Raw genomic sequence first — 72,089 nt, 5'->3', positions numbered from 1 at the left:
TTTTAATGTGCAATATGGTGGCTTGCTTATCACTCTTTTCTTTTTCATGTTCATCTCAAGTGCATTTTTCCAAAACACAAACCCCCAAAACCAACAACAAACAAACAAACAAACAAAATTCAAAAACATAAAACAGTCACTGGCAACTCCAAAGCCACTGAGCTGATCTCTTACCCTGCGAGTGTCTCAGGTATGCCGTCCTTAGTATTCGATGTCATCTTTCTTATGCTTTCATTTACTTTCTTGGCTGCCAAAAGTCTCCCATTTATCTGTCTCTTTCCTCTTCTGTCAGACCATTCTGAGAGGTAATTTTTCATCTTGTCTTTTTCCTTATCCCAATGGTCCATTCATTTCCTTCGACCTCCTTTTCCTTCTTCTTCTATACCCCCTTATGACAGCACTTTCTCTTGTAAAGTTTTAAAGCATTCAAAAGTTGACAGCTGAAGGTGGTAATTAGACTAGAAAGCAAAAGTGAGTTGACTTAATAACTATTCCAGGGTTTCAAACCTGTCAGTGCTCTTGGTTGCCAATGGTCGGGACTCAAGTGAGCTTAAGGAAAGGAGAATACATTGGTTGCTCACCAGAAAAGGACGTTGGGATAAAGCAGAACTGAAGGTAGAAAATAGGACCTCAGAAACTGAACCAAGATTCAGTGCTACCAGGTCACTGCCTCACTTTTCTCCAATTTTCTTCCTGATTCTTTTCAAGCTTATGGTCATGGACTTGCAGCTCCAGATTCAGAGCCTCTAGAAGGCAAAGGCCTTCCCACACCCCATTCTATAGATTCCTCCGAGGAAGGGCATCTGATTGGTTTTGCCAGTCATGGTCATATGTGCTCTTCTGTGTCTTAGCCAGACCTGAATCATGAATTGGAATGGAAAGGATTAAGACATGGCACCATGTCTGACAATCCCACTGGAGCCATTGATCGATCAGAGTGGCTTTCCCAAGGAAAGGATGCTAGAGAGAAAAAAACAATGTGTAAGTACTGCAGAATTTTTTAAAAAATATATTTCTTTCCCCAAAAGTACACAGGAAGAAGTCTCTTTCTCAGGTGTTACACTGAATTATAGTGAAAAATTACTTTGAGGAAAATTATAATATAGGGGGCTCCCAAATATCTTTTTTAAACCATAACATTGTATCAGATTCTTTTTAAAATGTCCACTATTATCCCCTTCCATGAATCCATTATAACTACTGCTTAAGTAGATGCTTTTCATATTTTTTCTGGGATTGGAAATTGAATTTGCTTTGGCCATTGGGACAAATATGATGCAAAACAGTTGTGAAACATGCTTGTGCATTGGCTCTTGTTCTCTCCTGCTGCTCTTGACAACCTGGACACACCTGTGTTAGCCTGCTAGATTTTAAGTGGCTCGTTGTCTGGTTATATCTATTGTCCTTGACAATAGCCACCCCAAGCCAGGCATGTTAGTGAGGCCAGCAGCTGACAGCTGACCACAAACACAAGTGAGGGCTTAACTGTTTTCATATAAACATGGGTGGCACATTGTTGCTAAGTTCAAGGAGCCTTGGAGTGTGGTGTGATTGGAGGATCTGGGGAAAGTATTTAACATTAGGCATAGAAAGTACAAGGACTAGTCAAGGGATTGACCAATAGTGGTTTGGACTAGTGCTGAAGGTAGAAACCAATTCTCTGTGTGTGGCAATGACGGGGTGCGTTTCTCATCGTCACTGATCATACATGTTTATCTCCTCTCTCAAGAAAGTGAAGAGGAAGACGAGAGAATGAAACTGTAGGACACCCTGTTGGTTAATATTTGTACAAATAGCTATTTGATCTGAAGATATGAAGATGGTACAAAAGAGTGCTTGCCAGAGGTGATAAGGAAGAGGTTAGTCCAACTGCATGGAACCTAGGTGAAAGCCTTGAGCATGACCTTGGCACAGAGTGCCAGCCCTCTCAAGAACTTGATAGAGGGGATTTCAAATGGAGTTGTTCTTTGACAGTCAAATTATACAATTACAAATGGATAACTCTACAGAGGGGGTGGAATGGTTTCCTAAACCAAAGCAAGCTTTAGCTATCATCAGTTGATGATGATAATGTATTTGAAGGAAAAAGCAGATCAAGTTGTCAGGAGAATTACTTCATTAGCCACAGAAGTGGGGAAAACTAACATTGGCAGAGGAGAATCAGTAGCCACAGTCTAGACTCTATGACAGGTACATCCTCATTACAAATGACGTCATTACAACATTTAATCAAATATTCATTTTCCCTTGCTCAAATCCATGAACACTCAACACCTTTCTGAACACAGTTTGTATACGTAAGTATATATTGTATGTATATGTGTGTGTGTGTGTGTGTGTGTGTATATACCATATATAATATATAAACAGTTTATATATATAAACACCATATATACACATATATACCTCATATATATACACCTATACCATGTATATATATATGTATATACACACAGTATATAGTAGTTGTAGAACATTCATTCATTCATATCCATTCAGGATAAAATACCAATTATTTACTTTGGTTTAGGTATTTTTGTTGTTGTTGTTTAGGTCTTAGAGATACAGACATGAATTAATGAAACAATTCCCAGTCCTCTATGGTTACTTTAGTTATGGCTATGGAGAAAAATAAAGTGGAAGAGGGAGGGAGGAAATGCTGAGACTGTTTCGATTTTTTCTTATGGTGGTCAGGCAAAGCATCTTTGAGAAAGTTGGCTTACGTGAAGATTTGAAGCAGGTAAAGGAGTGAAATTTATGATTTTCTGAGAGAAGACTATTGCAGGCAAAGGAAGTAGCTCATAGAATATTCTGGAAGTAGAATGGCCTTGGCTCGTTCCAAGCATGACAAAGAGACCAGAGTGAGTGGAGTGAGCAAGAGGGAGGGAAGGAGGAAATGTGTTCAGAGTGGTAATGGTGGGTAAGGGTGGAATGGGTAGCCTGGGCCTTTACAGGCCTTGGTCATGACTGTGGTTTACTGTGAGTGAGGTGGGAAGCAACTGGAAGGTTTTGAACAGAGCAGTGATGTGATCTGATGACGGTTTTAACACAATCACTCTGGCTTCCATATTGGGACAAGTTAAATGGGGAGGATTTGGCTGGTGGAAAGGGAGACCAGTTGGGAGTTATATCAGTGATCTAAAGAAAGAGTTGGAGAGATGGGGACTTGAATTTGGACAGTAGCAAATAAAGGTGGTAAAAGTGGCTGAATTCTGGCTATCATTTGGTGGCAAGCACCAGGATATGTACAAAAGTATAAAGTGCTCTATGTGAGAGAAATTAATGAGTCAAGAATGATTCAGTGTTTGTGAGTCTGAGCAACTAGTAGGATGGATTCTTACTCTGACAGTGAAGCTGAAGGACCCGTTTGTGGGTGAGCTCTAGTCAAAGCTATTAGACATCCCAGTCTAACAGACAAACTGGCAGCCAGGGGTTCAAGAGAAAACCACAGCTGGAGGGAGACATAATGTTGAGAGTTGTCATCATGTAGATGGTATTCAAAGTCATGAGACTAGAAGACCTTATCATGGAATGTAGAAATAGAAAAGGGAAAGTTCATGGACAAGCCTCAGAGGCATACTAATATTAAAAAGTGGGAGAGGAAGAGGATTCACAGGGGGTATCTTGGGAATGAGTTTCTAGTAAGGTAGGAAAAATAAACATCAGAGAGTAAGACCAAGATCTGCTGCCAGATGCCACATTAAGAATTGGTTTCAAAGATGAATAAGAGGTCAGTTGTATTAACCAAAAATATGCTCATTAGGACAATAAAATCATTATGGGCCACGTGACAATCATAGTTATTATTATAAATTAATAAATAAGATTTGTAATTTAAGTCTTCTGTGGGCTAGACCCAGAGAAATGAATCTGCTTTGGGCTTGCTGACCAAATTGGCCAAGCCTGAGCACCTGGACCAAAGTTAATTCATGTCACCTTGTGAAGCTGTTTGGCAACTACTCTGTACTCTGGTTTTAGTGACATTTAGGTTTTGCCACTTGCAGAGTCTGAGTGGGAATACAGTCTGTACATCTGCCTGTAACCAGCCTGCCTTGTCAGAGCTAATCCATCAGCTATCTTAAGAGTCATCCCCTCTTGGATTGGTCTCTCATGGACACACCATAGTGGATGGTGCAGTAGAAACTATGGTCTTTGTCCCAGAACTGAATTTGTGTAGCATAAAGAAGCCTTGCTTAGGAACTGGAGAATTTTGTTCTTGGTCCAGGTCACTTAACTAAATTATTAGGGTAAATTATTAAACTTCTCAAGGATTCTAAATGTTATCAGGGTAGGGTAGGTAACACAGAAGTCATAAAAATTGACACTGAAATCTTAGGGGCTTAACACAGTGCACAGTACACAATCTCTTGGTGCTGGTGTAGCTACCCCAGGCCTGTGAGAAGGCTCTGCTCCTGGCAGTCACTCAGGAACCCAGCCTGATGGAGGTTGAGCTGTCTGGTAGTTTCTATGGCACCCCTATTATCCTTTGTCACTGGAGTTGAAGGAGAGAGAGAGAGAGAGAGAGAGAGAGAGAGAGAGAGAGAGAGAGATAGGGAGACTTACACCTGGGCTTTTCACCACCTGGGCTTTTCACCACAGAAGAACTGTGCTTCACTTCTCAAAGTTCATTGGCCAGAACCAGTCACATGGCCTCATCTAATTATAGTCCAGTAATGAGATGTAGAGGAACAAATTGTCATCTTCAATGACAATTATACTTATATAAATATATTTATATTTATATAAATTATATAAAATTTATGAAATTTCCACATTAATAAAGTTACTGCAGATGATGATGATGATGATGATGATGATGATAATAATAATAATAATAATAATAATAAAAGTTACCTCATAGAGATGTTGGGAGGATTAACTGAGATAATGTATATGATATGTATATAATTATACATATGATAATGTATATAATTTTAGATCCTGGTCTATAGAAAGTGTTTCACAGATTTTAGCCATGACAAATATATTAAGTGGGCAACAAATTACAGTGTTATCATCATTATGTGATTCTCCTAGGAGTACAAAAACTGGGCCTATGCTTTTTAAAATTCATTTTTAGTGACACATAATAATTGTACATATAAATGAGGTACATTGTGATGATTGAATATGTATACATGATGTAATGAACAAATCAGGGTAATTGGCATATTCATCATCTCATCCATTTATCTTTTTTTTTTTTTTTGCAATGAGACCATTCAAAAACTTCTAGCTATTCTGGAATATGCAATGTATTATTGTTGATGATAGTTACCCTCCTATGTGATTAGAACACTAGGACTTATTCCTATGGACTTGTAACTTTATACCCATTGACCAATCTTTCTCCATCCTCTTCTTCTCCCTCCCCACCTTCCCAGTTCCCTAGTAATAACCTCTCTGCTCTCTACTTCTGTGTGGACAACTTTCCACATATAAGTGATATCATATAGTATGTGTCTTTATCTGATTTATTTCACTTCCACTATAATGTCCTCCAGGTCCAACCATGTTGTCACAAATGAAAGAACTTTGGCCTTTTTTTATGGTTGAATATTATTCCGTTGTGTATATACATCACATTTTCTTTATTCATTCATCTGTTCTTGGACATTTAGGTTATTGGGAATATGAATCCCTTAAGCATTTGGGTCATTCCAAAGGCATTCTGCTAAAAGCTTCAGCTCCAGGGCCATTGACAAAGAATTCCAGGAAAACTAATTGTTAAGCCAGCTGCTCTTCCCTTACCTTCTTGGTTTACCCATTTTACCGATACTCCTGGCCAAAGGTGCCGCTGAAGCAACTCAGCAAAGAGTCTGAGGACATTAGAAGCCTCCAGCTCATTCTTCTGAATGGTTTTTCAGGGCCCACTGTTCTTCCCATGCTCCCAGGCTATTAGAGCATGAGACCCTGCTGTGGTCTTGAGAGCCATGTTGGGGCAGCTCAGTTTTCCTGGCAGTAAGTAACCAGAGCGTTTATAAAAATGGTCCTGCTCAAACAGCAGACTTTTCTGGAAGTTGTTTTTTTTTTTTTTTTTAGCTTTCTATTCTCTGTTTGGTTTGTTGAGATAATAAAGACCCCATGTAACCTGATGAAGAGCAGAAAGCAGAAAATAATGATGGAGGAGAGGCCATATTTGTTGGTGGACATGAAAATATACAACAGATTATGCTAAAGAAGGAGCTAGGTGGCCTTTGAGTCTAAGATTGGTAGAGAATCCAAAGAGAGTGCTGAAGCCCGAGAGCTGGTTCTGTCCTCTCTCTGCCCCCTTGGCTTTTCTCCCTCAGAAGCAGGATTACAAATCCTCCTGTTCCTCACTCACCACGTCCATTCCTTTGCCTATGTTCTTTCTCCAGGATCGCTCCACCCTCCCTCTCCTCTAGTCCACCTGTTGAGTGAGATCTTGCTCATTCTTCAGGCTCTAGCTTAAATGTCACTCCCTGCTTCCTCATGGTCTTCCAAGGTCTGATTGCAAAATTAAGTCTTCGTAGGCTGTTGTCACCCAGCATCGTGTCAGTGCTCAGTAAATGTTGAGTGGAAATCCCTGTCTCCTTTATTAATTTTATTCTTTTGGGTACTTTTAGAGATTGTCAACCGTGACAAAATTTTGTGGAAAGTTGCTTCTGCCCCCTGAATCCCTTCAAGAAGTCTTAAGTGCTGAAATTTTCTGAAACTTTTAACCTCATATTTCTTGAAATAGTTCCCAAAACTCAACCTTAACTAAATTGCATCCTCTTACCTTGCTGAACTTGACTTTCAAGTCAGGCCTGCCATCCTTACCATCTAAGTGACTTCTTCCAGGGAAAATCTAAGCTACTGCTGTTGGAACTACATGGGGAGCTTCCCAGGTTGCAAAGCCCATGAACACACATGGCCTTGTTCAGAAGGAAGCATGATAACAAGGTTGGTAAAGTAGGGGATAATCTGAAGTGCTGCTGAGGCTGAAGTGTTGGCGAGAATGTGGGAAAAAAGCAGTTTTTTTTTTTTTAGATGCCCTTCAATAGATGAATGGATAAAGAAACAGTGGTATATATACAGAATGGAAATATTACTCAGCAATAAAAGAGAATAAAATCATGGCATTTGCAGGTAAATGGATGGGATTGGAGAATATAATGCTAATTGAAGTAAGCCAATCTCCAAAAACCAAAGGCTGAGTGTTTTCTCTGATTTGTGGATGCTGATTCATAATGGGGGTGGAGGAAGCATGGAGGAATGGAGGAAATTTGCATAGGGCAAAGGGGAGGAAGGGGTAGAGAGGGAGCATGGAAGTAGGAAAGATGGTGGAATGAGATGGACATCATCACCCTAGGTACATGTATTAAGACATGAATTGTGTGACTCTATTTTGTGTACAACCAGAGAAATGAAAAATTGTGCTCTATTTGTGTACTATGAACTGAAATGAATTCTGCTGTCATGTATAACAAATCAGAACAAATTAAAAAAAAAAGAGTGTGGAATGTAAAAAAACAAAACAACGATTTAAGGCCTGAAGAACAGCTAAAGGGCAAAAAGTCTCTACCCTGGCCACACACTGTGCTTGAGTGCTTCCTTTGCGCCTGGGCCTTCCACAGAGGAACCTTGGAAGCTTCCTCCAGGGAGAACAAGACTGGTTTCTAGTTAGAGGCAGAGCTGACAGTGAACTCACCTCCCTCTTATTCCAGCCCCATGTTCTCAAACACAAGGCCAAGCCCACTGGATGAAGAGAGGCTAGGCACAGGCTGTTCTGACGTCCACTGTGGTTGTACGGCTGTTGTCCATTTGTTGGTGCCCTTACTCATTTTCATAGCATAAAGAAACTGTCAGCCTCTGGGATCATTAGAACAGGACATGAGAACCCCTTTGGCATGATGCCTTCTAGAAATAACGCTGTACCAGTTTGCCTAACCTGGAAAGCTTCATGCCATCCTTGAATAGTATGAGAATTTGTCGGCCAATTGAGAACTAATTAGTCCTAGAGCATAAGTAATAGCTGATCACAGAGGGCACTTCCTCCCACCAGCTGGGGCTCCAGATGCTGGCCCCGTATTTCAAACAACCACTTGGAGGATACGGCTCAATTCCGGCGTGTGAACATGCCCTGTCGGAATTGGCTGCCTCAGAAGTATAAAAGTGCTTGTGGGCAGCGCAGATTCCTGGGCCAACCTCAGTCTCCCACTTGCCTCTTGTGGTCACTGACATCTGAGAATCCCTGCATTATTTGGCTCTGGAGGTTTGAGGAGACTTTGGTCTCTAGGTTAATCTTTCTCGAGTCCTGTTTCTCAGTAGGTCCAGAATGCTTATGCAACAGTTATCACACAAAAGTTTTAGCAGGGCATAAATGAAATCAGGTAAGCATTCTTTCAAGGGTCTGGAGAATCAAATAAAAGCCTTGGAAGAAATTTGGATGGTGTTCTTAAAGAGGAAGCAGTCAGCCTGTGGCTTTTGACGCAGTGACTGAGGAAAGGGCCTAGGTAGCCTTGCTTCGGTGTCATTAATTGCTTTCCTTATAGTCCTCATAGTCGACTCAACAGAAGCCACAAACATGAGGAATGTTGGACCTGTCTGCAGATGGGTGTGGCCTGTGTGGTGTTGAAAACAATTTTTGAATTACACATCACACTTAAAAATCAGGAAATCATGAGTGTTTACATAAAAATCAGAATCCCCGAAGTCTCTGTTTTTCTCTCTTCTCTATTTTATATTCTTTATTTGTCAAAAAGAAACTCTGCTGAATATGTCCACTAAACTCATCTAAACAGTTCAACAGCAAAACCAATTAGTTTTAAATTGTCTTATTTTATCTTTAAACAATTTTAAATTTTTAATTGACATAGTAATCATCCATATTTACAGGGCACATTGTTTTAATACATTATTTCAATATATGTACACAATGTCCAGTGATCAGTTCAGGGTAATTGGCATATCTGTCACCTCCAATATTTATCATTTCTTTTATTGGAACTATTCAAGATCCTCTCCTCTAGCTATTGTGAAATATTCAATTAATTATTGTCATTGCTAGTTATCCTTTTTCATATGACATTAAAGTTACTCCTGAATCCCTGCACCCATTAACTATTCTTTTTTTTTTTTATTGGTAGTTCATAACATTACATAGTTCTTAATACATCATATTACACGGTTTGATTCAAGTGGGTTATGAACTCCCGCTTTTACCCCGTATACAGATTGCTGTATCACATCAGTTTCCCTTCCATTGATTGACATATTGCCTTTCTAGTGTCTGATGTATTCTGCTGTCTGTCCTATTGTCTACTATCCCCCCTCCCCTCCCCTCCCCTCCCCTCCCCTTCTCTCTCTCTACCCCTTCCACTGTAAATAATTTCTTCCATTTGTATTATCTTGTCTTACCCCTCCTTTCCTCTTATATGCCATTTTGTATAACCCTGAGGATCGCCTTCCATTTCCATGCAATTTCCCTTCTCACTCCCTTTCCCTCCCACCTCTCATCCCTGTTTAATGTAAATCTTCTTCTCAAGCTCTTCGTCCCTACCCTGTCCTTGTTTACTCCCCTTATATCAAAGGAGTCATTTGGTATTTGTTTTTTAAAGATTGACTAGCTTCACTTAGCATAATCTGCTCTAATGCCATCCATTTCCCTCCAAATTCTATGATTTTGTCATTTTTTCCATTAACTATTCTTTTTCCATTCATCCCTCTTCTACACCCTTCTCAGGATCTGGTAATGATTATTCTGTTCTGTACTTAACTTTGAGATCAACCTTTTAGCTTCCACATGAGAATGAGAACATGAAATATGTGACTTTCTGTGCTTTATTTCACTTAATATCCTCCAAGTTCTAAGTTGCTACAAATAACAGGATTTCATCCTTGTATGGCTAATATTCCATTGTGTATTTATAATACTTTTTCTCTATCCATTTGTTCAAGGGACATCTAGGCTGATTCCACATACTGTGAATAGTGTGCTACAATAAAACATGGCAGTGCAGATGTCTCTTTAACCCTGATTTCATTTCCTTTGGACATATGCCCATTGGTGAGATAGTTGGGTCATATGGTAGATCTATTTTTAGATTTTTGAGGGTCTTCTTCCTTACTATTTTCCACAATGGTTGTACTAATTTCTGTTCTCACCCATAGAGAATTCTTTTTTTTTTCTCTGTATCCTCACCTGGCATCTCTTGATAAACTCTAAAATGTGGCAGTGTGTGATCTCCTTTTCTGAATCAGCAGTTGAAATTTTAGCAGATGCTGGTGCTTGCTCTTCACCCTTCTATCCAGTTCACTCTTTCCTCTTGTACACCTGGCCACTTATTTCCATTACCTTCTCAGTCTGCCTACACATTTGACTTATAAACTGAAGCACAACTGAAAAGGCAGGAGGAGGAATACAAGATGGGAGCATCTTCTTGAAATAACCTTCCTATTCCCAATAGCCAAGACTTTGAATTGACCTAAATGTCCATCAACACTTAGATGGATGAAGAAAATATGGTGTGTGTATACACAATGGACTAATATTTAGACATAAAGAAGGATGAAATTGTCATTTGTGGCAGCATAAATGAAGCTATAAGACATTAAGTGAAAATAAGCCAGGTGCAGAAAGACAAATTACCCATGATTCCACTTGTATATGGAATCTAAAGAAGCTGATCTTACAGGAGACAGTAGAATAATAGTTACCAGAGACTAAGAGTGGGGGTTGGAAAGTAATTAATTAAATTATAGGTAAATGGGAAGAATACACTGGATTTCTATTGCACAGCAGAATGACTATACAATATTGTTATATTGTATTGAATATTTCAAAATGGCTAGGAAGACAAGGATTTTCAATGTTTTCACCACAAAGTGTTAAATGTATGTGAAGGATATATTAAAAACTCTGACTTGATAATTATTCAGTGTGTATATATGTATATTTATATCCACATATATGTATGCATATAAAAACTCAAAATAGCACTGTATCCATAAATAGGAAGCACTATGTGTTAACTAATAACAAAAAACCCTTCCTGACTTCCCACCGATTTAGAATTCCCTTTGCCAACTTGTCATTTGACTAAGAATGCTTGGAGTGTGAAGGCAGGACTGAGACAGGAAAACGAAGTCAAAAGTGGCTCCTTTTTTTTTTTTTTTTTTTCAAAGAAGTGCCACAAATGCAGTGGCACCCAGCTCTATTTGGGAGACTGCTCAGGATTGCTTCTTGTCCTTAGAGAACATGGAAGCTTCCCCATATGACACCTAGATTCCAGATTTTAGAAAAGATGAATTGTAACAAATATCCTTATAGGATTTAGACACTACTTGTTTAGATATTGTGACTATAATGAAAAAAGAAGCCAATTCCCCAGCACCTTCTTAGAGCCCACTCACTCCATCCTGTTGTTTTCATACAGATTTAATACAATTCTCCCACAATGTTGATCTTGCTATTCAATTTTATGGATAGGAAACAGGGGTGAAGAGAAGAGGTCTGATTAGGACACACCAGAGATGTAATAAAAGTGAGTTTTAACTCAAAATGTGCCTGCTATAACATCAGTGACCTTTTTTAACAGAAGATCTAATTTGATATCCTATTTAAAAAAACATGATTTCAAGAAGCACATTATGAGGATGATATATATGTATATATATAATAAAATACATACATAAAATGCCACCATTGTATTTAATTAATATATCATTGAACAGGGCGTTTTCCAGTGGTACAGATGTTCTATTTGCCTTTGGGCTAGGATCTTCTCACAGGTAGCTACTGAGGGACCCCTTCTAAGAATTTGTGACAATTTTCCATTTACTTTGCACTACTAATTTTTAAAAGATGTTTTCCAATCAGAAATTCTTTCCTAAGATGGTGTGAAATTATTGACAATTACCTCTTAAGCCATTTATTATTTATTCGAGAGAGCTCTAAGAACATTTAATCAGAAAACCTGACTCCAGTGTGGAATGAAGTGTTGACCAGCAGAATTTTCCTTGAGGAATTTACACTTCATCTGTAACCTAAAAGGTAAGTAGGACTTGGCTGGCTGAGTAGGAGGTGAGCAAAGGGCTCTCCGAACAGGGAACATACTTGTCCTGAAAGGGAGATACTCTCTAGAAGGAGATGATTCCTTAGGCTTCTTCTGGCATTTCATTGAGATTCCCCAGTATTCATAAATTTAATCTCTTCTCTATTTATCATCCCACTCTAAGTTCCTATTTTGAAAACCCCACTTTTCCATTATGAATCTCTCGCTTTAAACATCCATACCATAGCCACCATTAAGTGCCCGCTTTTTTAGGCATTTAACATGCACCCTTCATTTCGTGCAGTCTTCACAGGGCTCAGCAAAATGGGGAAAACTGAGACCCAAGGCCACATTAATGGTAGGAGTGAAGCTTCAAATGCTGGTCCATTTAACTACAAATACTAGACCTCTTTCCAGTTGACCTGTCCTTGTCAAATTCAGGTAATGGTGGCATTATGCCAGGGATTTTTCTTCATCACATAGTATACATAATTTATTGGTATCAATGTTACTCAAAGGTTGTGGCAGGAGAACTTCGATCTTTGTAATTCCTTCCCTCCATTTAACCATTGTGGTTATAAGGCACACAATAAGCCATAGGGACATTTCACAGGGTGTGGGGCCCAGACATAAGTATCTTTTGAAGCTCCCTGGGTTGGCTGCATAGGCAGCAATTCGAGAATCCATTGGGACCTGATCTGGCTTGTAATATCTCTCACTGCATCTCCTATTACCATTGCCTTGACCAGTCACACTGGTTTTGCTTTATCAACAAGCCGAGCATACCTTTCCTCTAGCAGGCCAGGCCCCTCTGAAACATCTGGGCCCTATATACATCCATTTGTCTAACCATTCTTTTTTTTAATTTTTAAAAATTTATGACAGCAGAATGCATTACAATTCATATTACATATTACACATATAGAGCACAATTTTTTTGTATCTCTGGTTGTATACAAAGTATATTCACACCAATTGGTGTCTTCATATACGTACTTTGGATAATGATGTCCATCACATTCCATAATCATTTCTAACCCCATGCCTCTTCCCTTCCCCTCTGCCCTATCTATTCCTCCCATGCTCCCTGCTCCTACCCCACTATGAATCAGCCTTTCTGTATCAGAGAAAACATTCTGCATTTGTTTTATTGGGATTGGCTAACAGTATTATCTTCTCTAACTCCATCCATTTACCTGCAAATGCCATGTTTTTATTCTTTTATTGCTGAGTAATATTCTATTGTGTATATATGTCACTTTTTAATCCATTCATCTACTGAAGGGCATCTACATTGGTTCTACAGCTATTGTGAATTGTGCTGCTATAAACATAGATGTGGCTGTGTCCCTATAGTATGCTGTTTTAAGTCCTCTGGGTGTAGACCAAGGAGAGGGATAACTGGGTCAAATGGTGGTTCCATTGCCACTTCTCAGAAGGTGATATACAATCAATCAACAAATATATGAAAAAATGCTCATCATCACTAGCAATTAGAGAAACACAAATCAAAAAAACTTTAAGATTTCATCTCACTCCAGTCAGAACGGCAGCTATTATGAAGACAAACAATAAGTGTTGGCAAGGATGTGGGGAAAAAGGTACACTCATACATTGCTAGTGGGACTGCAAATTGGTGCAGCCAATATGGAAAGCGATATGGAGATTCCTTGTCTAACCATTCTTCAAGTCTTTGCTTAGAACCTCACCTTTGCTAAGTAGCCTTCCCTGATCATCCTAGTAATACTGAACACTATTCTAATATTCTAGATTTCTGACTTAAGTTATTTATCTCCATGCCAGGATGTAAACTCTTTGAAGGCAGAGAACCTTGTGTATTTATGGACTCTAAATACCCCTAAATACCTCGCCAAGATTTAGAATTGCCATAAGATTGTATACACTTTTAATGCCACAGGAGAGCTGTGTGGTCTGATACAGTAGCCAGTAGTCAATCATGTGTAGCTACTGACCTTTCAAAACCCACTTAATTTGCATGAGAAATTATTCTAGATGAGATGAACTATATGGAATTTGGTTATGTTAACTTTTTTAGACAATGTTTTCCTGGGAAACAAAATGAACTAAATAACTGAATACTCCAATTTACAGCTTATGACACAACTTTTATTAGAAAAGTTATACATAACATAGCATCAACTATTTTCAAGAACAATATTAAACCCGATAAGCAACAAAAACCAGACTAACAAAATGTGTAACAAGAAACTAATGACCTTTCTATAATCAAACATTCAATTATCTACAATGTCTTTTTACAGAAGGGGAAAAATCCATGGTTTACAGGCACATTATATTGAAAATAAAACGGCAATAGCAATTTTATACAATTACCATTCTCAAGAAACTGAATCATTAAAACAGTAATTACGAGTTTACAAATTTAAAACATTTCACATAATTTTAAATTACTGGGTATACACTGAAGTCTGAGTTTCGAAAGTGAGTCTTTTTTTTTTCCCACAAAAGTGCCAACACTTAAACTAGAACTTTCAGTGTAATTTTTTCCTAAAAAGTTAAGACAAGTTTTGATAATCATAATAGTCACATAATTTCTGGTACTATCTGGTCTGTTAATATTAAAGCCTTTACTTGAATGCTTTTCTTCATTTAAATTATAGGAAACCGGATATAGGATTTCAGTTGCAAAGCTATTAAAAGTTCCAACACAGGAGTGTGCAGCATTGGAAAAAGAGATCAGTACTAACATTTATAATAAATATCAGAGAAGCCATTAGTTTTTACAGCATTGTCTGCTTAAAGGTTAAGTCAATCTGGTGTATAATTTCCCATCAGTCTGCCCTTTTAGTAGGGAGGGGAATTTCTATTTTCATGATCTGAACACTCAAATATATCCAACCACATTTTAAAACTCTGATTTATAGCTCCTGGAAGTCACAAATGTTTTTAATAGTCATTCCATTTTAATAAGTTTATTTCTGTTCATTTTGGAGCTGCACTAAAACAATAGAACTCAGGACAGCACAGTTCTTCATAAAGACTCAGATGGAATGATTTACAAAGTAGACTGCTTTAAACCAAGCCAGTCCTCTTGTTGCAGCTGACGGGGATCAGTCACAACACAAATTCACATACATTTGCTCATTATGGAATTATGCTTTAAAGAAGATGATTTCTGTTGCAGGTACCACTGCTAAGTACAGTGTTTAACCAGATTGCCAGTTTTACTGATGAGAAGACATTTTCTTTCCTGTCAGGAACACTTACCATAGTTCTTAATTAAACTGTCAGGCATTTTCCTAGACAGGTTTTCCTTTTCAACACAGTGATGGAGAACTAAGATAAAAATTATGACTTGTCGACAGTTATTCAACATTATTACATGCACCAATATTGCACACATCTGTTCTGAACTGTTAAAATAATCTTCTGGGTCCTTGGGGGTGCTCTTTTCTCCATCAGAACACAAATACAACCCATATAAGCAGTTTCCCTTAAAGATGAAATGGACATATTTAAAATACTGGGGAAAAAAATGAAAAAAAAAAAAAAAAAAAAGAGATTTTGGATAGACAAGAACCTAAAATTTTTCTTAAAGGGTTTTTTTGTGTGCCCTACACATGGGGGCAATTTGTATGTACTAGTGAATGAACACTAGCTATAATGCTTCTAGCTCTTCAAATAATATGGAACCTTGGTCCAGGTGTTGCAATGATGTCACTGTATGGTTCTTCCTGTGTCAGCTCAATAGCTTGCTGCTTTTTGAGAACCAAGAAGCTGTAGAACTTTGCTGCAGCCTGTTTTCTGTTTGTGTTTCGACATAATTCAAGCAAACTGATGGATTCAGCTCCAGTTTTGGCAAGAGCTCGCTGAAATAAAACAAGAAAAGTGAATTAAAGTAACACACACTATATAGTAGTCATTTAAAAAGGATGCCAATTTTGGTACTGGAAAAAGTGTTGTTCTTTTGGGGGCTAGGGTTGGAAAGGTATGTGAGTGATTCTCATGTTAAACTGGAAAGTAAAGGGCGAAAACATATAGTATTGTTAAACTCAAAAGCCCAAGGAATAAAGTTGGCCCAGTATATATTATTAAAATAATGTTTTTATTTGGACATCTAATATGGTAATAACAGTAAAATCTAGTACTTAAAAAGTGAGAAAATAATTTTAAATGTCAGCCTTTAAAAAAAAAATCTATTCTAGGAAATTATAAGCAACACACATGGTATTTCATAGATGCTCAAAACGTCTTATCTGTACCTGGTACATTTAAGTCCCAATGGCAATTGACATTGTGACATCTGATGCCACAAAATGGGAAAATATTCTTCTGAACACTTTCCAGGCTTACTCTTGGCCCAACAGTTTGTTTTTAACTAAAATATTTTAAATAATGAGGTTCTCAAAAAAGGTTCACAAAGCTAAGTTTTCTGGTTACAACATGAAACTTTATTTTTGAAGGAACAATGCTAAAAGTATTTGATACAGAATTTTCTTCTAAAATGACATTGGCATACCTGAAGACCATGAAGCATCTGCTGAGTCCTTTTGTTCCATCTCCTTTCTTCTTGATCCTGATCACCCCCTGAAGCATCTTCATCCTGAATGAAAATAACCACCCAAAAAGCTAACAACACTGCTCTGCTGAAAAAGGAATTATTTCCATAGCTCCTGGATGATCTTAAGTTAACTTGGACCATGTAATCTAACAGAAAACTCTCCTAGATGCTAAAATAAATAAATAAAAATAAATCACTTGGCACTAGTATCAACTCTGAAGTTTGTCTACTTAAGTTACAAAAGAAAGCCCTCTGTATGTGCAGGCAAACATTTAGCTGAATATAAGGTTTTATATTGCTCATGAGGATGTGGTGTACCACAGTGTGGTCCATAGACGGCTGCAGGTCATCGGTTTTTGGTTATTGGTACTCCTGTCAAGGAACTTTGGTAATGATATAAATCAACTATGCCATTAACTAGGACATTTATGTCAACTAAATGTATGAAATGTGTGTGTGTATTTGGTAGCATAATTCTAGGTGATTTATATTCTGGCATTTTACCATCATACTATCATGGACCAACACCAAAGGACCTGCAAACTGCTGAGTAATTAGTATTGATCTATATGGTGTATTAAAAAAATGATCTACAATCCTTATTATGTTTTACTTTAGGACTGATGTCTAGCCAGGCGTGGTGGTATACAACTGTAATCTTAGCAACTTGGAGGCTGAGGTAGAAGGATTGCAAGTTCAAGCCCAGCCTCAGCAACTCAGCAAGACCCTGTCTCAAAAAAAAAAAAAAAAAATTACAAAGGGATGGGGATGTAGCTTTAGTGGTGGAACACCCTTGGGTTCAGTCTTCAGTTAAAAAAAAGTCTGCTGCCTAAACAACTTCTTGAATTCTTTGAAATCTAAAGTTGGTGTGAATGTGGGGAAGTAGTTGTGATATTCTCAGGGTACTTGGCTGGAGTAGCTATGAAACTAAATTTTGGCTTTAAAATAATGTATTTATATTAAAGATAAGCATAACTGCTATGACTGACATAATGATAAATTATAAATATAAATAAATACCAGTAAAGCCATATTCAATCCATAAACCATTTGTCTTAGAAGAAATTTTTTGAACAGTTTCAATGCTACCTGAAAAACGTCTTAAACTTAACATTTAAGGAAATTAAATTCTAAAGTGCCTGTCTTTTAAAACATAAAAGTTCCCTAAAATCTTTATTCAGACTACTTTAGCTGAGTCATTTCCTGCCCTGATCTATTTAAAACAAAATAAAAACACAGCCAAATGGAAGATGTTTGGTTATTTAATTTCTAGGCCACAGACAGAAGAGGTTATACCAGAGGCAGATGATAACAGAAGAAAGAATTGACCACTGATCACAAGAAAATGAAAAGCAACTGACAAGCAATTTAGAAGTCAAGTAAGAAGTCAGTGTAGGGACAGTCCATGTCCTTCAAACTCACGAGGGAGCCCATGAATTATAGCACATCAGAACATTTGATATACCTAATGATAAATCTATGCCACTAATAATGTTAGTTGAATTCCGACTCTATTTTTCATCACTTTGATGCCCACTATATGAATTGAAGACAAAATATACAAGAAGGTGAAGACTTTTGCTAAATCTGTAATGAATGGGAATTTATTCATCAGATACCTCTTTTATTATTTTCTTACCTCTTCCTCTTCATCATCCTCTTTCTCCTTCTCTTTCTCCTTTTCTTTTTCTGGCAGAAGTTCTAACTCTGGTATTAGCTGACAGATATTTGGAGGTTCTTCTGGGGGTAGCTCTACAGGTGGTATTTCCATCTGTTCTACCTGCTGTGGCTTAAAGCAATAAAAATTAAGGCATTTTAAGATACACATTTTAAGAATAGCATTTTAAAACATGCAAATATAGTTAAGGTTTTCCAGATGGAAAGATTATATCTCCCCACTTTCCGATTATCAAAAATTGATCTGCTTTTTAAAAATTACAAGTGACAACATTAAATTAGCTTTAAAAAGAAATTAGCCATTACCTTAAAATGCAAGTGTCTGTTTTTTGTACTTTTTAGGAGTCATGGTTAAAAAGTCTATATGAGAAATTTAAAGCTAAGAAAAAATCATAGGCATTAAAAATAAAATAAAGCAAAACCCATTTTCCAATAAACCACATATGGACTCCATGGCAAAATAAAAATGTTAATTATCCCAGTACTATCAAAGGTTACTGCATGAAATCCTTAATAGTAGCAGACAGCAATAAGGAGACCTTTTCTGGGTCTGTTTTCTGTATTTCCTTCCTTTTAGACTTACTGTAAAAGCTGAGAAACATTAAAAACAAAGTCTTTAAGAAACCAAAGAACTATCAGAAGGACAGAGATACTAGAATCACATACCCACTACCTCTCTTCCCATTCTGAGCTCATAAAACTGGCAGTTTCTACTACCAATACCTCTTAATGGAGGCTGAACTAGGAATCCAAGGTTACCAAAAAAGGACCCCTTTACTCAATCTATCCTATAACTTGAGAACCCTAAATCAGACCCTACTATTCCCTCTATACTTTGTTTTCCTGTCCTAACTGAACTTAATGGTAGCTAAGTATGAATGAAGTTGCCAGCTGCTTTACTTTTTTTGGAAAACTATATGCTGATAACTTAATAAGACACCTTAAAACTGCCCAGTATTGGAGACTGCCAGGAAATGTTTGCTGAAGAATAAACCAGAATCAAAGTTCAGAGTCAAGGATTCCACACTGGCCAAGGTTTTGCTCACTTTGGACCTCTTTGAAGCAAGACTATTCAAAAGGAGTCAGGCAGATTCTGTAGACTCCCAGAACATCTTCTCCCACTTAAGGCAGACTACATTCATATCTTCAGCTCCCATCCCTTTCCATTTTCTGCCTAACCCAAGATAATTCAAAAGGACTCCTTAAATACCACTTGCTATGGACTATGAACATCTTCTAATGATGTGCTTACTTACAGGTATCACAGGCTCTGGATCAACTTGTCCAGCTTTTCGTTTAACCCCCTGAGGTGGTGGTGGGGGCATGGCCGACTCATCCAGGTTTGTTCTGCTGGCCTCCATCACTGACTCTTGGAGGCGGCTGGGCTCCTCCAAAATAGGCTCATCTGCAATTAATCATATGAAAAGACTTAAGCCATATAGTTCTGAATAGCATTTTGAGTAATTTACTTTCAAAATTGGTACACTTAGGCACAGGCATAGTTACTCTCAAATTAAGACAGCAGAGGTAAACTTTTCTCTGCTTAAGACTACTTAGTTTATAACATATATGTAAGGGGGGAAAAGGTCTTAAAAATCCAAATCTCAGTCCTGAGGACAATCCTTTAGCAGACAATCAAGCCAATTCAGACAAGTCATAACCCTTACACCATTCTGAACCCAAAGCTTCATATCTAATAAGATAAATGAGATCCAATGCACTTCCTGTTCAAAAAATAAAGGTAAATTCTGGCATTTAAACTTTTGAGAACTATCCCAAAAGAACAGACCAATAACATCTCGCTGTTGATGCTGCTGTTGCTGGTCCTCTCTAGGAACCTCTGGATTTTCAAATTCTTTGAGGAACTCATCCAAATTATCTGCCTCTCCTCCTTTCCTCCTTTTTCTAAGATCTTCTGGTACAAGTGGTGTAAGACAGCGTGTAAAGAGCTATAAAAGAAAGAAAAAGTAAATATAAAATAAATCACTCCAACTGAAAACAGACTGACATTTCTAATATTCATTAATGCTTTACTTTAATAGTTGTAATCAGTATGCCATACTATTTTTTTTTACCTAACATTATATTCACACTCTAGTCTACCTTAAAATGACTCCAACTTCAGTTCTCAAATTGTCAAATAAAGCAATCTTCAGAAAAACTAAAAGTAATTTATCCGCTCCCAACCCTTGAGGTTTTAAATTTAAATATTTGTCTATAGTTTATTTTTACATTCATAAACTGAAAATTCAATCCAACTTTTACCATAATAGTTTTCCATTATGCTTTTCACTTAATATAGAATAATCTTAACTATCATTTAACTATTTTTAATGGTTATAATATTCCTGTGTTTGTGTGAGAGAGGACGTTTCTACCTGAAGAATACTATTTCGTATTTACTGTATTAATATTTTAGGTGACGAACACCTGTAATCCCAGCGGATTGGGAGGCTGAGGCAGGAGAATTCCAAGTTCAAAGCCAGCCTCAGCAACTTAGCAAGGCCCTAAGTAACTCAGTGAGAACCTGTCTCTAAATAAAATTATAAATAAGGGCCGGGGATGTGGTTCAGTGATTAAGCACCCACCCCTGGGGCTCAGTTCCTGGTATCAAAAAAGGTTTTACCATAAATTTCCTACACTGGAGTATTTTATAGACTCAATCCCAGTGACTTGGAAGATTGAGGCAGTAGGATCACAAGTTCGAGGTCAGTCTCAGAAACTTGGTAAGAACAGCAACCTAGCAAGACCATGTTTCAAAAAGGACTATGGATATAGCTCAGTGGTAAAGCACCTCTGGGTTCAAGGCCCAGAATCATTAAAAAACAAAAACTTTATTTTGGAAAGAGCTTGAAATCAGCAGAGGCAGAGAATATTCTATTGGTTAGGAAAAAAAAATTCTCTTAAAGTAGCAAAAATTAGAACATCTCATGGTTTACTCAGAAAATAAAGAATGCAGACTTAAGCACAATACAAATTAAGGCATTATAACTAACAGTTTCTTTTAGGAAGCTGAAAAGAGAACTATTATTAAAAATGTCAGTGGCTTTTTCATATCAGAAACATTCTATATCTTTTAGAAATGCTGGTGTCACTCATCATTATTTCAGATGAGGTCATGGTCAGTATATTGTGATTTACGGATAAAATCAAGAAAGATGCCATGTTGTTGAAAAATATTTGATCAAAAATGATTCAGAGGTTTAAAACATTTTTTAAAAAAATATTTATTTTTTAGTTTTAGGTGGACACAATATCTTTATTTTTATGTGGTGCTGAGAATCAAATTCAAACCCAGTGCCTCACGCATGCTAGGCAAGCACGCTACCACTTGAGCCACATCCCCAGCTCTAAAATATTTTTTCCCTCAAAAAAAAAAACAAACAAACAAAAAAAAAACAAACCAGCAGAAAATATATATAAATAAAAAAATCCATATTACCTTCAGTAGTCTGTTATTCCATAAAGGCTGAGCAGGTAAAGAGAAAAGCTTTTCCACTCCTCCTGTTTCTTTCCACATCATCAATTTCTTGGTAGGTGGTGCCAGATCCAAAGTAGTAACAATATCAGAATAATCACTAAGTTGGGCTCTAATTGTCTTGCTATCCAACTCTTTGACACTGTCAACAATTAGCTTCCTCTTCCTCTTGGCTTTTGTTTCTTTGACTAGAATAAAATAAAATATAGTCATTTTCTTCAGAGGCAAGGATAGAATACACCGCAACTAGACTTGGCATGACTATATCCTTCTTTTCTATGCACAGGGCCCTCATAGGAAAGTTAAGCCTCATGAAGGCAAATGTTTTAACTAAGATTCGCTAAGCACTATTTAGAACAAAGGATGTCATATACTAGGTGTTCAATAAAATCCTGCTGAATGAAAATAATATGTACTGAGTTTTAGCATAAATAGTAAAATAATGCAAGGGATAATACACTTTAACCCATATAGCTTTATGCTATAAACACTGAATGTATTACACTGGATTCAAAGTTGGGCTCAAGTCTTAGTTCTGAAATTTCTTAGTTTCTGAACCTTGAAAAATAATTAACTTCAGCTTGCTTAAGTTGTCTTCTTTTTTCAAAATCTGAAATAAGGCCAACCATTTACAGAAGTTATAAAATAGCATTGCACAAATGGTTATGTTATTTTTATTGGAAAAGTTCTAATTTATATATATGGCAATTGTATAAGCTGCTTGATAAAGTGAACCAAGTCCAAGCCAAGTGATATGGACCTGAAACTCCATCTTAAATAAATACTTTTTCTGTGTGTCTATTTCTTACAACTATACAAAACAGGCAAAATTATCTACACTTAAGAAGCTCGTGGGATTAAATTTCTCAAGATTTTACCCTGCCAGATGTTATACTGTATAACTTTTTATATATAAAACATTTATGAAGATCAAATAAAAAAAATGTAAATATAAGTGATAGTCTATTACCTGTCCTTCAGGTACTGAATTCCTCTTCTTAAAAGTAAAAGTTCAAGATCTTATAATTATCCATGTTTCCCTAATTAGCATTAGAGTCTCATGAAAATAAAGACTTTTCACCTTTATAGCCTTAGTTCTTAAATAGAACTAAGTGAAATGTCCTAAAAGATCTGGAAATGATTTCAAGTATACTTGCCCTACCATCTCCATAAGTCATCAATAAGTTTCACATCCGAACTATGCATCTCAAGTTGCCTCTGTTACTCAGGAGCGGTTCTCCAAGAAAATATTGTTGCCCAATGTTTCTCAGTGAGCACTAAATTCAGAAAACTCTGATTTTACAGAGTAGCTGTTATTTTCACTATTTTTTAAAAGAGTACTTTCAGGTTGTTCTAGATCGTAGCCCAAATGTACAGAATCTAGAACTCTGGAAGATAAATCGTCAATCTTGTACTTTATTGCAAAATGTCCTGCAATGTTTTCTAATTGTTACACACAATTAGAAAGCTAATATCTTGAGAATTCTATGACACCAAAATATACACAATAGCAGAAAGCTTGATCTATATTTTCATACTTCCAGTAACCTGTATAGATAATTCTACAAAATACTCAAACTATAATTGGATAGAATAAAGACTGTGACACTGACTATGCCAAAGAAGAAAGAAGCTTAGTTATCTTCAACACAGGCAGCAGATGATCAGCAGGCAGACCAAGAGCAGAAATAAGATCTTACACATTCTACATGACTGTAAATATCTGAAGGTTTGCTCACCAGTTATATCAATGGGTTCCAAAGCAAATGCTTCTTCCTCGTTTGGAACAAGTGTTGTCTGATCAGTCATAGTTGGCATTGGTTCAACAGGATCCACTGAATCAGGACTGTCAGGCCCACCCACTACAAAAACAAATATGGTTACAATAGGCTTAGGTATAATAATATATATCCCTACAAACAGAAAAAGAAATATCTCTTTGAAACTAAAAGAAACCCCACTAGTACTAACGTACTTTTTCATTTATGAGGCAGTTCCTCCAGAGCTGAACTCCAGTGGACAAGAAAGGGGAGGGACACAGGGTTAAACACATGAGAATTAGAACTAGTCATCAACCATAAGTACTATATTCAAAGATATTTATGGTTCACTGAAAACTAAACCTTTTGGTGTGGTCTTCTATGTTAAATTATCTTTTGGATGTCATATAATCACCCCAAGAATCACCGCTGAACATGAAATGCTTACTTGATACATTATCGTCTTCATCCATATCATCGTGTGCAGGCTGCTCTGGCAACATCACCCCTGCCTCAGAGAGGGCGGGGGGATCATCAAAGATACCGCCATCATTATTACTAATAAGTTTGTCATCTGAAATAGGGAATGTAATTTAGCTAAAATTTGAAAAGGAAATGCTACAAGAATAGTCAATCACTGGAAAAATAAAAATTATGTTAAAGTAGATGAAATTTGGGGTAATAAACCTGAAATAAATTTATATGTGTTTCTCAAGGTACTTTGTAAGCATATAAAATGTTCAGTATACCAAGAATTTGTCATTTATTTTTTAAATTAAGTATCTATTTATTTAAAAATGTTCACTTAACATATACATCAATATAAATAGAGCAGTTTAAAGAAATAGTAAAATTTAGAATTTTTAGATAAACATCTTTTAAAGTTGAGTTATTTTTAACATTTTAGGCTCATTGTACAGAACTTTTACTGAATCCATTGATAAAATTAACATATGTACCTAGTTGCTCAAGCAGAATTTTCAACTGCTTCAAAACATCAGTGAATACAGAAATTAGAATAGCCAACTTTCAGTGACCTACCTAATATTCCACCATCATTTCCTTCTCCAAAATTATCATCTTTATATTGGTCTTCATATTCTAAATGGTTAATTTTCTCATTCAGATTGCTGGTGCTCTGTTCAGGTTCTAGGAGTAGGTTAGAAGCACTTGTGCTTACTAACATGTCATCATCCTCAAATGCACTGCCTTCTCTCATTATCTCACGATCATCCATTCCAAAGTCACCTAAACAAATTTGGTAAAGCATTAAATGAGAAAGGTTGGAAACACCACTGTTAAAAAGACAACAACTGATTTATTAGAATTATGTTACACTTGCTTACTGAAATCTTTGAATATTAAAATATAATTTTTCTTTTTTTAAAAACTAACCCTAGGGGACATGACTATAACAAAATCAGACTTACATCCAAATTTAGGTTACCCTAAATATGTCAGGTAAACCTAAATATATATTATATGTTAGGGTTCATTAACATTCAGACTTAAACTTTACAATGTTTTTTCATCAAGAAAATGTGGCTTGTTATCAGTTTTGAATACCTAAGTTTTGGACAGTGGTTACAAATACAATTAATTGTTCTAAAATGAATAGTTTAAAGGTGAGCATTAGTTCAACACTGGGTCTTTTCACACAAATCAAAACATAGCTTCTTTTGTGTATGAGGAGCAGGAGCAGGCAAAGAGTGAACTCTATAATAAACTGATGTGTTAATGGAATGAAGCTTAATATGCCAACAGGAAGGCAAATTCTTTTCTTGATGAAAATGAATTAGATGAAACTTCAAGTCTTTGTCAGCACAAATGTAATATTAAGTACATTTTTAAAATTGCTAGCAGTGTCACAATATAATTATAATATTATAACTAATAGCAATTTTTTTCTTTTACCAAAATCATTTTCTTGTAGTATACTGATGTTCCCAACTTCCTCTCTCATGGTTATCTCTTCCACTCTACTCTGGTTCAGGCTGAACTGCTGGGCTACATCAATGTCACTTTAAAAGAAGTTCAAATACATGTTAGATTCAAGTCTCATAATAATGTGTTTATAAGGGAAATATATAACCCAATTCTCCCTATAAATACAAACTATCTAGTTTTAGAAATCTGATATTTAAAACTCAGTATTATTTCAAAATAATTCATGCATAACGAGATTCTAAGTTGTATTTAAAGATTTTAAATCACTGATGACCAGCAAGCAAAATACGCTGAAATCACTATCTAAGGCAATCTAAGGCAATATGCATATACTCTTAGATGAAAAAATCAGAAATGATGGGCTACATAGGATGGGTTTTCATCAGGGCCCCACAACTTATTACTATCTGTGAGAACTCTGAAGTTCTTTGGCTTTTCTGAGACTCAATTTCTCTATCAAAAAATAACCACCTCATGTAGTTTAAAAATATAAAAAGTATGTAATGTTCACCAATCTGAGATACTTCTGGCCAAATCTAGATCATAAACACTTTACACAAATGACTGTTTGCTTAGTAAATAAATAAACAGGATGCAAACATAAAAGGGATGTAAGATTCCTTAGAATCTTAAGACTTATGGGACATATTAACCAAATGCAGTCTGTAGACTTTGTGTAGTCTCAAACTGAAAAGAAAATAAACAAACACACCCAAAGAGGAGAAGGATAAGAAAAAGTCTATGTGTCAACTGAGGACATTAAATTCTGACTGGATAGTTCATTTCGGAATCACTAGTGTTTATGAGGTGTGAAGTCACAGGTATATTTTAAACATCCCTTATCTTTAAATCGAGAAATATTGAAATATTAGCAATGAAGTTAGATTATCTTATTTAATTTAAAATAATCTAGTGGGAGTGGGAGGTGAACTTGAAAAATATAGATTGAAAAAAAATAAAACTGGCAAAATATTGATAAAGAAGCTATACATGAGGTATGTAATAGTAATTTCTTAGTTGTTCAAAAAATTGCACAAGATAATTTTTTTAAAAATAAAGGTATAAGGAGTGGGGGGAGGCAGAATAAGTGTTCAGCATAACAAACACACATACAAAATGAAAACAGATCAAAAAATGTACTCAAATTAGGAGTCACAGATCATTTCAAACACCAGATAAATCTGTTATAAAAGAAGTGGTATGGAGGGGTTTCTTGATTAGAAAACCAGTCACATACTCCACACCAAGGTAAAATAACTGCATTTTAAGAACTTGAGAAAAGGGAAACATTATACCACAGGCCTCTGCTATAACTGTAACTTTCCCTGTTAAGTGTGTAAGAGCAATTTTCTTGCTCTTCATAGAAAATTATGTTTATTTAAAAAAATGTGGATCTGAGAATAGTTTGGCCAAGAAGATGATCAGTAGGTGATTTTTATACCTCTGAAAAAATTGATATCATTATATAAAAGTACACCCCTGGACAACTGTTTAGTTTAAACAAGTTTTGGCCTTGTACAAGTACATCAGTATTTTCATGTCTTGGTTGTGTAAAAGTTCATGTCCATGAAATTCTTATAGAAGAAGCACTTTCTAGTTTACATATTTCATATGTATACACAATCCTAAATGAAGCATATTCATTTTACCTAGATGTTAACTCAATGCTGAAACATTCCAAGGAAAACTATGCATGTGGAAGCCAATAACATGCTTCTTATAGGCCAAGCTAAAAAAAAAGAAAAGAAAGAAAAAGAGGGGGTAGTACATACTCTAAGTCTGGCAGCGGTTGATCAAAGTCATGAAATTCTTCAGGTAAAGTAATGGCATTATAGGCTGCCTCCCGATTTTCTTCAGGCAGGTCAACAACACCTAGAAAAGAAATACTAAGTTTCAAGGCCTAGCTATATCAGAGTATGGATCAAAGAGAAGTGGAAATAATTTCCTGAGGTTATATTCTGAAAAGGCTGACAACATGCAAAGCAATTTGAAGAACAAGTAAGTTTTTATATTATCATAAACATAGTACTATTACAAAAAAAGGTTAAAGCACCAATTACACATTAAGCTGATAGGCCTACAGAAATGATTACAAAAGAATACAATAAACGTTTTAAAGGAGTTTTCGTTCTTTTGGGGACAATAAGAATATTCAATTTTAGCTATGGTTAAAAATTTTCATGATAAAAAAATTCAAATAAAATGACAGGCATAAGCAGAGAAAAAAAACCCAAAAGTTACCTACAATAAACACACACTACTTTAAAAGAAAAACAAAACTGCTGGGCATAGTGGCACACACTTGTGATCCCAGTGGCTTGGGAGGCTGAGGCAGGAGGATTGCAAGTTCAAAGCCAGCCTCAGCAATTTAGTGAGACCCTGTCTCAAAATTAAAAACAAAACAAAAAACCAAAACAACAACATGTGGGTGTTGGGGGTGCTGCTGGGATGTGTGGCTCAGTGGTTAGACATCCCTGGGTTCAAGCCCAGCACCAAAAACAAACAAACGAAAGACAAAACTAAAAAACATGTTGTTTCAACAAAATGCACACAGAGGCCACATGTTAGAAACTCAAACATCACAGTATCTGCTTAAATACTTTAAATAAAATCTGAAATCTCAAACATTTATTGTTAATGTAGTAAAATGATATACTAGAATATAACCTCAGTAGAAACTATTGTATAAATCACCTATTTTTTACATTTGGATTATTTCAAATAGAATAAAAATTTCATCAATGCTCAAAAAGTTACAGAATTATTTATTCACAGAAATACCATGGTAATTATGTATTAAGATTATTTGGGAAAAATTTAAAATCTTAAAATTATCTTTTCTCAGTTATCTTTAAGAAGCAAATCATCATATAATAATTAATTTTCAAAATTTCAACCTCTGATGACAATTTTATGTATACTGTTGAAAAAAAGGATAAAAGAATTACTCTACAGACAAGACAGATGAAGTAAAATAAGTTTCCTTTGAAGCAGTGCCTCCGCAAAGCTTGTGCTATCTTTGAAAGGTTCCTGTATTGCAATAAAAATAAAACATGCTGACCTAGAATGTTTAGCAGTTTTCTGCACAAAACATGGTAAATTCCAAAGTTTAAAAAAAAGCAATAATACCTGGCCGAAAAGCCATCTTTATCTTAATGAATGCTTCATTACAGTCTGCAAGCAGATATTTGGCTTTCCTGTGATAGATTCGAACTACTCCCAGCAAGAGATGTCCTGATGTTCGCAGTGCCATCTTCACCTTCAAATGAAACATTAATATTAATCTAATTTATAGTTAATTCTATAGTTTTAGAGATAAGTATGCTTTGAAGTTTGTACTTTGTTATGTACAGGGAATTTTTACTTTCTCTTTATACCTTTTATCATTTAAAGTTGCCTCAAAATCACCTGATTTTATTTTTTACTGTCTTGACCTATAAATTTCTTCAATGTACTCCAAAGTTAGATTAGACAGATGAATAGTAGTAATTTATAATTTAACATAGACATGAAGATAGTCATGAAACAGGAACCATATCATTCCACAGACTATGTCATTAGCACAGTTTTGGCAATTACAAATAGAGCTGTTAGAAACCTATTCATAGGTTTTTGTACAAATGCAAGTTTTGGACTGCTTAAATACCAAGAAGCCTGACTGTTTTACAGTTTCATATGAAACTATCAAACTGTCTTATTTTATCTTACTGGTACTGGGGACTGAAACCAGGGGCACTTAATCACTGAACCACATCCCCAGTCCCATTTTTTATATTTTATTTAGAGACAGCATCTTGCTTAGAGCCTTGCTAAGTTACTGAGGCTGCCTCAACCGCTAGAGCTGCTGGGATTACAAATGTGCCCTAGCTATCAAACTGTCTTTCTAAGCATCTGTACAACATCAAATCCCAAGGAAAATGAAAGATTTTTTTGTTGCTCCACATCCTGACCACCATTTGGTGTTATCAGGGTTTTGAATTTTGGCTATTCTAATAGTGGTATTTTGTTTTAATGTGCATTTTCTTGATAACATGATATGGCAAATATACTGGTTTTCTGTGCATTTTCTTTGGTAAGCTGTTAAAAGTTTTCAACCCTTTCTGAAATAAATTTTTTCCCTATTGTTGAGTTTTAGGAGTTCTTTGTACATTTTGAATAACAGTCCTTTAACATATATTTTTAAAAGATTTCTTCTTCTTCTTTTTGGTTCAAGGAACTTAACCACTGAGCCATAGCCCCAACCCTTTTTATTTTGAGACAGGGTCTGACTAAGTCCTTAGGGCCTCACTAAATTGCTGTGGCTGGTCTTGATCCTCCTGCCTCAGTCTCCTGGGTCACTGGGATTATAGGTGTGAGCCACCCTGCGGGCTTTACAAAGATTCTCTATCAGGATTTCATTCTCTTGACAGTGTCTTTGAAAACAGCATGGTTTTTTTTTTTTGGGTTAGGAATTGGACCCAGCAACTCACATAGATAAGCACAATGCTTTATCTGAGCTTCACGCCCAGATTCCAGAAATTTGAATGTTAATGAAGTGTAGAGAATAAATTCTTTCTTTGATGGATCATGCCTTCAGTGCTGTATCTTAAAAGCTATCATTAAATTCAAGATAATTTAGATTTTCTACTATGTTCATTTCTAGGAGTATTATATTTAGTATTTTACATTTAACTCTATGCCCCACTTTGAGCTTTTTTTGGGGGGAAAGGAGTAAGGCCCTATGTCTAGGTTCATTTCTTTTGCATGTTGATGCTCAGTTGTTCCTATTCTTTGAAAAAACTTTTTTCTCCACCATTTCATTCTTTAATGATTGCACTATATAGGACCAGAAATAAATTTCAAAAATTAAAAATAATATAAACTACCCAAAACAAAAAGAAAAAGGTTAAATAAATCATGTACAAACAAAATAATAATTTATGGGTCCATAATTCCTTATCTAAAGTCCTAGGGGCCAAGTGTGTTTTAGGATTCAGAATATTAAAGGTAATACAGTATATATGCCATATATTACAAAATTCCCAGGAGGGTCTAGAACAGCCCCCATGATCACAAATAGTAGTTCTTTCTACAGTGAACTTATAAATACTTAAGTTACTTCACCTTAGCTGAGGTCAAGTCTGTTTCAAATTCTGCATTTAAGTTCTTTGGATATAAGACTAAGACACTATAAATCACAAGCATTAAATGAGGTATAACTATGAACATATCTGTTCCTGAATACAGTCTAATTACAGAACAATACAGAACAACATAATTTAGTTTGTTTTGTAAGGTTTTCATTTCACTAAAATTTTCAAATTAATACTGTCTTGAAACAGGAATGTCTTTAACACTAATAAATCCCACAGCTACAATTCTAAAGCCAGATAAAATTCCATATACAGAAAATAAAATATGTATTTTTCACAACTTTTCAGAGTAAGTCCATATACAGACACTTTAATTCTAAGCACAAACTTTCACTTCTCCCACCTAAAAATATGTATTTTTTTCTTTGCAACCTACACCTCAGATACAGCCTTTATCTCTAAGATGTATAAAGAAATAAAAAAACACCAAAAATCAAAACAAAAACAAAAAAACCCAATCAATAAATGAGCAAAGGAACTGAAGAGACACTTCACAGAAGAAATACGATCAGTCAACAAATATATAGAAAAAATGTTCAACATGTCTAGCACTCTAGCAATTAGAGAAATGGAAAATTAAAACTACACCGAGATTCCACCTCACTTCAGTTAGAATGGCAATTGCCAAAAATATATAAGTAACTATAAATGTTGGGAAGGATGTGGGGAAAAGGTATACTCATATATTGTTGGTGGGACTGCAAAATGGTATAACCACTCTGGAGAGTAATAGATTTCTAAGAAAACTTGATTTGGATCTACCATTTGATCCAGTTGTCCCACTCCTTCGTCTATACCCAAAGGAGTATCAGCATACAATAGTGACATAGCCATATCAATGTTTGTAGCAGCTCAATGCACAATAGTTAAGTTATGGAACCAACCTACGTACCCTTCAACAGACGAACGGATAAAGAAAATGTGGTACATATACTCAGCCATAAAGAATGAAATTATGGCATTTGCTAGTATATGGATGTTACTATCATGTTAAGTGAAATAAGCCAATCCCCAAAACCCAAAGGTCGACTGTTTTCTCGGATATATGGATTCTAACTCACACTGGGTTAGCAGAGGAAGGTTCATGGAATTGAAGGGTGGGTAGTGGGGGGAAAGGAGGGAGGGATGGGAATAGAAATATAAATATGTGACCAGCATAAGTCTACATATCATGTATAACCACAAAAATGGAAAGTTATACTCCATGTGTGTATGACATGACATTTACATATTCATTCAAGTATATATGACAATCTACTGTCATATATAACTATAAAGGACAACAATAAAGATTAGTTTCCCTCACCAGACCATGAACAACTTGAGAATGGAGCTGTGTCCTCTTTTTTTCTGAGGAGTTTGCAGTTTCTGGCATTCTGTATTCTCATACCAGAAATAAGTAGTTAATGTATGAAGGTTAAAAAAATAAAAATATGTATTTTTCACAACTTTTCAGAGTAAGTCTCTGCTACACCCTTGGCTTTTTTCCTAAGATTTGCTCTTCTGGCAATAAGGAACTACTCTTTACTTAATACATTATGCCAACACTGTCTCAACTGTCATTCCTAAAAGCAATATTTCAGGATGCTTGTCTATACTGCTATGATACAGAAGGTTTTTACTACATAGGAAAGTTGGTGCATACATTTTGTCCATATGTACATATAAATATGAGGTACAAAACAGACCTCTAACACACACATATAAATAGATATACAAAAATTACTTAGAACTCTTCATGTCCACATATCTGTTCTTCATTGAAATACTTATGATAGGTGATGGTAAGTGCATCTCTTGTGCTTTAAAGTTCCTTTCTTGACATAGTACCAATTCCATATTACTTTAAGTTGTACTGTTTGTGAAATAGAAATGTGGGTACTACTGCTTCAGACACTTTTAGAGGGTGTTAATAAGAGCTCCTCAAGGAACAGATCAATAAACAAGACAAAGAATGTAAAGGACATTCACAAGGCTTCCATCCTAGTGAGAGACAGAAAGTAATTAAGGAAGGGAGCAAACAGTCCATGGAATTGTGTCACTTGAAAAGGGCACAGCAGGTATAAATATCCTATGATGAAGAAAAAGCTTAGTTAGTATCTTTAAGAAACACCAAGTAGATCTGTGAGGTTGAGGTAAAGTAAGTTGTGTATACAGTATTTACTGGGTAGATAAGATAAATCTGGCCCTGAAAACCTTTTAAATTAGTGAGTCCTTCATTTTGAATATTTTACAAATTCCTAAATCAGGAACATTTACATACTTATTTGGAGAATGCCCCCATCTTATGCTTATATACCACTAGAATAAGCAAATGAAATATCAGTGTACTTACAAAACTTTTAAAGACAATATTGAACTGTGATCATACTAAATCAGATAAAAGACAAAATGATAAAAGAATACTGGAAAATCTATGGAATTTCCTTGTCTCTGATATACATAGATAGATGATTACCTAATAAGTTCTTTTTAAAGTTCTATTTCACATATCAATAAACAAAGAGGATAAAAATATCAACATCAAACATACCTTCGGTGAGATGATACTCTCCACGCTGCTCTCTAAATTACACTCAAACACATGGGCTTTGGTTAGCTTCTTATCCCAATGGGCCGCTAGCCAAATTTTGGCCAGAGGCCCTCTTTTACTGAGAACAAAATGTGCGTAGAACATTGTTCTGGTTGCCTATGAACTGCGAGAAAATCTGAGGAGAAAAATATTTAATGTAAGTACCATAAAAGAATCGAAATATTTCTTAATAATAAACCACACCATCCAAGTTTCTTATTTTTAATGTGAGATACAAAAGGTTTGAAAGCATAACACGCATTTCACAAAACATCGTATTGTTTTAATTCAGAGGGTAAAAAAGATCCCAAAATATTAAGAGCTAAAATGAAAAGGGACAAATGAATCAAATTGCTTTTATACTTTGTTATCTTAAAAATGGTCACCAGAAAACTCTTTTCAAAAGTTCTATCAATTTCTAACTTGATTATTAACAGTGGCAATAGTTTGCTTATTGCACCAAAACTACAAACTTTATTTTTCATGGCAAGAAAAAATGTCTAAGAGATATTCAGGCACAGATACTAATGTGGAAATGTCCATTTTTAGAACCCCATTAAAAACCTGAGATTCTCAGTGAATGTTCTGTGTAATAATTACTACTTCGTCACACAGCATTGTGCCTTTTGAATTTCCATAGTCGGCCAAGCAAAACTAAGTAGGTGGGTGCTCTCATTTTATAGGTGGGTATTTTAAAAAAAATTGAGGCTCAAAAAAGTATTATTTATATAGTTTTCTTAATTCGGGACTTTGAAAAATACTTGTCCGCTCAAAATTACAAGCGTGTCATTGATAATTTTCTTCAGCAAGCTAATATATTAATATATAAGAAAAGCAGCCCCCAAACTTGGGCCTGGCGGAGTACTGTGCAAAGCGATATTTCCCTTATTTAATTTCCCTCTTTCATAGATTACAAAAAAAAAAAATCTATTTTGACCCCCCAAAATCTGTCTTGGTCGAAAATGTCCAAATGTTCATGATTAGATTAGCAAGATGCCTTCTAAGATGCCTTCCTTTTTCTATAATGGCAAGCACACCAATAATACATAAAAAGTACTACCAATTTTAACTTTAAAATATAGATTCACAGATAGTTATAAAAATAGTAGAGATGACCCAATACCCTTTATCCTATGTGCCCCCAGTGGCACTATCTCATGTAACTATAATACAGTATCAAAACCAAGACAATGATATTGGTTCAGAGTGTTATGTGTAGCTCTATGCCATTGTATCACATGTAGATTTGTGCAATCACCACTGTAAATAAGGTACAGGATCATTCCATCACCACAAAACTCTTCACACCCATCCCTTGCTCCCCACCATTCCTAAGCCCTACAACTATACTGTTCTCTACATTTCTGTCATTTTGAATACGTTACTTGTTGCATTTACCAACAGTATATTTCCTTTTACTGCTGAGTATCATTCTGTGGGATAAATAATATACAACAACTTTCTTAGCTGTTCACCTCCTGAAGGAGGCTATTGGCTATTTAGTTTTGGGCTATTATTCATAAAGGTACTATAAATATTGTGTGCAGACCCTAAGTTTTCTCTACAATAAATGTCCTAAAGTGTAAGAGCTAGAGACTATGACAAGTATATGTTTAGTTTTAGTGAAATTTTAATGCAACAACCAAAATTATTGTGAGATTTTCTTTTTACAACTATAGACAATATTATTCTAAAATTTATATCACGGGACAAAGAAACTAGAAAAGATAAAACTATTTCAAAGATGAAGAATAAAATAGAAAAAATTAGTCCACATGATTTTAAGATTAATCGCTACAACAGTCAACATTGTGATGCTGGTAGAAACAAACTCACAGATCAATGGAACAGAAGAGCGAACTCAGAAACAGACACAAATAAGCCTGATATTTTACAAAGATACAAAAGCAACTCAAAGGAATAAAGAAGGATAGATTCAACAAATGGTGTTGAAATGATTGAATGTCATCTATAGTAAAACAAACACAAACACCCAAACCTCAAATATCATCAAAATTAATTTGAATTAGATCACAGACTTAAAATTAGGAAACATTTAGGGGGAAACAAAACAAAACCACCTCTGGTACCTAAAGCCTGGCAAGAATATTTTAGATAAAAAAGCTTATCAAAATCCATGATGGAAAAGTATTCAATAAACTGTTTTTCATCAAGTTATAAACTTTTGCTCTACGAAAGACTCCATATAAGGGTATGCAAAGACATGCTACAGACTGTATTTGACTAGAACTTGGATCTGGAATATGTAGAGTTCTCAAAGCTCAAGAACAAAAAGAAAAACCAATCAAAAAGAACAAAAGAAATGAAAAAATTCACAGAAAAGGATATAAGAACATGAAAATATTACTAGCCATCAGGGAAATGCAAATTAGAGCCCAGTGAGTTAGCATCATACACTTATTACAGAAGCTAAAATAAAAAACAGAAGTTAACATTGAATGTTGGGAGAGTGCAAAGAAGCAGCAGGATCTCTCTTATGCTGCCTTAAAAAAAAGGATTCAGAGAAGATCTTGTAAATTTTAAAATGAAAAGTAACTTACTATATTTTTCAATTAAAAAATGTGCCCATTCTTTCCTTATAAAGAAAATCTTACAGTGAAACACATCACAGGAAGAGATTTCACATATGTCAAAAATATCCGAGAGGATTGGGCATGGTGGTCAAAGAGTAACATAGTCAGTTTTACCTCATCTCCCATTTTCTGTCTTTAATAACAAAGGGTCCTGAAATTCTCATTCTCTGAGCCTAATGCTCCCAGAGGATCATTAATCACTGTAGGCAAATTTTCTCTAAAGGAAATAAACAGGCTTTATCAATTCCTAATAGTGTAAACTCTTTCTCTCAAATTTGAAGTTAAGAACTAAGGAATACTATATCAGGAAGAATTCAGAGCAAATGCTCTAAAATGTTTCTCAGAGTAAAACATAAGCCTCCCATACAAGTATTATAAATAAAACCTAGAGAAATTTATAGTATCCAATATGGCAGCAATGTTTTTAGAAATGTAGTCACTGTCATGAAGCCCCAAGTTCCACTATGGAAGCAAAACACTGTGTAACAACAAGAACAAAAAACTTCTAAAATGCTGTCTTGACATGTGACAATTACTAAATACATATTTAATGAATAAGTAAATGAGGTACACCAAGTGATCTCATAGTTGACATATATAAAAGTTATGGAGCTTTTAGAAATTAAAACTACTGGCACTTTTCAACAGGTGTCAGTAGTTTACAGCCAACATTTCAGCTGCTGGTCAGAGCACCATCTCTAAACTATCCCAGCTATGCAGAGGCAGTGATTCCTAAATAGATGCCTTCTTGGCATGGGACAGGGGAGGAGCCATACTAAAATTAATCTGGAAAACAATTAGCAAGAGGAAATCACCCTATTAACTAAAGGAAGCAAAAGGAACAGTGGTAGAGCTGCTACCAACTTATATCTGAAATGAATAGAAAATTTAATTACTGCTACTTTTAAAAATCAATTTTATCTTGGTAATACCAAACTTAAAAAAAGAAAAAAGTTGGATGATCTGTATAGGTTTTGAAGGTTTTAAAATTTGGTAGTCCTTTACAAAAGACCTTAGCAGAAAGTCTGCATTTGACAGCAGAGCAGAAAAAAAAAAAAAAAAAAAAAGGTAATTTCCTTAAGATTATTTCAAAAAGCAAAGTCAAGCTGAAGCTCATGTTTCTCCTATTATGTCAGTGATCACCAACACTTCACTCATCTATTAGGATAGTGGCAGTGTAAACAGTAAGGACAATTTGACAACACCTCCAGTAATTGATGTAAAAGATGTATCTAGAAACATATACTATCAACCACATACACAAAAACACATTAAAAAAATTACTATGCCCCAAGTATTTTATGTAACCAACTTCTAATAACTAATACGCATAACAAATACTAGCCCATTTTACATATGAGAAAATAGAGCAAAGGGAAGAGAATAAATGTCACTAGTATTTCATGTAAGTGGAATCTGAACTTCAGTGCCCACACATTTAACTACAACACTATTGCCTTGCAGCATAACTTTCAATAACATAATAATAGAAGTAACCTACCTAGCCATCAATAAGTATCTTGAAAATTAATACAACTATATAACAGAATACAGTGCAACTTTAAGCAATAATATGTAATTTGTATTAACAAGGAAAATCTCCAGAATAAGCTCAGGATACTTGGTGGAGGGGGCAAGAGAACTCTGTGATGTGTGTGTTTATGTGTGCGTGAATGTGTGTTTATAACCATTTATATTTTCAGATCCACATCCTCAGATTCAACCAATTGCAGATCAAAAATATTTTTTAACAAAATGTGTCTGTCCAGTAGATTGGGAGGGGAAAAGGGGTCACTGGGAACTGAAACGGAGCAAATTAAATTTCATGCAGTATAATCATATACAAATGGAACCAACTATTATGCATAACATACATAAGTATAACATACTAATAAATGCATAAAAATGACCGTATTGAACATATACATTATTTTATATTTATTTATTATATTTTCCCCCCTTGTCATTATTCCCTTAACAACACAGGATGACTCTTTACATATCATTTACATTGTACTATGCATCACAAGTAATCCAGAAATGACACTGTATGTGGAGGTTGTGAGTAGATTACATGCAAATAGCATACTGTTACATAAACCAAAAAATGATGGGCCCTCCCAATTTTTATTTAAACACACGTGTATAGATATTGTGGGGTTGATTCTAGACTACTGCAATAGAGTCAACAAGTTTTTTGGTTTCAAGGTACACAGGAATGTTATGTTTATAAAACACTGTAGTCTACTAAGTGTGCACTAGCATAAAGTCTAAGAAAACAATTAGGTGTCTCAATTTAAAAAATGTTTTGTTAAAAAATGCTAATGATAATCTGAGCTCTGGAAAATAGTGCCTATTGACCTGCTCAACACAGGGTTGTCACAAATCTTCAACAGGATTAAAAAAAAAAAAAGCAGTACTATGAAGTGCAATAAAATGATGTATGGCTATCTTTTTGACCTGTGATTGACAGAATCCATTTACGTGGAATCCAACGATGCAGAGGCCAACTGTATACATTTCCAAGCACCTGAGTAAGCAAAAAGTATCTGTGGGATATACATGAAACTGGTGACAACAGTTACCTCTGGAAAGAAGATTTGAAGGGAAAGTCCTATGCTTTTGTATATGTGTTTGTCCATACATACACATGTATATACATTAACTTATTTATACATAAACATTGCCTATTTAAAGTAGAAACTACCACACTGGGAGTTCAGACATAATCCAGCTTTGCCATTAACCAGCAAGTTAAGTTAACCTCTATGTAGCTCTGTTTCCTCACTATAAGAATGCAACTATCTCCTAGGGAAGTGGAGGGTGGAGGAAGGCATTTCCATCCAATCTTGCACACTAGAGCTCCATCCCTTTTGATTCTAACATTGACCTAAGGTTTTACAGTAAGAATACTCCTAAATTCAAATTCAACTAATAGTCCTAAATGCAAATTCAATTCCCTCCTTACTTAGTTGTTTTGCAACAGCGAAAAAGTTATTTAACATCTGAGTTTTAGTTTTCTCAACTATATGGTGAGGATAATATTCACCGAAACGATTAATAAAAATTAAACACATCAGCATACCTAACACAACGCACCACAGTAGATGCAAAGAGTGACTTTTAAAAACCATCTTGTAGCAAAAGATTAACCAGTCAGCATGATTATAACTATGACAATTAAAATATCATAATTTTTACTCCTCAAAAACTGGAAAATTTCCCAATTTACTAAATTATAAGATTTATCAGAATCTGTTCTGCTAAATAGGAATTCATGAGAAAAGATATTCTCAACCGTATGAGTAATCATACACCACTCTAAACGGAAAGTTTAATTCTAGAGAATGCTAATGTACTGCCTTTATAAACACAGAAAGGTAAAGGTTATGCTCCACTAAAATTCTGACTTGTATATACAACGCACTATTAGTTATGCATCGCTGTCACCTCAACTATGCAAGCTCTTACTAATTTAATCATTGGATATGGCATACGTTCTCATCAATGCTTTCTCCAAAATAATTGGATGTTTCCAATATTAGTGGTATTTTTAATGAATCCAACTTATGAAAGCTCAGTCCGTTTCCAAAATTCTTTAGATTCACACAGTTGGCAATTATTCTCATATTAAGAAACTGGGATGCTTTTGAAAACAAATCCTACCCAATCTAATGAGAGCAAACATTAACTTTCGCTCGTAGAGAGATGATGAGCAAACCTTTACCAGAAACCCTTCAAACACTGACGTGCTTTAGAACGCTTAAGACAGCCTAACAAATCAGAGTGACCAAACAAACCCTCCAGGGTTTCCTTCTTACAAATTTGAAGAAGGCCGCCTAAGTCTGGCAGTACAACCTGAGAGTGTCACTCCAGAACATCACAGATCATTCGCAAAGCCTCTCAGCGAGACGAAGAAGTCATCAAAGCGTCTCCCAATCAGCCCATACAATTAAACATTTTAAAAAAGCGTTCAGAAAAGTTAAGGGGGAAACCAATTACGCTCACGTCCCAACAATCCGAAGCAACTTCCTTCGTCGCGCTTTCTACTGGTCGGTCCAGTTTTTAACATCCCCGACGGGGGGGGGGGACCTAAAGGGGGAGGCAGTGGCTGGCGAGGGCCCCACCGCCCTGAAGTCCACGGTGCAGCAACGGCAGGGCCCGCACGTCCCCGATCCACATCGCAGCTCGGCGGACCGCGCTGCCCCTCCGAGCTGGCAGCCTGGACCCGGGCCTGCCACGCCTGCTCACGCCCCAATCCCGCGTCTGCCCAGACAGCCATTTTCACCGAGGAGTAGGCGGCCCGGTCCGAGAGCGCGCTGGTTCAAACCTCCTGCCCTCCCTCCGCGGCCCTGGCTTCCTCTGCTACTCAGCTAGAAGAGAGGGGCCGGCCCCACCAGGGACGCGCGGAATAACGGCTTTTGTAGTTTCAGAATGGAACCAAACCATTTGTTACCGAACAGGCGATGATGCGGGCGGGGGCTGTGCGGGTCCCGGCCCAGAGCAAGCCCGGAGCTGAGATGCCTGGGCGGGCGGGGGGTCAGGGGCACGGCGGGGCCAGCACGCAGGGGCACCGCAGGCGCTGCCTGGCGCCTAACTCTCCCGCCCACCCGAGTCCCGCTCCCCGAAGGCAGCACGGAGGGGAAGGGGTGGGGGGGAGGGAGCCGAAGGACAAGAGTCGGCCAAGCCTCTTACCTTTGCTCTCCGCTGGGAGCTGGGCGGTCTGGGTGGCCTGGGGAGGGGAAAAGGGTTGGGGGAGGGGGCGGGGAAAGGGGGGAGCCCTAGCGAGGTGTAGCTTCGGAGCAGCTCCCGCCCGCAGCCACAGCCGCCGCCTCCTTTCCGATTCACTCAAACAAACAAGATGGCTGCCGTTACACCGCGGCTCTTCCTGCCGCCCAAATCCTCGGTTCAAATCGGCAGGATGTTTACGGTCAAAATGGTCCCAGTGCGCCTGCGCAACCAGCCTGCGACTCTGAAAGAGCGACGCAGGCGCAGCAACCATTTCCTTTTCTTTGGAACCCGCCCCCTGGCTGTGGAGCCCGGAACTGAGCAGGCGCAAAGGTGATTCTCTAGCGACAGGGTCGCCATTGAGTTGGCAAACTGCGCACGCGCAGGGCTGTCCAGTAAGTTGAATGTCTGAAATCAGGTTGATTCTTGCGCTTGTTTTAAAGAAAGGGTGTGCAGTTTTGTGTGCGCCCTACCCCAGAATATATTTTAATGGTCTTATAGCAGCGAGGGTAACATGAAAACTTTGAACTAGCTCTGTAAAATATAAGGGCTCATTCATTCATTCAACCTACATTTATAGGTTTGTCAAAGAGTGCTAGCTTGGCTCTGGGATATGAAAATAACGAAAACCTCCGAGCTAGTATGTATCTGCCCAAGTGAAGCCCGTGGTATAGCTAGTGAGGACTCTTATTAAACTTTTTACAAATACTTTTTTGTATCATGAAGAACAAATACAGATGGGGGAATAATTTACTTTTGTTCCAGTTTTAGGGTGTACTCATTTTACCCTCAACTCTCAACCACTAGCCCACCTTCCCCTTCATGAATTTTCATAATTTCTTCACATATTGTACAACCCTAGTCCCCTAAACTTGCTGGGTTTGATTATTTTGAACAAGGTAAAGGTTCTGTTCTGTTCAGGGTGCCGCTGTATTAACACATTCATCTTGAACTAAAATGTCAAGTTAAATTTCTTTTTGCAGGAGTTAGCTGCTAAGAGTATCTCCTCTGCCTAGAAATACTTATTGACAAATGGGGATTTGTCAATTTTAGTAATTGTGAATTTGTTTGAAATCCTGAGAGGGCAGATTTTAATTGCAGATTTAGTCTTCATTCGAAAATGATTTTTTCCTTTTGTGATGACTCAGTTGATGACGTGTATCGTTTGGGATAATCACTGTCTGAGAAACTATGTTGCCAATGTCTCGAGTGTGTCTAGGAAAGTAGCTGTGTTCTATGTCTTACTATTTTCCATGATGACACTTGCACAGCCAAGATTTTTTTTTGTAACATAAAGACTGCCATAGAAATAATAGGAAACAGACTATAAGTGAGATAAAAATTGTTATAGAGACGATAAGTCTTTGAGAACCAGAGTTGAATTACAACTTTTTAGGCTTTTACTCTGAACTAACAAAGCTTTTAAATCAGGATTTGCTATTATAATATTGAAAAATTATAGCAGGAGGGGTTAGATTAAGAGGAATAAGGCAAAAAGATTTCAGTACATCAATGTTAGTAATGAGTGGGCATTAGATATGTTGTACCAGAACTTTAAAATTTTGTATTTAAATGAAGAAAAAAGTATGAAATATTTGTTTGAGGATTCTAAAGTTGACTGAAGAAAAATTCAGAAAGAGTGAATAACCTCTTTTAGGTTTTGTATTAGAGAAAAACGGACTGAAAATGACTGGGGAAAAAAACCCCAATATCATGTTTATCCTAAAAGATCAAAAAGGGAATGTATTCTATATTGAAATTCATAGTAAAATTACTCTTACCAGGTACAGAAATTATAGGAGAAGCAGAGGAATTGAGAACAAAAGTTATTTGAAATATTAATTTTTAATATACTAGATATTAAGTTAGTGATAATGTGTATGCTCACACTTGTGGAGGGGTTGTAAGCCTTAGCAATGCTAGAATTAATTCACAGTTCAGCTTCAGGCAAGAGTTGTGAGTTCTGAGTGGTTTCCAGAGAGGTGCTGCACAATCTGTCAAGGCTGGGCTAAGGGTATACTCAGGTAGGTAGGTATCAGCAAAGAACAATTACCAGGGCCCAGGAATGATGGAGGGCTGATCTCTGGGCCAGCTGTGAATGTGGGCTTGTCAAGGGTTGAGATGGAGACTAGGGAAAACCTGATGCAGAAGCTGGATCATAGTTTATGTTAATCACTTGGATTTTTCTCAGAAAATTTCATTATGCTAACAGTATTTCAGTACTGGGAGCATTTTTAACACTTTTATTGGACATTTTTTTTCAGTGACTGTTTTGATTATTTCCTCTATTTTCATGCCCATCACTCTTATATAATAGTGCTGAACCTTTAAGAATAATGGGTGCTTAATAAAAGCAAATGGATGGTGTTTCCCTGAAACCCTCTAGGCATTTATTCCAGAATTCTGGTGTTTTATTGTTTTAATATAGTATATACATTATTCCTTTCATTTTGCAAAGTGGTTTAGAAAATTATTAGGCAAACTGGGGGAAAATAGGGTTGGTGTATAGCTCTTACAACCAGTGCAACTAACAAAATACTAACGATCCTAACAAAAATCATTGCAAAGTTTAACAAAAGTTTTAAATAATCCCCAATCTAGGAAATAATATAGCAAATATAGTACTTTAATTACAAAGAAAGTGAAGGTGTTTGATGGTAGTGTAAGAGGGGTCCGGCCGAGCGTCGGAGGGAGAGACCACACAAGAGACTTACTCCATGCAATTGGCAAAAGGGGATTTATTGGGGATCCATTCCAGCTCGCTGGGACTCTGTGCTCACTCAAGAAGGGAGAGCAGCCCAGAGCCCAGAGCAAAGGTCAAGCAGAGCTTAAGTACACTTTTTGGAGAGGGCGGTGGGCTTTGCATACATCAGAACAAATCAGAGGCACGGGGAAATTGAACAACAACTCTGAGATGTGATTGGCACAATCATTGGCGGGAACCGGCCGGATGGCGGTGATTGGTCATTCGTAAGCGGGTTACACATTCAAACTGATTGGTTTGGGCCGGGTGAGGAACTGCAAAGGGCCCTAGGCTAAAAGGCCAGTAGGGAATTGTTTTAACTATCTCAGGAATCTGGGTGTAACAGAGGAATTTAATAATACCTAATCTTTTACATTCAAGCTTTCCAGCTTAGAAACTTTACCCTTTCAGTAGGGGTGTAAGGAAATGTAGAAGCTGCCAAACTGTAAAAAGGAAAAAAAAGTAGAGGTGCTAGAATTTTTTTTTTTTTTTAAAGAGAGAGAAGGGAGAGACAGAGAGAATTTCTAATATTTATTTTTTAGTTATCAGCGGACACAACATCTTTGTTTGTATGTGGTGCTGAGGATTGAACCCGGGCCGCACGCATGCCAGGCGAGCGCGCTACCGCTTGAGCCACATCCCCAGCCCCTGCTAGAAATTTTTATAGTGAGCACTTCAAAAAACACAGAAGAGGGCTAAACTGAGCCAGGAGCTGACTTGAAAAGTGAACGATCATCACACACAGTACAGTACTTGGTTCTGTTTGGCTTGATGGGAGCAAAAAGTTCACATCCTGTGGGGAAAAAAATCACACTTGAATCAGTGTAATTTCTATGTTATTTGAAAATCATTCCTCTATTTCCTGATTGTGTATGAGGAATTAGCATTATTAGAAAAACTTGCACTGTAACATAACAGATTGAAATTCCTTCCTTAAGACTAAAGTTGCTATATTATTATCAGTGGCGTCGGATATATTCATGGCAGGTATGTGAAATAGTGATACTTTCCCAATTTTAATGGGTTTTCTATTTATGTTAGGATCTTGTTTTAAGTGAGTTTGAATCCAGTATTTGGGTGGGGTCTGAGAATCTGCTTTTCTAAAGCAGCTTCTGTGTAATTAATTCTAAAGCTTCTGGCATGTGGACCACATGTTTTGAAAATAGACATTGAGGGGGTTGGGGGTAGTACTCAGTTGGTAGAGCGCTTGCCTCTCATGCGCAAGACCCTGGGTTCAATCTCCAGCATCACCACCACCACCAAAAAAAAAAAAAAAAAAAAAGACTTTGGCACCATCTAGACCTCGGTTTGCATTATGGCTCTTCCATTTATTAGCTGCATGACCTTGAACAAGTTGTCCAAATTGCTGTGTTTTCTCATCTATAAAATCAGGCTAATTTCACCTATTAGTGCTGCAATGCTCATTACTGCTGAGAGCCATTACCAAGTAGGAATGACGCATCGTATCCTTGCCAGAGTACCCCATGTTAAATGGACTTGCCTTGGAAATTTGCTGCGACCTTGCTTGTGTGTTTGAGAAAGGTGACCCTGCTCAATCACCAGGGTGGATCCAGGATTAGGGTGTATTCCTACAGGAAGTATCCCGTCCTTGAGTTTAGGGCGTGACAATAGGAGTTTTAGGGAAGTTGGAGGTTGAAGATTATTCCTGCTGGGAGTAGGGTGTGCCTCCTGCCTGAGTTCCCGCTGAGTTCTCCTGGAGAAAAAGTATTTTAGGATGTGTATTGTGGGGGAGATGAAGAATTGTCCCTGAACGTGTGTGGAGGCTGGTGTGAGATCAGGAATAAAGAATTGCTGTTTGAACCTACAAAGCTGTGTGGTGGCTCGTGATCTTGTGCCAAGCCGAGACATTGGCATTTGGCACTTAACCATTGAGCCACATTCTCAGCCCTTTTTTATATTTTAATTTTGAGACAGTGTCTTGCTAAGTTCCTAATTTGAACTTGGAATCCTTCTGCCTCAGCCTCCTAAGCCATTGGGATTACAGATGTGCACCATCACACCCAGCTCTTTGGTCAGTTTAAATTGGGTTCTTTTTATTATTGTATGAGTTCTTACTGTATTCTGCATCCTGGACCCTTATCAAATATATTATTTGCAGATAACCATGAGAAAGAATAGCATGAATCTTAAAAATCTAAAATATTCTGATATTAATTTAGGTGGGTTGAAAGTATAGTTTAAAAAACTAGTTTGCCTATGAATTTACTATTAGTAGAAGTAAAAAATATCCCAAATTCCTTAGTTATAGGCAATCACTGAGTCCATTTCTAATCCTTGAATACTTCCCTAAACATAGAAATTTTAGATGTGTAATTTAGTTCTTAGATTGACATTATAATCTTATCTTGGAACCAAGTATAAATGTTATGGGCTGGTGGGGTATAGCTCAATGAATAAGGCTTTGGCTAGTATGAATAAGGCTTTGGGTTTGATCCTTAGAAACTCAAAAGTAAATAAAGGTTAATAATCATGCAGAATTCCTGAGAACCATCTATATATATACTGTCAGTCAGGGTCTACTCAGGAGACAGAACCACTCAGTAATTTGAACAGAACATTTTAATATGAAAAACCATTTTATAATAAGCTAATCAATAACTAAAATAAGGATTAACTACTAAAGAACAAATAGTTATTAATAATTCACTAATAACAGGAATTTACTTAAGAACTCTGTAGAATGCAAGAAGAGCAGATATAATGAACACCTACTATTTCTATAACTGAGGCTAAGTTGTCATAAATGAAAAAAACTCAGAAGGGGGCCAACATTGACATTATAATACCCTTGAACAGGGTGTGGCCATGATCTACTCAGAAAAATCTGCTGAGGCATCACAGGTCCCAAGTGGCTGGAAATTGTAGAGACACTAGGAACAAAGTTGGAAATCAACCCTCTGGGATGCTGGTAAAACTTGCTAGAAGCTGCTGTCTGTGTTGCTCATAAACTGTGCAGTGGTGCCGGCAAAACTTGCAGGATCATGAATGCCCCTGGGTGTCCCACTTGTTGCTTGTTGTCAAGAGCTGAGGGAGCAAAACGACACACAGAAATGAGGAAGAGAAGCCCCTTCCTCCTGACATGTCCCTCTTCACCCACTGCTAATAAAGCTAACATTGCATTTGCCAATGAAAGGGTAATGTTCACGTAGTCCAGTTTGGGCCTCACAAGGCAAGATAAAGGTGGATTTGGTACTAAGAGGAAATATATTGGTAACTGGCACAAATGATCATTTGTGACTATTTGGGGGAAGAATCCAGAGAAAATATTATATTTTAAGAAAATATTCAGAAGTGGTTATTTATGCAATGTAGGATAGTGGTGTTGCTTTCTTTGATGACAAAAGCTTATAAATGAAGAAATTTGTAAAAATTGAAAAACAGGTATGCTGAGAATTATCTGAAGCTGTGTCTAAGTCAGCTTTTTTGCTGTTGTGACCTTAAATTTGACAATAATTTTAAGGAGAAAAAGTTTATTTTAGGTTTGATGGTTTCAGAGATCTTAGTCCATAGACAGCCGGCTCCATTCCTCAGTACTCGAGGTGAGGCAGAGGATCATGGCACGAGATTGTACCAGAGGGAAGCGACTCACATGATGATCAGAAAATAGAGACTACACTCACCAGATATATATCCCAAAGGCAAGGCCTCAGTGACCCACCTCTTCCAGCTACACCCTACCTGCCCCCAGTTACCATTTAGTTAATCCCTAACAGGGAATTAATTCACTGAGTTAGGGCTTTCACCTCTCAATGTTCTTACATTGTCTCATGCATGAGATTTTGGGGGATACCTAATATCTAAATCATAAAGTGTGTATCCCAAATTCCCATAAAAGGAAGTTATATCTTGGAGCAGACCCAAGGACAATGCCACAAGTAGGTGCTATGTAGCCCAGTATGAGTGGATACACATGCTCTGGATAAGTGTTCTATTACCTGAAGATGCCTGCAAGCAGGTGCTTGGTTTGCTTGTTTTGTCTGGGTGTGCTGCGGAGGAGGAACTTTCAAACCAGACTTGGCCTATTTTTGAGGATCTTGAAAAAATAGAAATTCTTCCTTTTAGAGGTATGTGAATTAAGAGTGCTTTTTGCTTCAAGGAATAATTGGACTAAATAACAGCAGTTTCAGAAATAAAGGATAAAGATATTTAATAATCTCATGTACCCAAACATCTGGAGGAAGCAGCTTGTTAATAACTTCAAATACGTCTTTTGCATCTTTCTGTTTTCCTTAGAATGTTGGCTTGTCATGTTTAGAAGATGGTACTTCTTATTCTGGGCATCATTTTCCATTTAGACAAGAAGAAGAAAGGAGTTGACATGTGCACCTGTATTTAGCAGATATTGTTGGAATCAAACCACCAATAAGTTTCAGGCAATGAGTCATATCATAGAATTTAATAGTTAGTGAATAATAATGTATAATCTGGGCTCTTCAGCAAATCCTGCAGATCCAAATATTAGACTTTTTAAAGTTTCTACCTTATAACATGCCTGAATGCACAGAGCAGGGGCTTTCTCCAATCTCCACTCAAAATTCTGCCTTGATCTTCCTGGTAATTCTGGGAATAATCCTCTTTATTTATACTTACTATATAATATATTTAGGATAACATTTTATTTAACAGTGTATTTTTTGCTATAATTCTCTGTTCTAAAATCCCCTTTAAGATATAATTTCTTTTTTTTTTTTTTTTTTTTTTTTTAAAGTCTTTTTTTTTTTAGAGAGAGTGAGAGAGGGGAGAGAGAGAGAGAGAGAGAGAGAGAGAGAGAGAGAGAGAGAGAGAGAGAATTTTTAATATTTATTTTTTAGTTCTCGGCGGACACAACATCTTTGTTGGTATGTGGTGCTGAGGATCGAACCCGGGCCGCACGCATGCCAGGCGAGCGCGCTACCGCTTGAGCCACATCCCCAGCCCAAAGATATAATTTCTATGGACGGTAGCAAAGATTTTATTCTTTTTCTCTCTGCCTTTCCCCTAATTGTAGTAAACTATTATGTTAAATAATGTGAAACTGCCTTTTTAAAGTGACATCTCTGTGTTGTTAGAGTCTGGGTTTCATTTGAAAAGTGAGAAATTTAATGTTGACTTTGATTGCAAAGAGAATTTCTTTTATTTTAATAATTTCTAAGAAATTTAGAACTTTGGAAGAGCTGTCCATACTTTTTTGGACCAATTCCTAAAAACTTATGGGATAACTCATAAATTATAAAAATATAGTGTGATAAAAGTACAATGTAATTAATCCATGTTATTTGGTAATTCTGTACCCCTAACTTTCAAATATTCCTGGAAAAAAATATGCTGGTCCTTCATCCTCTAAAACCTCTGAACTTATTGGCTTTCTCTATTGTAGAATTTCTTGTACTTCAGGAGAGGAGCTTGCTTTTGGCTTGTCTATAATTTAATGTTATTTAAATAATGGAAAAGATTTCTCACTATGATGTTTTCCTGAGATGGTGTTTCTCTAAGAAATGTTTTCAGTTTCAAAAGCAAAATCTACAAATCCACAAAAAATAGCTACACATGAAAAAAGAGATTAGCTACTTCAACAGAATATGAAAAAGACAGGAAGCAACAGCCAAATTCTTAATTCTGATTGTCCCAAATCACACAAGTGATCAACTGAGTAATCCGAAAAAGGAAAACAAGCCATTTTTTGGCTGAAAGATTTGTGATTAGTATGTATGGTAAACCCACAATGAATGTTTTATAATCAAACAGTCAATTTTTGTGACTTAATTTGAGTTTCCCAGTGCAACATTTCTTGAAAAATTCCTTAAATATCATTCATGATACATTATGCAAAACACTTCACTACTTACATGCAACATTTTCTTGTCTTTTGGGAGCACCCTTAACAAGCATTGGTAACAGGTGCAAGTATTCCAGAAAGAAGACTGGGCATATTTATCAATCAGTTTCAGAAATCCATGCTTCTGAGGGACTAGAAGGGAATTTCTTTGATTGAGTAGGATTTAACTACTCTGAGGTTTTGGAAGACGAATCTAGAATTGTTCTGCAATGTTTTGAAATATAAATTTGGTCTTTGTCCCCATTTCCTGACAGAGCTCCTAAAATTCTTGGAATCTCCCAAGTGATGGGTTTCTTTTCTTTCTTTTCTTTTTTTTTTTTTTGTGCTAATGAGATGACTGGTAGCTGAGGTCCAGTAGATAGCTTCAGAACAAGGACTGGTCACCTGAAAGAGGAAGGCATGATTACTGGGTTAGAATTTTCAGTCCTACCCCTAAGACCTGGAAAGGAAAGAGAGGCTAAGAGGTTAAGTTGGTCACCAGTGACTGATTATGCCAGTGTAATGAAGCCTCCATAAACCCCTCCCACAGCACAGTGTTGAGAAGGACTCTGGATTGTTGAACATGTGGAGGTTATTGGAGGGTGGCAATCGAGAGAGGACATTGGAACTCTGAGCTCCTTCCCATATATCTTGCCCCCAGGATAGCTTCCATCTGGTTGTTCATCTGTATCCTACAGTTCATTTTGTTTAGTGGGTCATGTAAATTTGGGCTTGCTATACCATTGTCATTTACTGTTCCTGATATTTTGTTTTAGGAGCTGAGGGCCCACTTGTAGATAAGAGGAAACTTTTGAATAATCTGAGAAGAAATTGGTTGATCATGGAGAAAGCTGGCTCTTGACTGTGTTTCCAACGTTCAGGCTATCAACTAAGAACTGGCTCACCAAAGTAAGGTCTCCCTCTGCAACCTTTAGGGAGCTAAATAATCAAACTCTTGGTTCCAGCTACCTTAACTGTGGACTGTGGTAAAAAGCTGTCACCAGCATTATAGGCCACACTGTGCCTGCCAACTCCATTCCAGCAAAGTGGATGTCACTGAGAGGTAAAGATACTTTTAATTTACTAATTAATGCAATACATGTTTACTGAATACTTGCTACAATAAATACATAAAATATGTAGTACATTTGAAGGTGTAAGTGAAATGGAGAAAAATAGCAGAGTAGTGAGTTTTGAGTGGGTCAAGATGGCCTCCCTTAAAAGGTGATGTTTATGTAAAGATTTGTTAGGGCATTTGGGGGAGGAGTGTCTGGAAGACGGAAGAGAATATGTGAAGGTTCTGAGATAGGAGTTTCCCTGGAAGGACCAAGCAACAGTAAGGAGGCTAGCATGGTTGGAACAGAGAGACTGAGGGAATGAGCTCTCTGGCAGAGATCTACACTTATTCCAAAGTAATCCAATGTTTGGTTTTCTATATAAACAGTGTGTATAGATTTTAAACTAAGATATTAAAGATCCTGATAGAATTCTAACTAATTAAAATTAAAATGCCAGGACACATCTACCAATACCACTATATTTAAAACTACTAAGCATACTTTCAAATAATTATTTGGCTACCAACAATATCACTACCTGGTTTAGTGTTTTTTTTCTTTTAAGAAAGATTTTCTTATTATAAAAATTAAAAACACATTATGTCTTTAATGTAACTTTTTGTGTAGAATTAATGAGTTATATAATTTATTTCTGTCTTTTGGAGAATTCTCACAACAGGCTTTATCTTTAAAACTATATGGTGATTGCAACTGAAGAGAATTTGATTTTAAGTTGTCAGATTCATCACTGAAACCCGTCTTAAAGAGGGGATAAAATAAATAGGCTGATTATGACATACTCCCCCTTTTCAAAGGAAGGTTAAATGTGAAAAAATCATTTCTGTAAGAAATAGTAACTTACATATATTTTTCTTTGATAAAATTCTCCACTCTTATAAATGATACACATATTTTAAGAATACCAGTTTTTGTCTGAGACAAAGTGATCTTGAAAAAATTATCATTTTGTAATCACGATCATAGGTCTAAGAATTAAGTGGAATGCAGAGGGCAGTGGAGGAGAAAACCATACAAAGGACTGGCTCAGAAACAAAGCTTTCTCACCCTGCCAGGCCTGGGCAATGATCTAGAGCAACAGAAATATCTTCCCTGTCTTAGTTAATTTGCCTTCTTGCTATTCCTCTCAGTCTCTCTGTGCTTGCTGTTCCATCTGTTTGGGATGCTTTTCCTCCTGACATCTTCAAGACCCACCTACTCACCCTCTTGAGGTCTTACTCAAATGTCATCTTTTCAAAGAGACTTTTCTAACCACTGTGTTTAATAAAATAACTTACTTCCTCTTAGATACTACTTATTTTCCTTATCTTACTTAAAGAAATTAGGGTAGCTGTATTACCATCTGACACATTGTGTTTATATGTTTAGTGTCTTTGTTTATATGTTTAGTGTCTCTTCTCACCCTTCCCCTGTGTATACTACTATATCCTCAGGGCCTAGTACAGTAGGAAGCACTCAATAAATACAGAAGGAATAATGAAAAAACACCATCTTTATAATATAGGATTTAAAGAGCTGGTTTTGAAGTAGCATTGTCTAGATTTGAATCCTGGCTGTAACATTGGATTTAATAGTGTAGGAGGATAATTAACTTCTGTGTACTTCATTTTTCCCTCTATTTTCTAAAAATGGCTTTAATAAAAAATATCATAAGATTGTGAAAGAATAAAATAAATTCATGCATTTAAAGAGCTTAGGACAGTGCCTGGTACATAATTCTTGCTCTGTTAATATTGGCTATTGCTCTCTCCTCTCTCTATATATAATTGATTGTATCTATTATAATAGATACAATCAATTATATCTATTGATTTGGTAATGTGGCTGAAAAGTGCAGTTATTGGAAATGTGGATGTATAAATACCTTATATCTACATGACAGAAGGGAAGAGACTGTTAGGGCCAGAGAAGGAGTGAGGAACTGTAGTTTGCATGTAGTTTGTCTACAAGAATGGCCATTATTCAATTTCTCCACATATGTATATATTTATTTCTCTCTCTCTCTCTCTCTCTCTCTCTCTCTCTCTCTCTCTATATATATATATATATATATATATATATATATACACACACATATATATATATATATATATTTCTCTATATATTTCTCCAAATATATATATTTTTTTCTCCAAATATATATATATATATATTTTTCTCCAAATATATATATTTCTCCATATCTATATCTATATCTATATATATGCATGCCATTGCATGATCAAGAGGTAAGTCTATTTCTACCCTTGCCTTGAATTTGGGCTGGCCAAGAGTGCAGTGAAAGTGATGTTCTGGAAAATCCAAGGAAGATCATAACAAACTTTTGATGATACTATTGGGTTGTTTGGAATTTCTCTGAAGTTGCTATTATGTAATAAAGCTCTTGGTAGCTATGTGGTAAGACCAGGTAGAGGGAGAGTGAAGTGGACAAGCCCATGGACATTCTAGCCAATCCAGTTGAGGAACCAGGTGAGTAAGAAGTCATCTTGCATAGTCAAACCCCAGCACTCACCATATGAAAAAGAGTGAAGACTGCTGAGGCATGGCTCCAATCTAGCCACCTCATTCATCTTCCACCATTTATAGCACTCCATATGAGGCCTCAGATTTGGTGGAGTAGATGTGAGTTATTCTCACTTTTCCCTAACCCAATACTAAAAAGTATGAGCCTAAGACATTTTTTTTTCATGCAACTGTACTTTAGGGTGGTTTGTTATACATCAGCATACAGTGGAAACCAACCATTTAGTTTGCAGAAATTAGGAAAACTTTAAATTTTTTAACGTTATGATAAAAAATGATCATAATAATGACAATGATAGGCATATTTTATTAAAAATCTAGTATATCTCAGGTTTTCTGATTTCTAAATTTACTTCTGCATTTGAATTGTGTATGTTAGATAAATTCCCTTCTAACCAGACTCATTCATTTCTCTCCCTACCACCCAAACATGAAAAGTCTTGTAAAACATGTCAAGGATTTTAGACTTTATCTTAAAAGCAATGAGAAATCATTGAAGGAAGCCGAGCATGTTGCTGATGTTATCATTTTAGAACATTTAGATATTTGGGCTGCAGTGGGGAGAAATGCTATGGTCTAGAAGTCTTTAAGTGATGGGTTTGGTACTAGGGTGGAGAGAACAGAGATGAGAAAAGGGAGTAGAGTTGACTGATAGACAGAGGTGGGTAAGAACTGAAGATTGTACCCAGTGCAAATGGATGGATGGATTTGAGGTTACCCTCTAAGTTTTTATTCACATGGTCCTGGAAAAGTCACATGCTCTGTTCCATCTGACCTGACTTGGGCAATTACATATAATTTAATTTCTCTTAATATCATTTTAAGAGGTAAATTTAACTTCAGTTTATTTGGAAATAGGAAAGGGAGAAACCTTGATTCTTTCCCATTTATCCAAAACAGAGCTTAACAGTTGTGGGAGGGGGTGGGAGGAGGTGTTTGTTTATAGGTTCATGTTCTTGCCTGGATGTGTGGTGACAGCTGTGATGATTAGTGTCCCTTGCAACAGAAAAGGAAGATACAAATAGTTCAACTCCTGGGCTAAATCAGAGTAATGGAGGGGGAAGCTTGTGGAAACTTTGTGTTTGGGGGAGGGAATGGTGATTGTGAAATTGCGGGTAGGGTGGTGGGAGGCTCCTTTCCTCAACCATGAATTTGTTCCCATCCTCATGGCTTACACTACAGTGTGTAGCTGGGATTAATAGCCTTTGAGTTAGTTTCAAGCCATGAATTCCCCAAAATGGTACTTTGATAGTTTTCCTTGTTTGATTCAGAGGTACGTGGATTAAGTTGCATTTGATCTTGAATTTTTCTAACTTAATACTACTGCTTACAGTTTCAATTGACATTAACATAGTACTTTTTATGTGCTAGGCACTATTCTAAGCATTCTTTATGTATTAATTTAACCCATATAAAACCTTATGAGGCAAATGCTATCATTATCCCCATTTACACACAAGAAAACTGAAAGCCAAGAAGCTTCACAACTTACCTGAGATCACTAGAAAGTGGTGGAACTTAAAATTTCAAGTAGTAAATAAAAGTGGAAATGGATACTATTTAGTTTCTAGAATGAAATACAATATTATATATATGTATAATATATTATTTATTCTGATATTAGTATCATTTTATCATTTTACAAATGAGGAGACTTTGGGAGGTTTAAGTGTCTCCCAGTAAAGTAGAAGAGTCCCTCTTTTAATTGAGGTCTGTCTGACTCTATAACCCATAGGCTTGACTATCGTTTAATACCTAAATAGCTTTTGGGAATTTGAATTGCCAGTGGTCTCTGCTGCTTCCTACAGATATTTCCAAATGTTATCAGGGTCTCTTGGGAATAAAACAACTCTGCCTGAAGCCCAAAGATGAGATCAAAAAGCCAATATTACTTTTCAATTGTGCGATTATAGCACTTCTTGTGTGGTTTTACAACTCACTCCAGACTGCATTTATTATTATCATCACTTGTTCCAAATACAGGCCATGGAACAAGTAGTTTGCTTTGTGAAATATGGGATAGCATGAGCAATCTTTTGGTTTTCTAATGTGGAGGTAGAGGATGCCAGCCATAACTTCCAATGTTTCCATTAAGATATATTATTAGTGCTTGCATTCATATAGTTGAATCCATAAATTTACAGGAAATTATAGTAATTTTCTTCATCCCAGTAGTCAAAAGTTTTAAAGTAGGAAAGCAAATTGACTTTCATGTAATTTTCTTAGTTCATTTATGCCAGGGAAGCTTTTACTATGTGAGGTATTCTGAGTGTAGCTCAGAGGCAAATGAATCGTTCACTTTAAATGGTATGAAACATCTGGGAGTTAGTTCTTACCTGTTAAATTAATAGTTCATAGAACTCCAGTTTTGCAGAGTTTGTACTAAATTTAGGACAGAATTAAAGTTCTTTTCCCTAAAGGACCCAAACCTTTGCTGCTAGACCAAGATTTATTTTGATAAAGATTGCAATTTGCTCATTGGTTTAATTAACTGATTCTCATTCTATTTTACTCTGAGATGTTGTCTTTATGGGATTCAATGAATGTTTTTTTAACAAAGAGATGGTGCAAGCAAGAACTAGTTATTAGCTCACATCACAGATAGTTGATCTAGTTATTATGCTGTCAGGCTGAAGTGACCTGAAATGATGAGGTAATTTTTCAAGAGTATTTGTCAGATGGAAAAAATTGTACTGTGTTCCATATAAGCACTTTTGTTTATAGCAATAACTTCACATTTTTAGTATTCAAAACAAACAGTAAACATGAAATTTTCTATTAAACAATTATTATAATGAGTACCCTATTAAACATTTTCTGTGGAGAATTGCAAGCCCAAACAAAACTGTTCTCTTTTGTTCTAAATAGAGCACTGTTTCCCAAATGGGGGTCTAACTTTCACAGAATAGAATTAATTGATCCCTTTTCTCATCCTAAGCCTTTAAGGATGAAGGAAGACCCAAACCAGTACAAAGTAATCACTCACTGAATATTAATTGCATATGAAGATAGGATGAGTTCATATTAATTTTTTTTTTCTGTGTTAGCCTATTTTTAAGCTTACTATCAATCAAAGCCCCTCAAATTTTACCTGGCACTGCCAAGTCACACCGACCCTGTATTTGTAAATTTTTTCTTACATTTATATTTGGTTAACTTCTTCTTGATGCATATTTGGCTTATCTTCTTGGCTTATGGCTTTTTAGTTTTGATTTTGTCAGCATTGTCAACTGAAAATTTTTTGGCTATAGTTTTATCCGAGTCATTAACAATAAGCAAGGCAGACAAGATGGTGGCAGCACAGAGCAGGAGAAATGGTGGTCGCAGAAGCATTAGTGGGACTGGTCGTGGCACCAGCTGCAGGACAGGTAGCATCCGCAGTAGCTTCTTAGATAAGTGGGAAATTGACAATAAGCCTGTAAAAATTGACAAATGGGATGGATCAACTGTGAAAACTCTCTGGATGATTCTGCCCCAAAGGAGAAGAGCATCTTTCTTGTGGTTCACAGGAAGGATCCTACTGGAATGGATCCTGATGATATTTCAACTGTCCTCCAGTCTCAAAAGGCTTAATGACAAATATACCCTGAAGCTGACCTTCATCAGTGGGAGAATAAAGCAGCAGCGGGAAGCTGAATTCACCAAGTCCATCACCAAGTTTTTTGACCACAGAGGAACACTGGTTCTGGATGCACAGGAGCCTGAAATATCCAGGGTCCTTGACAGTCTTGCCACAGAAAGAAAAATAAAATAGCGAAATCTAAAAGCAGACCTCTTTCTGCTGGACCATGCTGAATTACTGGTTGGGTGGGGAAAGAAAAATAATTTAAAATGAGTAAAGTAATAAATGTCCAAAATGTTCCTTTTTTGTCCTGAAATTTTAGTCCTTTCTGGAAAAATAGGATTTTCTAGCACAGATATGAGAATCTATAGCTCCTAGGTCTAGCTGTAGTTTCCTTGGTCTGCTGATTGTGTTGTGTTACTAATTGTGTTGTGTTGCTTTACTTGCTTTGGAAAAGCATTCTTGCTAAAAGCGGGCTTTTTTTTTTTTTTTTTTTTTTTTTTTTACTATTGCAAGACTTTTTTCTTCTGTACTTAGTAGTTCTTTCTATAGTATAGCTTTGTGCCATGAAGCATTTGAAGACTTCAATGCTTCAGTAACTTTGAAAAATTAACTTCAATAACTTTGAAAAATTGTTAACCTAATGCTGACTTTGTGTTAATTCCTATTTCAATAATTGTTTCCCTGAAGAATTCTGGATATAACTTCTTGTGTATTACAGCTTCCTTCACACACCATTTTTTTGTGTGGGTGTGCATATACTGACTTGGGGGAAAAAAAAAAAAACAACAGCCAGAAAACAAAAATACAGCTTTTAAATTTGCTTAAAACAGACCAGCCTGTTACATTTTATGTTCTTAACCAATTGAAGAAGCCAGTGACATTTTTATTTTTATATTGTCTGTTTTCCACTAGTATATCTCTGTTGGTTTGTTTGTGCTTTAGTGACTGCCATTTTCTAATTTTTTTCCAATCAAAGGAAAAAAGATATAAAACACACACACACACACACACACACACACACACACACACACATACACACACACACACAAAAGAAAAGGAATAATAATTAGATAGCACCAGAGACAGAATCAAAAGTAGCTGGAAAAAAATAGCTGGACTAATTCTGGTACTATGTAGCTGTGTACTTAACTTTAGCATTAAAGTACAATTCTCTAACTTAAAAAGACTAATTTGAAGAGAAAATGGTATATTAGAAGAAGTATATACTTTCAAGTTCCTTCACAGCTCAAGATTCAAGCAGCAGGCATATTGCTGAGGGAATTCACTGAAATTCAGTACTGGGCAGTAAAATAATCATAGAGACAGAAATCCAGAAGCTTTGAACATATAACAAGAAAGACATTTGAGACTCACCAGCTTTGCTGGTGGCAGTAGTGTTAGCACTGCCAGTTCACTCCAGAGGGGATTTTTAATATGGGCAGAAAGAGAGAAAAGCATTGCAGATAAATTTGTCACAAGAGAACCTGTGGGACAGTGAGGGTGGCTGATCTTAACTGACTCAGAGACAGTGGGACAAGCTGATGACTAAAAAGGCTCATAGTCTCTCAGTGGGTGAGCAGAGAGTTTCATGGGGAGCCATTTGCAAGTGGTCACAGGGCAGCTTGCAGTGGTGGGAGATTGGGAGTTCATAGAGGGCTTTGCCAGCTTGTCCCAGAAGATGCCTGTCATGGGGTCCAAGAGTGTGACTAGGCTAGCATGATTGCAATAGGTAGAGAGAGGACTGAACCCAGGGTGATCCAGGCAGAAAATATTGAGGCTCTCAAGTTCCCTCTATCTCTGGTCACTCATACAATCAGCTGGGAAAGGCCAGAAATTGGTCAGACAGACATGCCCGCACTCTTTATGCCCTGAAAATTTGAAGGTTAATCCATACTGGCATGTTTTAGAATATTCAAGAAAAGAAATAATTACTTTTAATACCAACCTTTTAAATTTCATGAAGATTTTGGTAGGAATAATGGTATATACTATAAGCATTGACAAAACTGAAAATTTCTTTCTATGAAATATAAAATGCTCAGTATCTAAATCCAAGTTGGGTGTGGTATATCAGTGTGAACTTTGGATGTTTTGTGTTTTTATATTTATGTTGCAGTGTTCAAGATGCAAATATAAAATTTAATATTTGTCATGCTTTTACAAAAGTAAATCCTAAATTATTAAGCTTTGTCCATATGTACTTATACTTTTGAAATTACTTGTCATATATTAAAAATTCCCTTAACCCCCCCCCCCAAATATTGTAAAGCTCCCAAGTCGAAGAGGTTCTCTGGAAGAGCAATGAAGTAAATGAAAATTAAGATCCAAGCAAATTCAGGAAACAAACCAAAATGGCAAGAAATAACAGAACATCTACCCATAATAACACTGAGTTTAAATGTTCTCAATAAAGAATAGGTTGTCAGAATGGATTAAATAACAAGATACAACTATATGTTGTTTGTAAGAAACTCATCTCATAGGCAAAGGCATCCACAGGCTGAAAGTAAAAGGATGGAAAAAATATTTCATGCAAATTATTCCATGCAAAAAGAGTCTGAAAACAAACAAGAATGGCTATCCTCAAGTCTGACAAAGCCAATTTCAAGCAAAAATTAATCAGAATTTAAAAAATAAATAAATAAAGTTATGAAGTACTAGTATAAGGATTAATCCAACAAAATATGATAGTAAATATTTATGCCCCAAATGTCAGTGTGTGTACCCAATCATATGAAACAAATAATTCTTGACATTAATTCTCAGACAGACCCCATAAAATAATTCTGAGTGATTCAACATACCCCTTTCACCAACAGGTCATCCAGATAAAAATTCAACAAAAATACTTCCAACCTAAATAATGCTATAAATCAAATGGATCTAATAGACATCTACAGAATATTTCATCCCAAAATAGCAGAATTCACTTTCTTCTCAGCAGTTCATGGAACCTTTTCCAAAATATACCATGTCAAAATACACAATGTCTGTCTTAACAATTAAAATAAATTATATAATCATGTGCATCTTATTAGATCATAATAGAATAAAATCAAAAATCAAATAACTTATAGAAAGCACATAAACACATGGAGATTGAATAATACTCTTTTAAATGAGGAATGGGACATAGAACACATGAAAGAAGAAATAATAAATTCTTAGAAACAAATGAGAACAGTGATATAACATTAAAAATTTCTAGGCAGTATGAAGGCAGTTCTAAGTGGAAAGTTTATAACATTGAGAGCCTACATTACAAAAATGAAAACAAAAGACAAAATAAAATAAAAAACAAAATAAAAAATAAAACAAAATAAAAAAACAGAAAGATTCCAAATAAATAATGCTATGCCTCAAGGCCCTAGAAAAGGAAGAAAAAACTAATTTCAAAATCAATAGAAGATGGGAAATAATTAAGATCATAGCCAGAATTAATGAAATTAAGAATAAAAAACCGGAAAGAATCAATATAACAAAAAGTTGATTCTTTGTGAAGAAAAACAAGATTGACAAACCATTAGCCAAACTATAAAATAAAAAGAGGGAAGACCCAAATTAACAAAATAATTTGAAAAAGGAGGTAGTATCACTGGCACTTCTGAAATCCAGAGGCTCATTAGAAACTATTTTGAAAAGTTATCTTCCAATAGACCAGAAAATCTAGAAGAAATTAAGAAATTTCTAGACACGACGACCTGCCCAAATCGAATCATGAAGATATAGAAAACACAAGTAGACCAATATCAAGAAATGAGATTGAAGCATAAATTAAAAGCATTTCAACAAAGAAAAACCCAGGACCAGACTGATTTTCAAGTGAGTTCTACCAGACCTGTGAAGAAGTGTTAATGCCAGTCTTCCTCAAATTATTCCATGAAATAGAAAGGGAGAGAACACTCCCAAATTCTGTGAAGCCATTATCACCTTGTTACCAAAACCAGACAAAGACACATAATGGATGGAAAATTACAGACCAATATCTCTGATGACCACAAATGTAAAGACCCTTAATAAAATTATTAAATGCATTCAAAAATACATTAAGAAGATAGTACTTCCAGTCATAATGGTGCATGCCTGTAATCCCAGCAGCTTGGGAGGCTGAGGCAGGAGGATCACAAGTTCAAAGCCAGCTCATAGTCAAGTGGGTTTGATCCCAGGGATACAAGGTTGGTTCAATATATGCAAATCATTATAGGTAATTCATTACACAAATAGAATTAAGGACAAGACTCACATGATCATTTTAATAGATGTAAAAGAAAAAAAGAAAAAGCCTTTAACAAAATCTAGAACCCACCCATGTTAAAAATGCTGGAGAAACTAGAGATAGAAGAAATTTACCCAAACATTATAAAGGCTACATAATACAGTCCAAAGCCAATATATTGAATGGAGAAAAACTGAAAACATTTCCTCTAAAATCAGGAACAGGACAAGAATGTCCATACTTACCACTCCTATTCAATATAGTTCTCAAAACTAGTCAGAGCAATCAGGCAAGAGAAGAAAATTAAATGAATTAAAGCAGGAAAAGAAGAAGCCAAATTATGTCTGATGATGACATGATTCTATATATAGAAGTCCCAATAAATGCCACCAGAAGACTTCTTGAGCTGATAACTTCATCAAAGTAGCAGGATACAAGATCAACATTCATAAGTCAATAGCTTTCCTATACTCCAATAATGAACCTACTGAGAAAGAAATCAGTAAAACTATCATGTTCACAATAACTTTAAAAAAATGCTTGGAAATAAATATAATTAAGCAGGTGACAGGCCACTACAATGAAAACTATAGAACATGGGAGAAAAAAATTGAAGAAGACCTTAAATGGAAACACCTCTCAGGTTCTTGTATAGACAGAACTAATATTGTCAAAATGGCCATTCACCAACGTGTTATACAGGTTCAGTGCAATCCTCTTGAAAATACCAATGGCATTCTTCACAGAAATAGGAAAAAACAGCCCTAAAATTCATTTGCAAGAATGAATAGAAAGACATAGAATAGCCAAAGCAAAACCGAGCAAAAAAAGTGACACTGGAGGAATCATAATACCTGATCTCAAATTATACTACAGAGTTTTAGTAACAAGGACAGTATGGTTTTTGCATCAAAATAGATATGAAGATCAATGGAATAGAATAGAAGACATAGAGACAAAGTCATAGTTACAGTCATCTGATTCTTGACAAATGCACCAAAAATACATGTTGGAGAAAAGATAGCCTTTTAAACGAATGATGCTGGGAATACTTGACACCCATATATAGAAGAATGAAACTAGATCCCTATCTTATACCCTAAACAAAAGTCAAATCAAAGTGGATCAAAGACCTAGGAATTAGACCAGAAACTCTGCAACTGTTAAAAGAAAACATAGGGTCAACACTCCAATATATTATCACAAGCATTAATTTCCTTAACAAGACCCCTAAAACTCAAGAAATAAAACCAAGATTCAATAAGTGTGATGAAATCATATTAAAAAGCTTACACACAGCAAAGGAAATGATTTATAGCATGAACCTTATAGAATGGGAAAGTATCATTGTCAGCTACACCTCTGATGTGGGGTTAATATCCAGAATATATTAAAAAACTCAAAAAAATTAATGCCAAATAATAACAACCACCACCCAATTAATAAACAAGCAAAAGAATAAAACAGACATTTAAAAGGAGGCATACAAATGACCAACAAATATAAGAAAATGTACAACATCACTAGCAATCAGGGAAATGCAAAACTACATTGAGATTTCATCTCATTCCAGTTAGAATGGCAATCATCAATAATACAAACAATAATAAATGTTGGTGAGGATGTGGGGAGAAAAGTACATTCATACATTATTGGTGGAACTGCAAATTAGCACAAGCACTCTGGAAAGCAGTATGGAGATTCCTCAAAAGACTAAAGAGTGAAACACCTTATGACCCAGCTATCCAACTCCTTGACATTTATCCAAAATAAAGTAAAACCAGCATATTATAGTAATATAGTTGCATCAATGTTTATAACAGCGTTATTCACAATTTCCAAGGCATGTAAGCAGTTCAGGTGCCTGTTAACAGATGAATGGATAAATAAGATGTGATATATACATATATGATGGAGTTTTACCTAGCCATAAAGAAGGATGAAATTATGACATTTGTCAGTAAATGGATGAAACGGAGAACATCATGCTAACTAAAATAAGCCAGACTCAGAAAGTCAGGGGTTAGATGTTTCTTTCATATGTGGAATATCAGCAAAGTAAGAAAAAGAAGAAGATGAAAGAAGAGGAAGAGAAGAAGAAGAAAAATATGGAGGAGGAAGAGGAGAAGGTGGATCTCATGAAAACAGAGGTGACATCAGTGTAGTATAAGGGGCTTGAGGGGGAGGGAAGAGGGGCAGGAAAAGAGGGGAACTGTGGAATGAAATAGAAAAAAATGCTATGTACATATGATATACCACAATGAATTCTACCTGTCTATATATTTATAAATCACCAATTAAAAAATAAATAGAGGGCTGGGGCTGTAGCTCAGTGGCAGAGCGCTTGCCTAGCATGCATGAGGCACTGGGTTCGATCCTCAGTACCACATAAAAATAAACAAAATAAGGTACTATGTCCATATACAACTAATAAATAAATAAATATAAAGGAGACCAATAGAGTAGAGGAAAGGAAATGGGGGAGGGAGGCAGAGAGGGAAAGAGGAAGCACTGGGAGCTGAAATGGAGCAAATTGTTTTCCATGCCTGTATGATCATGTCAAAATGAACCCCACTATTATGTGTAATTACAATGCCCTAATAAAAACTTTAAAAAGACAGATTTATATGGCAAAATGCCAATGGATTGCCTTGTGACAGAAAGTTTATTAACACAATGTTGTCATTGTGTTGGCCAGTTGGAATTCTATTATCAAGATACCCGAGACTCCAATTTGATAATCAGAAAGTTGATTGGTGAAAATGATCTTGGAAAATATAAAAGGAATATTTTCATCCTTTTGTATTTTCCATATAGATTTAGCAGGAAATCTCAGTTTAGCAATGAACTGTGTTTCAAATATGAACCTGTGATCCTTTGTTTAGAATTTGTATTATTTTTTTTCCCCTGCAGGAACAATGTTTCCATGATGATGAAATTCTCAGGCAATGCCATAAAAAGCTTATTTGAGCTTTCATGTGGATAAAAAAGTGTGCTTTTGAGCAAAAACCTATGGGAAATTGTAGCTATGTCAAAACTAATAATTAAAACAAAACATTGATTGAAAAGTAGTCCTTAAATACTACTTTTTATAATATTACAAGATTTCCTCCAATTTCAATTTCTTTTGTGTTAACCTGTGCCCTATGTGCTTTCAACCCTTTACCTCCATCTTCTTGGGGCACTGGGCATCCTTATTAAGTGGCATTTGCCATAGACCACTGTACTTATTGACTTCCTTTTTCTGTCTTTTCTGGATAAATTCTCTGTAAACTACAACTTGCTAACCTAATAGATGGCTTGAGATACTAAAAATGACAAAGCTTTCAGAGGATGTAAATTTGAGCAGGGTGCAAGGGGAATACCTCTGGAAGACCAAGATTCATCTTCAGTAAGGACATTTGTAGGAAAGAGCACGGTAGGCTACTCTTTGTTGGAATATAGCAAATAATGTTCCTTAACAGTTACTGAGAGTCCATAGGAGGTTAGATCATTGGAACAAATCCTAAACCCATTAAATCTCATCAGAAATGGTTCATACAGTTAATTAGGAGGTCTAATTCCTTTCAGCGGAGACCTTAAATAGCATTACAAAATGTCTGTGTTGTACCAGTTTGTGAAGAGTTTTTCTGTGACAGAGATAATAGGGTCTTATATCTATAAATAATCCTGATTGAAAAAGTTTTTCAGAATATTTTTGTTAAAGAGCCCAGATTTAACTTCCCAATTTTGGAGATCACAGGTGTATGTTTATTAGGATAGTACTGAGAGAGAATTTGTGTGTGTGTGTGTGTGTGCCTGCACACACACACACACACACACACACACACACAGATACATTCCACCCTGTCAGTCTATGGATGCAAGATCAGAAAAACTGTACCCTTAAGCACTGTGATCAGTTATGATAAAGCAGGTATTGCAGAAGCATGTTGAAACAAAACAAGGAAGAATACAAGTACTAACAACATTTTATTTCGAGTTAGTAAGGGCTAGTTCAAAACTATGGAGAACAAAAATACTGAAAAACAGTAAAATTGTGTGGAAATTCATTTTGTCTTAGTAAAATGATAAAACAGCCATGTATCCAGAGCAACAGAAGGAGGAAATTCATGAGAGGAGTTATATAATATGGATGGATTTTAATGTCATGAATCTGGTTTGTTTGAAAACAGGTCCCTTTTGAAATATTTATTTATTCTATTAAAATACATTTAATGTTTATCTTCATAATTTAATATATTTTATATGAAATCTTGATTTGTGCCAATCCAGGACATTGATTATGCTTAATTTGTCTGCATAGAAGACAACTAGGGATTTTTTGTTGTTGGATGAATCTATTGGATAAAACAGAATATATATTCTGCCATTTTTTTTACTCTCTTAAGGGGTATTCAGTATGATACTGCCTGAAGTCACAATCTTTGGATGAATGAATGAATGAATGAATGAATGAAAGAAATTATTGACTACCATTTGTGAGTCCAGGATACTGAGCTTACAGAGGTTGTCCAGTTACTATCACCACATTTTCCTTGTTTTTATTAACTAAATCTTCATCATCCTTGCTTTGGGTGTCATGTAATTTCACAATTATATTAAAATTTTGTCTCTTCTTAACACATCACTAACAAATATTGTATTTTCCAAGATACTTTATTATTCCCCTTTTCTACTTTTTAATAGCTTAATGATAGATGTTAAAATGATTATAAGAAATATATTGATATTAAGGTGAGGTGATATGATTAGAGTTGTGTTTTATGATTTCATATTTTTCTATAACTAGTATGCATTACTTTTTACATAAAATATATTCCACTTAAAGTTTATGTAGTTTCTTCTAAATTCCTGAGTTTTTTCTCATACAGAGAAAAATACACAACCTCTAAACCCCGTGTTCACAGTTCACTGTGATTAAATCCTGTGGGCAGTATCTTTCTTAGCACATAAAATTTTTGAACAAAATCATTTTTCTTTGTTAAGGTTTTGAGGTACTTGTCTAACTCTATTCTACTTCCTAAGTGTAGTTATAAACTAAAAAAATAAGGTATATACTTAACTTCTATACACTTTGTTCAGAGAACTACTTGATATCTTTTTCTTTTGCACAACTTTTGTTTAAATAAAAAATTATATGTATATATGTGTGTATCTCTCTCTCTCTCTCTCTCTCTCTCTCTCTCTATATATATATATATATATATATTTATGTGTGTGTGTGTGTGTGTGTGTGTGAAGATTTCTGCTTGATGATAGAATGTAAAAAGTTGTAATATGCCATTCTCTCCATTTAAAAGTCAGGAAAAATAGATAAACTGGAAAAAATCACAGCTTTTAAAAACTCATCAGAAAGAGAAAGACACTAAGAAAACTCAGTGTATTAAACTCATGAATACTCAGGTTCCAGGATCATTCTCTTCCCTCCAGGATACAGTTGATCAGCTCTGCATGTGACAATTTAATGCTGTAGCAGTATAAGAAGGATTTTGGCAGATACTCTTTGATGCCTCATGCTCTCATGAAGTCTTTCCAATAGTCTTTCTTAGTGAGTGTCAAGCTCAGGAGTAGAAGGCATGTGTGTTACTGGCCTCTTAAAACCTAACACAATTGAAGGGTTGTTATGTGAGGCAGAAACAGATACAATAATTTGGTTTTCTGATTAGATTTTTTTCTTCTGGGGAGATGACATCTTATCTTATAACTGATAAGAACATTCTGATTGGCTTGATAGTTCTGTTTTTCTCTTGCAAATTAATAAGGCACTCTCTGGTATTTTTTTTTTTTTTTGATACTGGGTATTTAACTCAAGGACACTCAGCCACTGAACCACATCCCCAGCCCTATTTTGTATTTTATTTAGAGACAGGGTCTCACTGCATTGTTTAGTACCTCGCTTTTTGCTGAAGCTGGCTTTGAACTCGTGATCCTCCTGCTTTAGCCTCCTGAGCTGCTGGGATAACAGGCAAAAGCAGTTCTTTGGTTTCCCAAAACAGACAACAAAAATGTGGCTCATAATTCATGGAATTAGTTTGTGGGTCAAATCAACTTTCTCTAGCACAGGGTCTCTGTAAATTTCACAAATAAAACTTGTGTGTCTTCAAATGCCAGTTCTATAAATAGGTTTTATCTTATAGTCTCAAAATTCTTGCCAGATTGGAAACATTTCTATTTAAATTGAAAACTAAAAGCTAAAGGATATTTCACCAGAAATTATTTTAGTTATTAAGCACCTCTCAGTAGATATTTATGGGATTCTTGGACTATGAAATCAAATTTTGTCTTGCTAATAAGTGGTCTAGATTATGAAATCCAGTAGCAATAATTTATTAAATTAATTAAGAGACATTGTAGTAACAGATTTAATAGTAGTAGAGTCACACAGTATTATTAGGCCTGGGTAGATATATAAAATAATGCTATTCATGACTAAAATTTATCTTGACTTACTTACTAAAAATAACGGCATATTTCATTTTCTGGTAGTTTTATTATAATATTCTATGAATATAATTTGGCTAGGTTGGATTTTTCATTAATTAAGCATAAATTCTACTAAGATAAAGTAGGAAATAATAAAACTGTGTAAGTGTTAATGTTTCTGAGAATAAATGACAAATTAATCTAATGGAGATGTCAATCATAAAATGAATTATATGGGCTGAAGAAAAATGTGAACATCAAATTAAGAAGGGGCATTACATTTTAAGTCTAAGGTAAGGTGGATGAGTAGAGCTGAGTTTCATAAAAAGACAGATTTGAGGTCATAACTAAAATAGACTTTATTTCAAGCCAACTAACCTCAATTTATATTCTTTCTTACCCTAAGCTGTAGCTAATATACCTGTATATTATGAGGAATACTGTCAAGAATGAAAATGGAGGATAAGTAGAACCTCCTAAAACTCCTCTAGAATGGAATGCCATCCACATGATAGGAAAGAAGTCAAATGAAGTATGTAATGTGGTACCATCTGAGGTTTCAATACATGTATATGTTAATCGAGTTGGTGAAACGCTAGTGGTGAGACATCAAAGAAGCAGGAGGTGAGGACCACAGCTGTGACTGTGGTCACAGTTCAGGTGTGCTGTAATGAGGAGCTGAATTGCAGTAGCCTCAGGTGCTGAAGGGGGTGCTCAGGGCTGGATGCAGAAGCAAGGAATTAAGACCTTAGTCTATCATAATTGGCCCCTGACATGAAGGTAACCTCAGGCAAGTTATTTCACCATTCCAAACTTCATGTGTTTGGAATAATAGCATGTCTTTATTAGCAATGTCGAGAGAATAAATGGAATATAATGCATGTGAAGAGTTTAGCACAGTGCCTGGCACATAACAAAAAAAGTTAAATAAATAATAGCAATATGGCTGAAAAGAGAAGGAGCCAAAGGAGTGAGAATCACGGGGGTACCCTTGGTGAAAGTGGAAGATTTGTAAGTAGGCCTTGGTTGATCCAGAAGGAGGATGATAAGAGTAGCTACTGCTGCAGCTGATCTTGCATATGAAATAGTGGAAGTAGGTTTTTAGGTTGCATGTTTAAGGGCCCAACACTTCCTTATTAGCCTGGGGAGAGGTTGCAGTGTCTTTTGTTTTTCTGGACAGCAGGGGGCTCCCAGGTACTGAAAAGCAATAAGCAAGGGTCTCCTATTTTCTGTACTTTGCTCAGTTAACTTTGTTATTTATTGCAAGAGTGAGCTGGCCTCATTTGGTAATATGATTTAAAAGAAGTTGTGCATTCCTATAATCACAAATGTACAATTTTCTCTACTAGGAACATGAAATCCATTGAACCTTTAAGCAGAGCAAGCTTATTTCAGTCTTTAATTTAATGTCCATCCATTTCCATTTATACAAAAGTGGCCTAGATTCCACAAAAACATGTGAGATGTTCACATTGGGAACTCACAGATTAAAGAGCATAATAAGGAAATAGAGTTCAGCATAAAAAGAAGGAAGAGTTGGAGTTGTGGGTTCACTTGTGGGATATAACCATGGGGGACTTGGGAAGACATCATAATGGGGTAAGGTGTAGAGGACACTCCACACATAGGAACAGCACATTCACAAAGGCATGGAAGAATGAAAGTGTCTGAGAAATATTTCACGTGCAATCGAATTAATACAAAAAAAGCAACAGTTACAAAAACAATGTTCATACCAGCATCTAGCACTGTGCCTGATACTCCAACACACTTGAATGAATGAGTGCTGAATGAATGAGTATTGGTGCTTTGCCCCTAAATTCTAAGCATGTGAAATTCAGTGTGAATTGTTGTGCATGATTTCAGATGCCAGGCTATTTCAATAATACACAGAAACTAATCCTCTGCTTGAATGCCCTGGTGTTTTTCCTAAAACAACAAACTGTAAGTTGGAGTACCACTTGTTTCTTCTATCTTCATGCCCATTTTAAAGTATCCGGCTCTTTTTCTCACTAAATGCATCATCATTTCTCAAGTGTTCATCTATTCTGTGTCTAGCAGAGGTTTTCAGTGTTGTTATGACTCTTAACTGTTCTTTATAGAAGGAGCCCATACAAAGTAATGTTGGCGTATAATTGAGATGTGAAAAGGGTTGCCCCTCAGGTCTCCATTCAATAGAGAGGAAGAAATAGAATGAGTTATACAATTTTCTAGAAATTCTGACTGTTTTTCTGATCAACTTGATATGGGTCAGATAGAAGTGTTCTTCTGACAGGAAAAAAAATGGTCTTTTTCTGTCCAAACAGAGAAAGCCTATGTTTCTCTAGCAAAACCTACTTGATTCTTTTGACTTCTGAGTATTTCTAGGTTAGATGTACTTAAATGTAGCCTCATTTTTCCTTAGTAGAAATGTAATATATTCTTAATATCTACTATCAATATTTTTTAATTTAAATTTAAGGTTAGACAGAAATAGCACATTTTTGGGGGGCTAAAATCTTATGTTCAGGTTCTGTATAATTTGGTTTTAATTCTCAATCAGGATGGATTATATAAAGAGTTCAATAATAAAGAAAGATGGATTTTCATTTATTTTCAGTTTTACGAGAATCTCAGCTCTGGGGGTTCCCCAGTACCTCTCAATGAGTGGGAAGGTGCAGTTTGAAAATGATCTTGTGCAGATATACACAGTATAGTTGTTATTTCCTTGAAAACCAACTCAGTCAAACTATGGGGCTATTATATACTTGGCATTAATGTAACTGAAGGCTTCAAGTGACTTCCTATATTTATCAATAATTCACAAGGGATGCATTTAGGTGTGTTTTCTACCAAGCCCACAGCCTTTTGGCTGAGTTTTCCAAGACAGGTGCAGCTCTTCTATTGTTCACATTGCTGTCTGTGCCAAAGAGGAACAATTCAATAGAAAGGCAGCCTTGCAGCACATAGCTGCCAAGTTATGTCAAGTGTGAATCATACCTATTTTAAAAAAATATAATTTGGGGATCCAGACAAGAAGGAAAAAAATGAAGGTTCATGAATTGCACAAATATTTACATTTTATATTTGTACATAATATTTAACTAAGGTACAAAGAGGATTAAAATCAATACAAAGTGAAAATGAATGAATCTGAACTTGGCAGCCTGCATTTTAATTCACTGCACTGATATGTGTAAGCCACTGCATGACACTCTTTGCAGATTGCCCTGGGTGTCACTGAAGCAGAACACTGTCTAGAAATATCTCCATGTAGTCAGAGTGAAATGGGTTCTGATGGACTTGTCTCTTTTCTTCATCTTTATTTTTATACACAGAATTCATCATTTTTGTTGTTAAACATTGAAGTAATAAAGAGAAATACAGATTAAAGAATAAAAGACTCCTTCTTTCATAACTTCCAGCCCCTACAAGTACCACTACTATATCTGTATTTATTTTTCTAACCTCCTTTTTAAATACATATGCAAACACCTCTCTCTATAATTTGTGAAGAAAAAAACTATCCTATGTTACAGATTACTTCTTTTACCTTTTACCTCTGGATAATATGTGATGGGCTTCTTGCAATGATAGAACATAGGTCTACTTTTTTTAAAAAAATGGGTCCATGGAATTCTAAACTATGAATACACCATAATTTATTAAATATTTCTTTCCATTTTGTTAGTTAGGAATTACTTTTAGCTGCTGGTGTCAGACATTAAAAAATTAGTACAAAGACATTAGAAGTTTTATATTTCTCATATGGTAAGAGTTGGTGTGATGACTACCTGATATCTTCAGGCATTGACTGATTTCAGTGTTGTGACATTGAGCATGGCTCCAATTTCAAGGTAATATCATGGTCCCAAAGTGGCTGTTAGAGCTCCTTCAATCAAATGTTCATTCCAATCAGGAAGAAGTGGAAGAAAAGGAATGAAAATTCTGTCCATTTTTCAAAGAACTTTTGTACAAGTCTTATCTAATAATTTCTGCTTATATCTCATTTGTCATATTTTAACACATAGCCATCCCTTCATGTAAGGAATTGAGGGAAATGAAGTATCTTAGCATTTCATACTGGTTCTATTGATAAATCAAGTTCCATCAGTAAGGAAGGAGGAGAAAATGGAGGTTGAGTGGGTAATTAGCAATCTCTACCACATTTATTGATAGTTTGATAGTTTACATTTTCACTATAACGAAGAGTATTACAGTGAATAGCCTTGAACATTATTCTTTTTGTGGTATTTGCTTCATTTGTCTGTGTAATCCCTGTTTTCAACTCTGATTGAGCTATTTGCTCTCTCCCACTAGTGCATCTTTTTATTATTTATAACTTTATTTTTCTTCTGCTTTTACTCAGGGGAGTAGTTAACCCCCCCACTTCATCCTAAGTCTGGTCCCCCCACCCTTTGGACTTGGTGGTAAATAATGGTAAACAAACATAATAAGAGGTTAAGATATTGATGTGAAAGAAAGATACGTTGAGGGTGTTCCACTTGACCATCTTAGGCCAGGTAATCCTGTGGCTGAGAGCTCAGAGAGTGTGCCATGATCTGCCCTATGACGCTCTAAGGTGCCCCACAGTTATGGCTCCAGGCAGTTACTTAACCTCTCTGAGCCTCAACTACTGCTCAATAAAATGCTTCAAATTCTGGTACTTACCTCATAGAGCAGGTGTGAGGATTCAGAGTAACATGGAACGGCAGCTGGCACACAGTGAGTGCCGTGTGTGTTGACAGTTGTTAACTATTGTCTCACTGAAGTAGAAAGAAAATGTCTCTGTGCAGGAAAGTGGTGGTCAGAGTCCAGAACAGGTTTTGTGGAAGATTTGAAGAGACCAAGGAGGAATGAGCAGAGAGGCTGTTGGGTGGCGTGAAGAGGCTCATGTCTGAGGTGAACACAGGGGGAAGCATGTGAAGCTGAGGAACAGAATTGAAGACACAATGGGCAGGCAGGTCAAGGTAGGGCTGGGATTGACCCAGGGGCTGTCAGAAAGCTGGATGGAACACTAGAGGGTGCTGATGTGAATTAGATGAAATAATGTACCACAGGGCTCTGGCAGGGAAGGGAGAACAAAGAGGAAGGAGGGAGTTTCTTTTTTATTGAGGGATTGAAGTGAATCATAGATAGAATTAGGGTAGGTTTTCAAAATGCAGGCTTTTTAAATAATCATTCTGGACAATAAATAAATTCTCATATATGGCTTATGTAAGTAGATCCTTGAAGTGAAAAACAAATGTCAGAGAAGGTCAGAAAAATATAGGGAACTAAACGTGTCATTCAGTTTAATTAAATGGGCAGTCGAGG

General features: G+C 36.0%; 1 protein-coding gene and 1 pseudogene across 1 annotated transcript; one reads left to right on the top strand and one right to left on the bottom strand.

Annotated features, from left to right (window-relative positions):
* Positions 1-14,104: 14,104 nt before the first annotated feature.
* Rad21 (RAD21 cohesin complex component) lies at positions 14,105-40,561 on the bottom strand. Its single transcript, XM_026393873.2, has 14 exons — positions 40,398-40,561; positions 33,070-33,244; positions 28,534-28,663; positions 27,177-27,276; positions 25,372-25,478; positions 24,499-24,705; positions 23,906-24,031; positions 23,437-23,559; positions 21,662-21,885; positions 20,009-20,168; positions 19,476-19,624; positions 18,182-18,331; positions 16,501-16,584; positions 14,105-15,850 (listed from the first exon to the last, which is right to left on the bottom strand). The coding sequence occupies exons 2-14, from the start codon at positions 33,211-33,213 to the stop codon at positions 15,659-15,661; spliced, it is 1,896 nt and encodes a 631-aa protein (XP_026249658.1). The 5' UTR covers positions 33,214-33,244; positions 40,398-40,561; the 3' UTR covers positions 14,105-15,658.
* Positions 40,562-55,876: 15,315 nt separating this feature from the next.
* Positions 55,877-56,341, top strand: LOC144255828 (signal peptidase complex subunit 2 pseudogene; annotated as a pseudogene).
* The last annotated feature ends 15,748 nt before the right edge of the window (positions 56,342-72,089 follow it).

This window comes from Urocitellus parryii, chromosome 7, assembly GCF_045843805.1.
Source record: "Urocitellus parryii isolate mUroPar1 chromosome 7, mUroPar1.hap1, whole genome shotgun sequence".
NCBI lineage: Eukaryota > Metazoa > Chordata > Mammalia > Rodentia > Sciuridae > Urocitellus > Urocitellus parryii.
Note: the sequence above shows the minus strand (reverse complement) of the source record. Positions and strands in the feature narration are given on the sequence as shown.

Coding starts and splice junctions, on each gene's coding strand:
- Rad21 (XM_026393873.2), bottom strand. CDS start 33,213: ATGTTCTACGCACATTTTGTTCTCAGTAAAAGAGGGCCTCTGGCCAAA. Junction 24,706..25,371: donor ACTACAAGAAAATGATTTTG/GTAAAAGAAAAA, acceptor AAATTTGTTTAG/GTGACTTTGGAATGGATGAT. Junction 20,169..21,661: donor GGAATAACAGACTACTGAAG/GTAATATGGATT, acceptor TTTCTTTTATAG/CTCTTTACACGCTGTCTTAC.